This window comes from Mauremys reevesii, linkage group 1 (assembly GCF_016161935.1).
Source record: "Mauremys reevesii isolate NIE-2019 linkage group 1, ASM1616193v1, whole genome shotgun sequence".
Lineage (NCBI taxonomy): Eukaryota > Metazoa > Chordata > Testudines > Geoemydidae > Mauremys > Mauremys reevesii.
In genome coordinates, this window is record NC_052623.1 from 105,901,776 (window position 1) to 105,973,864 (window position 72,089).

General features: G+C 42.1%; 1 protein-coding gene across 1 annotated transcript; it reads right to left on the reverse strand.

Moving 5' to 3' along the window:
• Positions 1 to 25,818: 25,818 nt before the first annotated feature.
• Positions 25,819 to 41,962, reverse strand: SLC10A2 (solute carrier family 10 member 2). The gene is made up of 6 exons (XM_039519411.1): positions 41,568 to 41,962; positions 34,036 to 34,154; positions 32,540 to 32,628; positions 29,913 to 30,088; positions 27,486 to 27,643; positions 25,819 to 25,979 (listed from the first exon to the last, which is right to left on the reverse strand). Exons 1-6 carry the CDS (start codon positions 41,960 to 41,962, stop codon positions 25,819 to 25,821), a joined length of 1,098 nt encoding a protein of 365 aa, XP_039375345.1.
• Positions 41,963 to 72,089: the final 30,127 nt, after the last annotated feature.

The window sequence follows — 72,089 nt, forward strand, 5'->3', positions numbered from 1 at the left end:
GCAGTGCCTTGCATAGTGTCAAGTATCAGAGGGGTAGCTGTGTTAGTCTGGATCTGTAAAAAGCGACAGAGTCCTGTGGCACCTTATAGACTAACAGACATACTGGAGCAGGAGGTTAGTTCAATGGCAATATATAAAAACCTGTAGGAGAACACTTCAACTTCCCTGGACACACAATAGCAGATTTAAAGGTAGCCATCCTGCAGCAAAAAAAACTTCAGGACCAGACTCCAAAGAGAAACTGCTGAACTTCAGTTCATTTGCAAATTTGACACCGTCAGCTCAGGATTAAACAAAGACAGTGAATGGCTTGCCAACTACAAAAGCAGTTTCTCCTCCCTTGGTGTTCACACCTCAGCTGCTAGAAGAGGGCCTCATCCTCCCTGATTGAACTAACCTCGTTATCTCTAGACTGATTCTTGCCTGTATATTTATACCTGACTCTGGAAATTTCCACCACATGTGTGTGACGAAGTGGGTATTCACCCACAAAAGCTTATGCTCCAATACGTCTGTTAGTCTATAAGGTGCCACAGAACTCTGTCGCTTTTTACATACAAAGATAAGGTCCCTGCCTTCCCTGAAGAGCTAGCTATCTGTCTAGCTAATATTTCTATTTATCTTGAATGCCGTATATCAGTGCAGAGTATGGCTCTAAACAACACTTTTAGATGAGCTGGAGAAACCAAGTTTTTCACTAGCTGGCCTAAGCAACCACGTAGTCTTATTACTGTGAGCCCTGTCCTCCCTGGACTTCCCTCCTATTGTTTATTACACTCACTTGATCTATCTTGTCTTAAATTAGATTGTAAGCACTTTTTGGGGCAGGGGCCATGTCACCTCTGTGGTTGTACAGTCAGGGCCGGCGCTTCCATTAGGCGACCCTAGGCGGTCGCCTAGGGCGCCAGGATTCAGGGCGCAGCATTTTGTGCGCTCCCCACGGGGCGCATGGGAACTTCCGGTTCTGCTCCCGTCGCGCCGCCGAAGAAGGACCTTCTGTCGACGTGCCGTGGAAAACAACGGCAGGAAATTGAGCAGCTCAATGACTGCAGCTGTTGCCTGCGGCATTTTGGCAGAGGGTGGTTCTTCGGCGGCGCGATGGGAGTGGAACCGGAAGCTCCCGCGCGCCCTGTGGGGAGCGCACAAAATGCCGCCCCCCAAATTCTGCCTAGGGCGCCAGAGTTCCGCTCCTGTGTACAGTGTCTAGGATCATGGGGTGCTGACTATGAATGGAACCCTTTCACCCTCCTGAGATAATAATGTGGTAACTATACATTGTCCTTAGCAGTATGACCTTGGCCATCACTAATACTGTACTTACTGTACGTAATTGTTCTCAGCGGTAAAGTGCACAGATATAAATTTTCATATTAATATTTAATGAACTGCAAAAATTTAATTATGTAATGAAAAATATACTGTAAGGCTGCTTTAATGTCAGATTAATATAATTCAATATTATACAAGGTTTTATTATTTCATGGGACATATATATTTCAAATCTATCTCATTGAAGTCAGTGGAAGTTTTGCCCTGACTTCAGTAGCACCTGGACCAGGGCTAGAATGACTGTGTTAATTCAGATACAATGCTTAGGGACTTTCAAAGGTAGGCCACTCTGTTATATGTGAAATTACAGCCTGTAAACAGGAATTGAATATTATGGAACAGCATTACCATTGTGACTCAGCTTTGTGACTTTGAAATCTAGAAATGAAAAGTGCTATATAGGTGTTTGGTTGGTTTTTTATTATTTTCTTATTATGGTGGCATTTCCTGGCCCTCCATTGTATTTGTGAAAGATTGGTGTTCTAGTAGAGCAAATTATGTGAACTTACACTCTCACCAAACGTGGTGTCAGGGGGATGCTGGTAAGATGATGACTGAATACGATCGCCATACTCTCTTCTGTCTTTTTGGGAGAGGTGTATAATTCAATTGACCTAAACGAAAAGGCTTAAAAACTGCAAGTTGATGTAGCAAATGAGCTGTATGCATATTGTGTAGTGCTCTTCTGTCCATTTGAGGTACTAATATGGCTCCTATTAACATAATATCCGAACACCTCATAGTCTTTAATGGATTTATCCCCCAGCACCCGTCTGATGTAGGGAAGTACTATTACCCTCATTTTACAGAAAGGAAACTGGAAAACAGAGAGGCTAAAAGACGTGCAAGATCACACGGGAAGTCTGCGGCAGTTCAAAGAATCAAATCCAAGTTTTCAATATCCTAGACTACCACCCTTATTCTGTGGATCATCCTTCCTCTTCTATAAAGCTTCTTGCTATTACACAAACGATACATGACAAGATACATTTTCACATCAACATATCTGTGCAGAATAACTATTGTGTCGTAGTTGACCTTGCGTGCATCTCCCTTTGGTAACACTTATGCTCACCTTAAAAAATACATTGATATAAACTGTTGTGCATAGGGGCTGAGGGCAGTATGTGGCCCTACACTGCCACCTAAATAAATAACAAGTATCGGGAAAATCTTCTAATTCATCAACATTTAAGTAGTTTCACTGATAATAGGGATTATATATAAAGATATGGGGGAAGAGATGAAGCAGAATGAAAAGCAGTGTAATGCTGCATTTACCTTATGTGATTTGTGCACTCACTTTCTTGTTAAGAAATGGCTGTGGTGGGGCTAGCATGATTTCATTATCCATTGTATGATAATTTAGACTGTGATAGCAGCCAAAATGTAGAATCTTTCCAAAATAGAGAAGGCCATAGGACAGAGAGCACATGAACCTTATCTGATTCCTGTTACTTTTCAGATTTCATGCTGTACATCAGAAAACAATCACTATACTCCTGAGAATTAACAAGTAATGGAAGAAGTGCAGCACTGACCAGGACTCATTTTGAAAACTAGAGAAAATCACTTTTACCAATGACACTTTCCAAGTATATATATTTTAAAGAATAGGCTGGTCAGTTACTATTGATTAAAAGAGGAAGCAGTCACTAGCTCTTGGATTTCTAAGTTGCTTATCTTGCTGAGATGAACATCCAGGGGAGTCTGTAGCAGCTTAGTCTATCTACCACCTGCAGTCACTTTTGAACCTTGAAATTTGTATTGAGAATTGATGGGGAAGTGAAATTTACTTTTCTGGGCTGACATTCGATAAAAGGATGTAGTCCAATAATGGATGAAATCATGCCAGAAATGAGATGGAGACACAGTGCCTTGTTTCCTACAGAAAATGCCCCTCTATGCAGCCCATCAATCTTGCAGTTTCTGTTTCTAGTGGTCTGTCCTTTTTATTTTGTCCAAATTAGAACATTTCCTTTATTTTTAGTTTTCATTTAAAAAGAAAACTGTTTGGGAGGAAAAAAAGTCTATTTCTGGAATGAGACTGTTTAAAAGCATTAACCTGGGCATCTCTGAGCAAGGAAATTGGTTCAAAACTTGACAGTAAATGATAGCAGCTTTGCAGAGAAAGGAGATGATTAGAGCAGAGCAAATAATTAATGTTTTTGGTTGAGTGCCTGAACTGAAAAATCTGAAAAAACAAATCAGTTCAGTTCAAACCCAAACTACATTTTTTTGGTTTTGCTTGGTGAGATTGGGGGGGGTGGGAAACCACCTTCAAAAAAGTCATTTTTGGGTGAAACAAAATATTTTGTTCACTCCAAAACAACATTTTTCAGTTTTGCATTTTGTTTTATGTCATTTTTGGGTGCGTTTCCCCCTTTTGTAAATAAAAGCTAAATTTCTAAAGAAACAGTTTCAAAATGAAAAGTTGACACATTTCATTTCAAAATGACAGAAATGAAACAGGTTGCATTTTTAATTTTTTTTGGGTCAAAATTATTCACAAAATCCTCCCCAAATTTGTGAGTAGTTTTGGTGCCCCCAAACATGCAATTTTTTGGTGAGTTTACTATTTGCTGCATTTTTTTTTGCCTAACACTAGAGACAATGATCACTTCAGGTCAGACCATTTTCTGACTTTCACCAGAGAAAATAATAACTAGGTTATCAAAGTACAAAAGAATATAGGGACCCATTGGACACTACAGCAAATGAAAGATGTTGGAATGATGGTGATGAGAATGGGCCAAAGTCTGCCCTCAGTTACAATACCGCATACTTGGATGAGTGTAACCTTGGGCTACAGCTGTATGGTGTTGTAACTCATTATACACTATAGCTTTCTGTCATCCTGTAGTGGCTAATCTGTGTAAGAACATAAGAACGGCCGTACTGGGTCAGACCAAGGGTCCATCCAGCCCAGCATCCTATCTGACAGTGGCCAATGCCATGTGCCCCAGAGGGAGTGAACCTAACAGGTAATGATCAAGTGATCTCTCTCCTGCCATCCATCTCCATCCTCTGACAAACAGAGGCTAGGGACACCATTCCTTACCCATCCTGGCTAACAACCATTAATGGACTGTGTAGAGTTGTTAGGGAGTCTACTACAACCTTTGAGCTAAGAAATATGTATTTTTAAATCAGATAATACAGACTTATGCTTTTAGATCCAGGTGTCCTGGAATTTGATCCCAAAGACACCAACCCATCCAGGAACATCTTGTTAAAATTGAAAAAAATATCTTAATGAAAATATGCACTATATCTGACTTGTGATGTGAGGTAGCCAGCTTTGTGATCCTTTGTGTTTATCTGCAAACATGGGATAAATGGTTTGTGTTTGGGTGAATGTTCCATACAAATGTTTCTGTTTAAAGATATATCAGCTTTTGTATAAATACTTCTATTCATACTTGACTTTGTTTACTGTTTGTTGTTCATCTTTTTGAAATACTTCAGCCATCCAATCAGGAGCGGTACCATGCGACTTAGGTAATCAACCCCAAATAGATTTATATATCTCAATTCACAGGTAATCAGTCATTTATGTGTACAAATGACTCAGTGAATAATTATAAGTAATGAACAAAAAAGGAGGAAAATCATTGGTCACAAACAGAAAAAAATTCTCAATCAATAGTTGGCCCAGCTCTACTGTGAGAACAATTTGGAATTTTAAATGGACTTACTGCTTCTGGGAAGAGGTAATCAAATGAGTCAATATGGTCCCCAAATTGATTTAATCTAAAGATCCAAAATATTTATTCTGGGAGATCTTGCCTTGCTAATAGATATGCACAAATCATAAAAAAATGGATAAAGTATGAGCACTCAGATACCTCCGTAATGAGCACTAAAAAAAAATAAGACTGATGTTGATAGATAATGAGAGCAACTTAGAAGTTAAGAATTAAATTTTACAGAACTGGAAATGAATAAAAGATGTTGGTGCTATGAGTGATATTGCTAACATGGTGTGGAAGTAGAGCAAGAACTGATAGGGATTTGAAGGGGATTTCAGTGCAAACAGTCCCTTCTATGGACAACGTTGAATGCATTTAATAAGATAGAGGCTGACCTTTGGGAAATACAGGATCTGACTAATTTTGGAGTTAATAAGGAATGTTTACAGTTTTATGTGTTGGAATGCAATAGACTACTGTGTTGATGAGAGCACAAGAACTGAATTACCCATCACCCTCACCCCTCCATTTCTAGAAAATAGATATGTATAGAATAATAAACCATTTAGAATGGCAGAGACGATAGGTCTCCTGGACTGGACTGGCCCAGTGGCTTCTAATTTTTGACCCTTTCTCTTATTTTGGGGGTGAGTGGGCAGGGAAGCAGTGTGGCTGTGGTTCTCTAGGCTATACCTCTGTGGTTAGAGTCCTGGAGGCATGTTCTAGGTCCCATACAGGTCCTGCCTAGAGCATAGCCCCCAACCTGCTCATAGCCATTAGAGATATAGCTAAAGTATTAAGCAGTGAAGTGGATAGAGTGCTACTGTGTAATCTGCCATTCTAGCTATATCTCTATGACCAAAGGTGGGTTGGGGACAAGACTATAGGCAGGATCTCTATGGTTAGGAAGCACATTGTAGATGGATGAGGAGAAACCGTGAGGAGCTAGAGTCAGAGGGCAGGTATGGGAAGACACTTTCAGAGAGAAGGGGGAATCAGCCAGAGACTGCAGAAGATCTTGACAGAGAGAAATGGAGAGTTTATGCAAGTGAGATGGTATATGTTTATCTGAGATACAAATCAGGGCATTATGTCATTTGCATAAAAGCTCCAAATTTCTGAACCTGCAGACTTAGCAGGCCTGGAAGTTATCAGTTTGAGAAGTCAGTTGGGACTGTGTCAGCTGACATCAGGGGCAGCATTTGGGCCACATGACTCATGGAAGATCTCGCTGCTGGCAGCTCGCAAATGGAGCTGGCAACCAGAGACACAGAGTGCCAGCAGGACCCATGGAGGCGAGGAACACTTCTGCCCATTGTGATTAGAATGAGGTGTGGCAGAGATGTCCCACAGCACCTTAATTACAACCTGGCCTGATCTGTCTCCCCTGCCATAGGAATAGTATGGGGATTACTGCAGTTCTAGGGCAACCTCTCCAGGCTCATTGGTGAGAGAGTTATATATGATATGGAGGGTTGGTGGAGGGGAGAAGTAGGGTTCTCATTAGTGCAGGCCCCCCTTTTCCCCTCCAGAGCAGCTCTGTACCACCCATCCATGTGGGTTCCCTCTACATCCTTGTCGCAATGGACCTGAGTCTCCCAAGGATCTATTGGCATTATGCACAGTTAACATATACAGAGGTATTGGGAGGATCTTTTGCCATTGAAAACCAATTATCTAAGTCAGGATTTGGCCCTCAGTTTGTCTGACCTTCTAGAGAAACAGTAAAAACAAACAATCTCAGAGACCCTAGAAACAGGTTTCTAAATTTCCTGTGTCATCTCATATACATGGCTGTGTGTGTGTAATATATGTGCACACGTTTACATGAGTATGTGTTTATTATGTACACACATATACATACACACACACACACACACACATGGCAATAGTAATCAAGACTTTTTAACATGTACAAAAAAGCCGGGTTAGAATTAATGGTAAGCCATATAAAGGTGTGACATATACAACAAGAGCCAAGTTAGAAAAGAGTCAGCCATTAAAATGGCCAAGTTAAATAAGAAACAATTGGGGCTAACTTGTCCCTCAAGGCATTTATAAGCCCACACTTGGGAGCTCTTGGAAGCTAAGTTAATACTAATTCTGTTTTATTAAACTTGGCCATTTGAAGGGCTAGCCCTTCAGCAACTTGGCTTTTATTGCAGATATCACACCTTTCTATGGCTGTTCTTCCCTGCTTAACTTCCCTCCTTCGGAGGATACTGAATGGGTTTGATCAGATATGATTTACATTATTCAGGCCAATTACTGTAAAGGACAAAAAATAAAAGCTCCAAAGGACAAAGTGTGCTGGCATAAAGTACAATTGGACTGACATGGACGTGTTCACATTCTTTTTGGCTTAGCTCAGCCTTCATACGTTAAATCGTAATCTATGTTTTCTCCTGCCAGCTTGGCGAAAGCCGCCAAAGAACTCCCCTAGAGCTAGCTTGGTGGAACCATCTGTCACCTTGCTCCAGATACATACACACTGCTAACAGGAGAGGTTTCCTCCCAGTCTGGGGAGACATACACTTAGCCAAAGCATAGCTGTCCTGGCTCCCCCAGGAGAAACACTAATCTGGCTGTATCAATGGAGGCAGGAAGAATGCAGAAAGAAAGCAGGATTGTTTTAAATAACCCAAAATTTCTGCTCAAATTGTTGCTACTGGGGATTTTGGGACCAAAATTCTCCTCCCCCTCTCAACCATGCAGATTTAAATACATGCCCAAAGTGGGGTCCTATGACAGAAGTCACCAAAATAAAGACCAGTGGATTAACCAGGATTTTACCTTGTAGGCTATCACACACACTAAGCAATCAGAAGCATGGTGATTAATGTAGTATACATGCTTAGACAGATTATATGGAAAGAACTAAAAATGACTTTCCTATGGTGCATAGCCACATGCCATCTAATTACCTAGCAAGGAATTACAACATATGCAATAATATCTACATTACAGACTGAATTTGGAGGTGATATGAGTTACAGACCAGAAAGTGGGTTTCATGATTGTCTAACAGAGTCTAGAAGAACTAGGGAAGGGTAATTTACATGTGGATGAGTGGGAAAAGAAGTGTGGAGCAAGAAAGCCGGCTAGGAGGTTGGTGTAAGATAATGTAAATTAAAGTAACAAAGAGTCCTGTGGCACCTTATAGACTAACAGACATATTGGAGCATAAGCTTTTATCAGATGCATATGGTGGAAATTTCCAGAGGCATGTATAAATATGCAGGCAAGAATCAGTCTAGAGATAATGAGGATATTTCAATCAGGGAGGATGAGGCCCTCTTCTAGCAGTTGAGGTGTTAACACCAAGCGAGGAGAAACTGCTTTTGTAGTTGGCAAGCCATTCACAGTCTTTGTTTAATCCTGAGCTGATAGTGTCAATTTTGCAAATGAACTAAAGTTCAGCAGTTTCTCTTTGGAGTCTGGTCCTGAAGTTTTTTTGCTGCAGGATGGCTACCTTTAAATCTACTCTTGTGTGTCCAGGGAGGTTGAAGTGTTCTCCTACAGGTTTTTGTATATTGCCATTCCTAATATCTGACCTGTGTCCATTTATCCTTTTATGTAGAGATTGTCCAGTTTGGCCGATGTACATAGCAGAGGGGCATTGCTGGCACATGACGGTGTATATTACATTGGTGGATGTGCAAGTGAATGAACCGGTGATGTTGTGGCTGATCTGGTTAGGTCCTGTGATGGTGTCACTGGTGTCACTGTGGGCAGAGTTGGCATCGAGGTTTGTTGCATGGATTGGTTCCTGAGTTAGAGTTACTATGGTGCAGTGTGTGGTTGCTGGTGAGAATATGCTTAAGGTTGGTGGGTTATCTGTGGGCAAGGACTGTTCTGCCTCCCAAGGCCTTTGAAAGTGAGGGATGGGTTGTAGATCACTGATGATGCATTGGAGAGGTTTTAGCTGAGGACTGTAGGTATGGCCAGTGGAGTTCTGTTGGTTTCTTTCTTGGGCTTGTCTTGCAGCAGGAGACTTCTGGGTACACGTCTGGCTCTATTGATTTGTTTCGATACCTGCATGAGGATATAAGGAAACAAATGGACACAAGTCAGATATTAGGAATGGCAATATACAAAAACCTGTAGGAGAACACTTCAACCTCCCTGAACACATGACTAGGCTTTTGTGGATAACAGGCCTACTTCTTGCAAACAGGCACCCCTTCCTTTAGCTGACAGTATCAGGTGGTTGAATATAAAGGTTGGTATTTCAAAGTCCCAATGTGTGCCATTCTGCTAGGATGCACAAGGACATATTAATAGGCAGAAAAAATGACATAAATACCCTGTTATTACAGTGTCAGCCAAATGTAATTAAAAGTAAATGGCTATTTATATTCTTTAGGGAAGTAAAGAGATGCGGGCAATTACAGACCTGTAGTCTGACATCAGTAGTGTACAAGGCTTTAGAACAAATTGTGAAGGAAAAAATAATTAAGTTCATGGAGGTAAATGGGCTGTAATGCAACATGGGTTTACAAAATGTAGATCAAACTAACCTGATTTCCTTCTTTGTGATATAACTGATCTTTTAGATAAGAGAAGTGCAGTCGATCTAATGTACTTGGACTTCAGTAAAGCACAAAACCTTTAAAAGTCTTTGTGCTGTGTGGGGTGGGAGGAGACTGTGTTATGGAGAAGCAAAACAACTTTTCTCCCTGTGTTTCCATAAAGCAATGATCTGTGGCATATCTGCCCATTGCTGCAAAGAAGGCCAAGACATGGCCAGGCTTAGAGTGGGCTTGTCCAGTAGGTCAGTATTGATTGTATGAATCACATACTCATTTTGGTTCTGGGACTTTCAGTGAGGTGGGGTTTTTATCGCAGTAGTGAATACAGGGCCGCCCAGAGGATTCTGGGGGCCCGGGGTCTTCGGCGGCGGAGGGCCCTTCCGTTCCGGGACCCGCCGCCGAAGTGCCCCGAAGACCCGCGGCGGGGTCCCCCCCGCCGCCAAATTACCGCCAAAGCGGCACCCGCCGCTGAAGTGCAGCCCGGTCTTCGGCGGTAATTCGGCGGCGCTGGGCCCCACCGCGGTCTTGGGCACTTCGCGGCGGGTCCCGAACGGAAGGGCCCCCGCCGCCGACTACCGCCGAACCGGGCTGCGCCGGCGGCGGGTCCCGCTTCCCCGCCCCAACCTCTTACCCCCGGCTCCCTCCTCACCCGGAGTCTCAGCGCCTCGCCGGAACAGCCGCAGCATGTGGCCGGAGGGGCCTGAGCTCCGTCCCGCTCAGAGCCGCGTGGGGAGGGGGCGGGGCTGGGAGCTCCACGCCGAGCGGAGGGAGCCGAGCTCAGCCCAGAGCTCCCAGCCCCGCCCCCTCCCCACGCGGCTCTCAGCGGGGCGGGGCTCAGGGGCCCCGGCGGAGACTCGGCGCTTGATGCGCTGAGGCTCCAGGAGAGGGGCGGAGGCGGGAGCCTCCGCTGTTCTCTTGGGGGCCCCTGCAGAGCCCGGGGCCCGGGGCAAATTGCCCCCTTTGCCCCCCCCTCTGGGCGGCCCTGAGTGAATATAGAACTTTTAGTAGACTCGGATACAGTTTGATAAGAGCACTAAAAGGGGTAATAGGTGTGGTCTGTATCTATGTTGTTTAAAGCTAAATATTAAACTAAGGAAGGTCTAGTTTTAAACTGCACCATTGTAACATGCATCTTTCCGATGCAATTTTCCTGGTCTCCAAAGAGCAAACTGTACTGAGAAGCAATAACCTTCACATGTTGGGCTCTGACGTGTAATGTTTCTTTTGCCCTCCTCTCAAATTGTATGTGTGTTGGAGTCCAATGAGACCCTCTAGCCTTAGTTGCTGACTGAGAAAAGATCTATCCCTGATCTTAGTTGCTCTGCTCCAATGATACTTCAGTGCAAATGTTGGGGTTTTCACATTTCACTGTAAATATTTCACATAATCCTACTAATTTCAGAATCTTGGCTTGAAACACATTGTTAATAATATATATAGGACAAACTACTATAGTATACTATGGCAGAGTAGGTGCGGTATAATTGTAACCTTATTACTTAAAATACTAGACAGATCAGAGGTAATGTGTAAGACACACATTAGTAAGTGGGTTTGAATGCATAGATTCCTAAATTTTTAAGGTCAGAAGGAACCATTATGATAATCTAGTCTGACATCCTGCATAACTAGGCCGTACCAAATTCACTGTCCATTCTGATCAATTTCACAGACAGAGGGTTTTAAAATTGGTCAATTTCATGTTTTCAGATGTGTACAGCTGAAATTTCATGGTGTTGTAACCATGGGGGTCCTGACCCAAAAAGGAATCATGGGGGGAGAGTCACAAAGCTGATGTAGTGGGGGATCATGGGATTGCCACCCTCACTTCTGTGCTGCCCTCAGAGCTGGGCTGTGTGGCCATGGAGCTTCCTGCAGACGGAGGAGGCACCTGGAGGTGGGTCTGATCTCCCCCCTAGAACGGATATACAGAGGAAGAGGAAGTCCCATCTCTCCCCAGCCCAGCGGATAGCAGCTGGAGCCTGGTGAATGGTAGGAGCCCCTCCAGCCCTGCCCCTCCAATAGCTAGATTTCACAGAGGAAGTTTGATTTCACGGTCCATGACATATTTTTCAGGGCCATGAATTTGGTAGGGCCCTATGCATAACACAGCCCATGGAACCTCACCCAGTAATTCTTGCACCAAGCACATAACTTCTGGTTGAGCTAGAGCATCTTTTAGAAACATAATCACTGTTCATTTAAAGATTTCAAGTGCTGGAGAACCCACCAAGTTCCCAGGTAAGTTGTTCCAGTGGTTACTTAAAATGCATGTCAATAGCTATAAAGGAGTCTGGGTCTGATTGTTCTAAGAGAGTTCAATTTGACAGATAAATCTATGCAGCCAGAGGCTTATTCCCATGGGCAGTGCACAGCAATGAACATGAACCTCCATGCCGAGGAAAGGTCCACCTGTAAAGATGCAACTGCAACATGGGACGTAATTAAGTGAAAGGGAGTTTGATTTAGTGTAAGTAATGTGCTGAGGGGACCAGAAGAAGGTGTAAGTTACACCTGTTTAGCCTCTGTTGTGAATGTGGCCCTATAAGTGCAAGCTATATTTGCAGTGATTGTATTACACCAATATTTGATGACATAATAAAAATAGAAAAATATATGGTTAAATAATTTTGCTAAGCTCATCATTGTGGTGACTTGGAGCATGACATAAATTCAGTTCAATAGCACATTAGATGAAGCTATTTAAAGTAGAGAACAAATGCCATCTCCCTCTCTGTATCATACCAACCCACCATGATAACTAATCCAGCAGAGTCTAGCAGTGTTAGGCTAATGATGGACTGAAGACATGGGCCCTGTGTCCTGCTCTTCAGCTCAATAAATCTCAGTTTTGCTTCAAAACAGAAAACTTGACTGAAATAATTGTTCAGAGGAATGAAAGTTAGGAAATCTTTCCATGTACAGCAGGGTATGGCTTGGGGGTAGGGGGAAGAGGAATAAATAATTTCCTTGTGCTTCTTTACAGTTTACCAAAAGCTGACTGCCCCATTCAAAGTGCATATCTTTTATCTGAACTTAGTCCTCTTATCGGCACAGTTTATCTGATAAGAAAAAACTGTTTTCAACTGTTGAGTTGTAATGCTGGGGTTCTTTAATAAAATTGTATGGCACACCCTATCTGATTTCTATCTGGATTTGTTATCTTTCATTATCGTCATAAAAGGTTACATTCATTTTGAATATCTGATGGAAAGCCTTGGAGTTGTTTTGTAATCAACCCTTTTTGGGCTTTACATTTCTACAGAAAAGAGAATTGAACCTGCAAAGGAAAAGAGAATTGAACCTGGTTTCCCAAGTTCTATGCCAGTGTGCTAACCACTGAACCATCCTTCCTCTTCCCTAAAATTCAGGCACCCATCTGAAGGGGTTCAAAAGTGAGTTTTTTCGTGCTTGTATTTTTAAGGGTAAATATAATTGATGATGCATTTCATACCATCATTGAAATGTAAGACTGAAAGGTCCTCAACAGGACATCTAGTCCAGTCCCCTGTTCTGAGACAGGATTAAATATTAACTAGATCAGAGATCGGCAACCTTTGGCACACGGTTTGTTTACCTGCAGTGTCCACAGGTTCAGCCGATTGTATCTCCCACTGGCCGCGGTTCGCAGTCCCAGGCCAATGGTGGCTGTGGGAAGCGGCGTGGGCTGAGAGATGTGCTGGCCACCACTTCCCGCAGCCCCCATTGGCCTGGGATGGCAAACCGTGGACAAACCACTTCAGGTAAACAAACAGTCCCGGCCCACCAGCGGCTTTATGATGGACCATATGCCAAAGGTTGCTGATCCCTGGTCTAGATCATCCCTGACAGATGTTTGCCTAACTTGTTCTTAAAAATCATTTGCGACAGAGATTCTACAACCTCCCTGGGAAATATGTTCCAGAACTTAACCACCCTTATAGTTAGGAACTTTTTCCTAATGTCTAACCTAAATCTCCCAGTTGCAATTTAAGCCTATTGCTTCTTGTCCTGTCCTCAGGGCTTAAGGATAACCCTCCTCTTTATTACATCCTTTTACGTACTTGAAGACAGTTATGTCCCCCCTCAGTCTTTTCTTCCCTAGACTAAACAAATCCATTTTTTCCAATATTTCCTTGCAGGTCATGTTTTCTAGACCTTTAATCATTTTTGCTGCTCTTCTCTGGAGTTTCTCCAATTTTTACACATCTTTCCCGAAGTGGTGTGCCCAGAACTGGACACTATACTCCAGTTGAGGCCCTATCAGTGCTGACTAAAGTGGAAGAATTACTTCTCATGTCTTGCTTAGAACACTCCTGATAATACATCCCAGAATGATGTTTGCTTTTTTTGCAACAGTATTATATTGGTGACTCATATTTAGTTTGTGAGTCACTATAATCCCCAGATTGTTTTCTGCAGTATTCCTTCCTAGGCAGTTATTTCCCTTTTTGTATTTGTGCAATTCATTATTTTTTCTTAACTGTAGTACTTTGCATTTTGTTCTTATGAATTTCACCCTATTTACTTCAGACCATTTCTCCAGTTTGTCAAGACATTTTGAATTCTAATCCTATTCTCCAAAGCACTTGCAACCCCTCCCAGCTTAGTATCATCCACAAACTTTATAAGTATACTCTCTATGCCATTATCCAAATCATTTATGAAGATCTTTAATAGAACCGTACCCCTAAGGGACCCAGGGCTGGTGCAAGGATGTTTCGCACCCTAGGCAAAACTTCCACCTTGCCCCTCCCCCCCCGCGGCAGCTCCCTCCTCCTGCCCTGAGGTGCCCCCCCACGGCAGCTCCCCCCCTCCACCCTGAGGTGCCCCCCTTGCGGCAGCTCCCCATCCTCCACCCTGAGGCACCCCCCCGCCCCAGCTCACCCCTGCTCCGCGCACGAGCATCCTGAGCACGCCTGGGAGGTGGGAGAAGTGAAGCAGCTCACCCCTGCCCTCCCCGCGCTCCCCTGCCCCAGCTCCCTCCGCCTAAATGCTGGCGGCGACCGGGGCGGCCAAAGATCCGGCCGCCGCGGTCACTGCCGAAGAAAATGGCGCCCCTCAAATCTCAGTGCCCTAGGCGACCGCCTAGGTCACCTAAATGGTTGCACTGGCCCTGAAGGGACCCCACTTAATATGTCGTTTTAGCTTCTGGGATATTCTGGTCTTGTGCCCTTAATATTTTTCTTTAAAAAACTTCCAACTCTCCTGAACTCTTTTTTCCCCTTAGACTTGCTTCCCATGGGATCTTACATATGATTCTCTGAGTTTGCTAAAGTCTGTCTTTTTGAAATCCATTGTCTTTATTCCGCTGTTTTCCCACCTACCATTCCTTGGAATCATGAACTCCAAGATACTCTTCTCTTTCCTTGACAGGTGGACTCCATCTCTGCTCAGCAGTCCTTCTTCTCCGAACAGGATCCCTTGGTCGAGGATGCAGAAGCCCTACTGGTGACACCATTCTCACAGCAAGTATTTATATCCAGGATGTGTCTGTTTGTGCTCGGGCCCCTACCCTTGACCAGAAGGATCAGTCAGTACAACACCTGCTCCACCCCCCAACTCCTTTACCCTTACTCCCAGAGCCCTGATCTACTCAGGATCAAACCTCACTGTATCAATAGTGCCCACATGGATAGTGGTCAGAGGGCCAGATGAACCTCAGCATCCTTCTGTAATGTCTCAGACATGGACCCCTGGCAGGCAGCACACCTCCTGAGATGCCATGTCAGGCTTGAAGATGGATGTCTCCATCCCCCTAAGAAGGGAGTCACTGACCACTACCACTTTTCATTTCATCTTGGGAGTGGTGAGGATTACAGCCACAGCCATAGGGGTACATGGCTTCTCCTCCTCCACGTTTGGGGGAGATTTCTCATCCCTCGTTGCCAGGGCAGCGTACCCTTTCATTCCCTGATAATCCATTAATTTGCTTATCAGTAAAAATCCAACAAAATCCTCTAACTAGCATATAAATGGTACTAAATTAATCCCCCCCACGCCGCTTTTAAAGTTAACAATATGTCAAAGGTACCGACACTTGGGAAGCCTATATTTTATTCACCGAGAGAGAAAACATTTGAATTAAAGTGAAGAAATTTCATTTACGATGGTTATGCGACTTCATTGATTGATTAACAGCATGAGTCAGGGTTGTCATAGGTTTATGAGGCAACATTAAGGAAATATGAAAGGGCCTGGTCCTGCATCCTTGCCCACACTAAAGCCAGTGGGAGTTTTGAATGTGTAAGGAATACAGGACTGGGCACTGTAGCAGGGTGATCTATCCCCTTTAAAAGGCAGTGAGGACTGGCACCAGCCAAACCCCATTCCAGGACTTCTGGAACAGATGCTGGGAAAGAGGAAGTAGTTCCTGGGCAATAAGACTCGGGGGAAAATTTAAGGGTCTGCAGAGAGGAGCCTTGGGGTTCCAACCAGGACAATGTCTGGGAAAGAGGAGAGTTTAAATTAGCTGCCTCTTCCCTCCTTACCTTGTCAGTGTTGTCCCTCCATTAGTTGTAAAGTACTGAGTTAGTTGACTTTATAGATTAAGATGCTTAAAATATTTTTTTGCATATGTATGTTGACATGATGCTGTATATTACAGATGGTAAATATTAATTTATAGCATTTATTTATCATTTTTGTATAGTGATATTTGTACTGAAAAGCAAAAATTCTTGAAAGGACTTTAATAAAAATGTGTGATAAAGGTGATATCTGTAACCCATCATACGGGAAGAGGAAGTGAGATGTGGGAGTTCATTTAAAAAATGTATGTCAGGTTTTCTACAATTTAACGATTCAGCATATCTGCTACAATTAAATTACAGCTATAAACTGTGAGATAACACTAACTGTGTGGGATGATAACACTAGGTATAAAATGAATTATGTTCCTCACGGTCAAGTACATCTGAGACATATAAATCTATATAAGGTAGTGAGTCCTTGGAGAAATAAGGGAGTGTATCCATGAACTGCATGTTCTCAGAAAAAGCCTTTGGGCTATGCTTTTGCCTAGAGTTGGACCAGCATGACTAAGAACAGAATTTGGTCCATAATGTTCAATAGCAAGATGATAATTTAAACTAAAATAACTAATAAACAGAGGATACACTACACAACCTTCCTTGAAGTAAATAGGAGTTTTCCAGTTCAGTGTTGTCAACTTTTGCAATTTTATCTCAAGCCTTGCAATATTTGGTGTTTTTTTCTTAAACCCACAGCTCCTGGAATCCTGTGATTTTATGAGGATCTCAGATTTCTTTTTTAAAGCAAATTTCTGTTCCTCATGATTGATGAGAAAAGTGTGAAAATATGAACTCTAAATACTCAAAGCCCAGAAGGCAAATAAAACCCATCCACAAATTTATTATTCACAAAGTATTATGATTTTAAAGCAATCCCTTACTTTTTTGGGGCCTGATTCATGATTTTCAAGTGCTTAGGGCTGACAATATTGCATTTTATTAATGGGTGTTGGATCAAGGCCATAGATAGCAAAATTAGCTATGCATAGTCTCTGTGTAGTTTATCTATGTATTCATAGCCTTCAATGTCCTCAGTGAATTTTACTTATGGTCCTTCTGAAGACCCTCTGTAGATACTTCTGTGCAAAGAGATTGGGCTGGGTAAAGCTTGTTAAAGTTGCATGATTCATTTTAAAATAACATTCTAATAATATATTTACTAGACTCTGGAATATTGCCCAAACTCTAAACAAAATCTCATGAGAAGTGACCTGTGGGAGGAAAACTCACAATCTTATGGAATTGTAATTGTTGCATGGGAGGTATTTCTCTCCCCCGGTCCGGCCCTTAAAGGAGCAGGGAGTTAAGTTTCCAGGCGCTGTGAATCATGGAGGATCTGCAAGAAACACGGGGCATTTGTGCAGAGGGCCATATGTCCACAGAGCGTCTGGAACCCTTCCCCCAACCCTATTCCCCTGGAGAATGTCTCTACTGGAAACACACTGCCAGGGTTTCCTTAAATGACAGATGCTCCTGGAACAAAGGAAGAAATTCATAGCATAGAGGGGAGAACTTAAGGTGAATTAACTTTTTCTTGGATTTTTCCCAAAGGTATTCATACCCCCCATTCCTTTTTGTCCTGCCCTGTCCTCAGGCATGGATTCCTGACCCAGAATCCTGGGGGAGCAGGGTGGTATTGTGGAGGCAGCCACTATTTCTGAAGAGGATGATTAGGTTGCAGAGAGGATCCTCTTCATGTGGTTCTGGGTCAGGTGTGATCTGGCTGTATGTTATTAATGTCCGTTACTATGAGCATGGTTATACACCAGGATAAATGAAAGATGGTATCACTAGGTACAGGTAAAGGTGTTTTACCTTATAGGAGCTCTTCTTCTGTGAAATGTGCAGGCTTATAATAGTATACCATATAACACAAAATAGACTCCAGTTACAAAATAGACTCAATAGATACCAAGCCAGTAGCAGTAGATTTTTTTTATAATATTGTTTATTATAGCATCACTATTCATTATGTTACATGTCTTTTGGGGGTTATGACTTAGCCATATACATATACTCTGGTATGAAATTTGGCAACCAACCTGGCCACTAACTGTTTTTGCTTCAATCAGTTTATATTTTCGAGTAAATTTAATGCTTAGCTGAAAGCTTTGGAAGTTCAAGTCCTATGCACAGAACAAGTCAGTCTAAGAAGCAGCAGTGGCATCTTCCCAATACTGGTTTCCAGTCCTGGCCTGGCAAGACTGCTGCTTAATGAGAGGTTAGTTTAATCTTCGTTCTGATGCAGTCCTAATGTAATGTACTTGTATCTATGAGTGTTTGAGTGATGTGGCTTGTTTGCAAAGAAGATCAAGGATCATTTACCAGTAATAGAAGCCTGTGATTTTGGAGCTGCAGCTCCCCATGTGTGTGTGTGATTTACACAGTAATAAAGCCTGTTGTCTGTAGCACATCAATTCATTACACTAGGCCTCTCTGCTGAGGCTGCCAAAAATAATATCAATTAGTATCAGTTATAGCACTGGCTTTTCTGACTTAATAACCTAATTGGACTGATGTCACAAACTCATTTCATACAGGCCACCAGATAGGGCTTAGTTATTAATAACATTCAGTTCTTACTAGTGGAAGGCTACATACAACATTACCAGTACTCTGAGCTAGCCAGTCCCCTATAGTTTTAGTCATTTAAAAAACTGGTTTGTTTATAAGATAAAGATGCCTGAAAAAAGATTTGTTTTGGGGTCAGTTTTGGATGTTTAAAATGTAAGACACTGTGGTTAAAGGAAATTTATCAGGTGCTTAGTCCATAATGTACTTTATTCCTCTGCAATACTTTAAAAAAGAAATGAATACATAAAATGGTTTGTATACTGAGGTTTAAAATTCACCTTCTTAATGCATGCTCAATAGCTTTAAAAACATGGATTTTTATTGTAGGACTAAATCTCTGTTCGCTCCATAGATTATTTAAAGCCAGTAATGACTATCGAATAAAAATGAGTTAAAAAGGTTTGTAAATACCTATACAGTGTTCACTTTATAAACCAAAATACCTCATTAAGTGCTTTTCTAGATTGCTGAGTATATGTGGTTTAAAACTTGTCTAATACATATTTTCACAATAGTCTTATAACATGTTGATGGTCTCAGTGATGAAATGGGAATGCATGCAGTTTTTTCTCAGTCCTAACAAATAGGGCTATATTTTTAATTCTCATTTCTTAGCATACTATGTTCCCTCCATTTAATTACTACACGACAATTCTTAACTTGCAGTATAGCTAGATTCTGAATTTTTTTCAGAAAAATAATTGCATGCTGTGGTTGGAATTTTAAATGATGATCACATATATTATTAAATGAAGTACTGCCTAGCATCACAGCTGGCAATACCTCTAGGAAACAAAGAAAGAAAGCAAACCAAAATTCACAACAGACAACGTTAAGTCCCTGGTGGTAAGAAACTGTATGTAATTCTGTGTCACCCACATCTTCAACCGAGCATAGGGCAGTGGTGACCTTGGGTCTAAAATAAGAGATGTGTGACGTAATCAGGTACAGTTGGCAGAAAAAATTGTCCAAATTCATCCCTGGTGTTACTTCAATAAAGTTAATGGCATAGCACCAGGATGGAATGAATCTGGTCCAACTGTCTGTGTAAAAGAATCATAGAAATGTAGGACGGGAAGGGACCTTGAGAAGCCATGAAGTCCAGCCCCCTCTGCTGACCAAGTAAACCTGGAACATCCCTGGCAGGTGTTTGACTAACTTGTTCTTAAAAACCTCCAATGACAGATTCTACAACCTCCCTTGGAAGCCTATTACAGAACTTAATTACCCTTATAGTAAGAGAGTTTTTCCTACTACTTAATCTTAATCTCCCTTGCTGCAGATTAAGATCATTATTTCTTGTCCTATCTTCAGTGGACATGGAGAACAATTGATCACAGTCTTCTTTAGCATATTTGAAGACTGTTTTCAGTTCCCCCCCGAATCTTCTTTTCTCAAGCCCAACCAGGCCCAGTTTTTTTAACCTTTCCTCATAGGTCACATTTTCTAAACCTTTTATCATGTTTGTTGCTGTCCTCGGGACTCTCTCTAGTTTGTCCACAACTTTCCTAAAGTGTGGTACCCAGAACTGGACACAGGACTCCAGCTGAGCCTCACCAGTGCCAAGTAGAACATGACAATTACTTTCTGTGTCTTACAAACAAATCTCCCGTTAATTCACCCCAGAGTGATATTAGCCTTTTTCATAATTTCATCACCTTGTTGATTCATTCAATCTGTGATCCACTATAACCCTATATTCTTTTTCACGGTACACCACCTAGCCAGTTATTCCCCATTTTGTAGTTGTGTATTTGATTTTTCTTTCCTAAGTGTAGTATTTTGCACTTGTCTATTTAATTTAATCTTGTTGATTTCAGACCAATTCTTCAATTTGTCAAAGTCGTTTTGAATTCTAATTCTGGCATCCAAAGCCTATCAACCCCTCCCAGCTTGGTGTCATCAATTAATGTTAAAAGCATACTTTCCACTCCATTATCCAAATCATTAATTAAACTATTGAATAGTACCAGACCCAGACTGATCCCTGTGGGCCTACACTAGATGTGTCCTTCCAGTTTGACAGCAAACGATTGACAACTATTCTTTAGGTAACATATTTCACCCAGTTGTGCACCTACCTTATACTAATTTCATCTAGACCATGTTTCCTTAGTTGGATTATGAGAATGTGTGACTATGTCAAAAGCCGTACTAAAGTCAAGATATATCACATCTACTGCTCCCCCCATCTAATAGGCCAGTAATCTTGTCAAAGAAGAAAATTAGATTGGTTTGATATCATCTGTTCTTGACAAATCCATGCTAGCTATTCCTTATTATCCTCTAGGTCTTTACAAATTGATTGTTTAATAATTTTTTTCTGCCATCTTTCCAGGAGTAAACTCTTGAAGGAATGCCTGAATGCATATGGGAAATGTAAGTATCCTATGACATGCTGTTGTTGCATCCAGTTCTTCATCTGGAATGAATATGGGATAGCTTTCTTTTGACAGTCATCTTTCCAATGCATCTCCATAGTAGGGGACTGGGGGAAACAATCACTGGGTTCTCCCCCCGCCCCCCGATACCCTTCTAATGATTTTCACCTAACTTTGGTTCCAGTTCTGTGAGATACTAATTAACTCACAGAAGCCACTAAGTGCCTTCAACTACTAGAATGTCAACAGCATAAAATTGTTAAGGCTCTTTCCTCAGTTCCTGGCATGGTCTTACTTTGACAAACTTACCATATGCCAGGAACTCTGTGTGTCTATTTGAGTCCAACCACTGTTGATTCAGAGGAAATGGTTATGCTAAACTTCAAACCCTTAATCAGGGAAATATATTCAATTTTCTATAGCTTTATCTACTGCTTTTGGGCCAGATACTCAGCTGGGGGACAAATGGGGCTTTACATCTTTGAGAACTGCTCTACAGATCAACAGATCCTGGAGTTGGGTAGGTGCTGATTCAACTTAAAACAGTGGTTCTCAAAGCCGGTCCATCGCTTGTTCAGGGAAAGCCCCTGGCGGGCCGGGCCAGTTTGTTTACTTGCCGCGTCCACAGGTTCGGCCGATCGCAGCTCCCACTGGCCGTGGTTCACCGATCCAGGCCAATGGGGGCTGCGGGAAGTGGCGCGGGCCGAGGGATGTTCTAAATTGTGCATGGGTCCAATGCTCTTCCTCCTACAAACAGCTGTTCCACAGATGAGGATTGTCAAAAAGCAGTGGTGCTCCAGCCGTGTTCCCTTTCCCTGACATGACCTTTATGCTGGAGGCTGGGAGAGAGAATAGGGTAGAGCAGGCTAAGCCAGCTAGGAATTGTCCTTATATTAGAGGAATTGCTACTAGCTGGTAACACTTACTTTCCTATTGCTTTGCTGGAGTGGAATAAGCAGCCTAAATGTAAGCGGGGGAAAGATCCTGCTATTGTGGGGGACTTTTGTGGTTTATATACTCCCCTGGTGGAATGGGCTAGCAAAAGGATCTGAGTCCTCACTCCCACTCCCTTTACCCAGAGGCCTGCCTGACCTGGAGGACTCCCCCTTCCACTCTCTTGTGTGGCAGAGTCCTCATAACCACAACAACACTGGGCCCAGGACTCCTGGGGAGCTGGACCCCCAATCTTGTTGTGGTCACTTAGGGCAGGGGCTCGGGTGTCCCCACTCCGGGATGCTCTCTCTGCACTGGGTGCTTCCTTGACCCACTGATCATTACGTATGGTTCAGCAAAGAATTTAAAAAATAAGGGGAAAAATGGGAAAGGTTAAAGGAACACATATAACCCCGCTCTGTGGCATGGGGACATCACAACCAGCCGTCTCTGGAATGTAAGGGCAGTTCACAGTCTGTTCCTCACATGTGCCAGGCTTCCTGCCCAGGCCCTGGCTGTGCTGCAGGGATGCTGCAGGTCGGACATTCGCTCTGGTGGTGGCCACATGCCCTCAGGCTCTAGGATGCAGGGCCCTTCTTCCCAGCATGTCCTCCGCCCTGTTGGGGTTATGATCCCCCTCCACGTCCTGCCTGTAAGGCCTCTTGGCTGGGCTCATCTCCCTGCGCTGGGTCCTCTGTCCAGGATCCCCCCTTGCTCTTCCCAGCTGCTCACTGCACCTGGCTCCAGACTGCTCCAGCCCAAGTTCCAGCCCCAGCACTGCTCTGCCTCCAGCACCACTCTCTGGGCTGCACCTCTGGCCCTGGCTATTATGGCTCCCAGCATGGATCTGCCCTCTGGTCTACTTCTCTGACTCTGGCCAGGATGACTCTGCTCAGCTCAGGCTGCTCCTCTGGCTCTGGCCTGCACAGCTCTGCTCCCCAGCTCATCCCAGGCACCTTCTTTCTCCTTAACTCGGCACCACTCTGTCCCAGGCAGCTCCAGGCCACATGGAGAATAGGACCCTTGGCCTTCTGACACCCTCATTAGCCTGCCTGCCCTGTCAATCAGGCTGATCTGGAGTGTTGGCCTCTCCCCATTGCCCCTGAGGACTGTCAGTCTGAGTTTTCCCTTTCTTTTTGTACTGGGAGATGGTCAACCAACTCCCCCGCACTGCCCCCAGTCCCCTTACATTAAGCAGAGGATCTGGCCCATAGAACTTAAAGTCAACTTCTGCTCTGAAATGTGATTCTGTAAAACATGACATCATAGTGTTCCATGTTCATTGTCTCCTGATTATTTTTATATCAAACGTTAATTTTACAAGTAAGAAGAGGGTTTTTTGTGAACTCCTAGCTCTTGGGATTCAAGCTGGGTTCTTTCCATCTCAAATGACTCCAGTGACCAAAATTACAAACATTCGTTCAGTTTTTATATACACACATATGTGCATGTGACTGGGCATGGTGTCCACCCCATACCCAAGGCAGAGCAGGTTAAATTAGTCTAATTAACCTGATAGGCTGCACCTGGGGGACAGCCAGGGCTTGAAAGCCTGATTGAAGGCTTGAAAGTCTTCTCAGCCTAGCTGAGAAGGAACAGATGGGGCTGGTGTAAAACCAGGAAGTTGGTAGCAGAAGCTGGTTACAGGGGAAGTACTCTGCAATCACTCTATGGGAGAGGTGTGTTTGGGGTTATAGGGTTTAGTCTGCCTCCCTGGGTGGAGGGAGTTTGGGCTGGTAAATCCAGATGGTGGGGCAGAAGACAGAGCGGAGAGGAAGGAAAAAAAGCCCAGGGAAATAGTAACAGTGTCTGGGAGCAGATCATAGTTGCTAGACATAGGGTCCCTGGATTGGAACCTGGAGTGGTGGGTGACTCTGGGTTCCCCTACCAGCTGCTGGGAAAGTAGCACAGCACCTACCTGTGGATTGGAAGACTGTCAGGAGAGGATGAATACAGCTGATCCAGTGGGACTTTGATACCTTGGAAGGGGAGGACTACATAATGACCTGGCTGGAGGACTGAGTCACAAAGAGGAAATATGTGAAGTCCAAGTGGGCTGTGGTGAGGGTCAGATGACAGAAGTGAGTGTCGGACCTGGAGTGAGCTAATTCCCAGAGCAACCAGGAGGAGGCTATCTCAGCAGTGAGTGTACCCTGTGACGCATGCTTTAATGTGATACAAGCAAGACAAATTATGAAACTTAATATATTTTTAAAATACATTAAAAGAATGTACAGAAAATTTTCATTTCAAAAGCTCAGAGGTGGTTCTAGCTTTAACAAAGCAGAAGGAATATTATGTGAACAAAGCTGAATTCTGCCTTGCTTCCACAGTTTAAACAGGAACAAACATGAAGACCGCTCCCTAACCCATGTGAGGTTAACAGTAGAATTTCCATTGACCCAGGGGGAACGGAATCCCGTCCAAAGACATTTACCACAGCTGTTGGAGTTAAATGCTTATCTTTTGCTTACTGAGTTTCTTTTCAGTTTTATGATCTCTCCATATTAGGCTGCAGAGCACTTGCCTGTTTAAATAAAAGTGAAGGTGGTGGTATGGGCCAGCTCACGCCAATGCTGAGCACTTCCTAGAAGGTTAGGAACACTCAACTCCCAAATCAATACAACTTAAGGCTTCCCAGCACTTTGCTATAGGATGAATGATTTTTAAGACCCTTTCCCCCACATCTTATACATTAAAGTAATTCACTCTGATACTGAGCATGTTTCTGAAATGGTGAAAAACTGTATGGCTGGAGCTTAAATTCCTTACCTAAATTGTATTTGCAAAATGCATATTTTGGATAGAAAATATAAAGTGCTTTAATATGTGTGGTGGGGAACTTACAACACATAGATATGTTTCCTTGAGTTAACCAATCTCTGAAAAAGAGTGATCGTTTCCACGTGTTGATATTTGGCTCATTCTTGAGGTCCTTATTCAACTAACCTTTAATTGGTTTCAAAATGTAAGTTTTCCTTGCGTAAGGACTGCTGAATTTGGACTATTGAATATGTTTGGGGTTTACAGAGTGCTTTTTTGGAATTGAACTCGGATCATTCAGGCATTCAGGGGCAGATATTCAAACAGTAGCCTCCAATCTTCAGGAATAAATAGGTGCATTTTTATTCACAATTACTGTCCATACTTTAGATAATATAAATCTTTAAGTTCCTGATTTCACCAGCATATCAGGCACCTTCATATCTAATTGACCTAAACTGAAGACATGAACATTTTTACTGTAGTGAATATAGGCACAAACTGAGATATTTTTTACTTATTAAAATAATAGCTTTAGTATAAATTTAATCCTTTTGTTACCAATTCCTCTTGTAAGAGATGGCTTGAAATTGTGTGATTTCCATTGCGCCCCCCTTCCCACCCCCGCCCAAGACCATGAGAAATAAACTCACTTTAAGCCCTACGTCCGTGGCGGAACACAGGGAATTTGAGGGTCCTGATCTGATCTGCCTATTGTGATAAACAGCAAATATGTCGGATTAAAAACAACAAATTGCATACCTTGATAATAGCACTCAATTATTTCAATACAATGTTTTTGGCTGCTCATGCTGACCAAAATGAAATATTGTCTAATTATTTGCTCTTTGGATTGTCATTTCATTTTTACGTTGGGGCAGGGGGAAAGACACTTATGCCTGAAATTTTGCTCAGCTTTCCTCTAGGTTTACTCTGTTCTTCCTTGATCAAATGGACAATTATGGAACACTAAATATTGTAGCAAATTAGTGTCAAACCTAGATTTGTATCCTGGTGGTGCAAGCTTCATTCAAAAATTAAAACACAAAACCACAAAGAAACCATTCACCAGTCAATCGTTGCGAAACTCTTTTACACAATGTCAGGAGATGATAGTGTCGTTCGTGTTTCTTGTACTTTTTTCATTTGATGTAAATCCTCCATTCATCTGGGCATATGTTTCTGGTGTCGATTCAATTTCACTTGTTGGTTCTGTGAAGTCTGTCTTTGGTGTGCTACAGAATCTTTTGTGCAAGTAGTAGACTAGGAATCAATCAATATATATATATGTTACAATAAAGGCAGAAATTTATAATAAGCCACAGAAGCTAGTGCTATAAGGTGCTATAAGGCTTGTACTTTCCTAATATTAATAAAAGGTAGATCCAGCTACTGTGTAATGTTTAACATAGCTTTTTAAACAAAAGTCTGTCAACAGTAACCCATCCTGGAAAAAAGTATATTTGAAATAAAGATAAATATTTGCACTGCATTGGGAATTTGACTGTCTTCTGATCATCCAGTGGATGATAGGCTTTAATTTATTTATTTAATTTAGAATGTTGGCTTCTTCAGACAATTCCCATGGTACCAATTCTCAGTTCTGACTGAACTGTACTTGATGCAGGAGCTGAGGGAGCAGGGGAAGAATAGTTAAGTGGCACTTTTGTACCTCTTGGATTCTGGGGGGAGGAGTTAGTGAGGAAGCAGCCTTATGGCTGTCTTTCATAATGTCTGGGTTGGAGGTATCTTCCCCTGGATAGACCTGGAACTTAAAATACCACCACCACCATCTAGCTAGTTTATAACATCATTAGCTCTCAAGCTGCTTTAAAAGGAGAGTAGTATCATTATCCCCATTTTACAAATGAAGAAATCCAGGCACATAGCTGTGAAGTGACTGAAGAGTAGCTGACCACTGGCGGATTGAGAACTAGAACCCCGGGCTCCTGACTCCCAAGCTAGTGCACTATCCATGAGATCACACTGACTCCCCTTTTTAGCCCCCTCACCCCTTTATATTGCTCTGGCCCATTTATATAGTGTAAAAAGGTAGGAAGAGGGATGAGGCTCTTACTTTAGCAACACTTCCAGCATATCTATCTATGACCATTATCACAGTATCTCTGTACCTCACATTCGTTAAAGGATTTTACCCTTACAATATCCCTGTGAAGTATGATTCTCATTTCACAGATGGGGAACTGAGGCACAGAGTAGACTAGGTGACTTGCCCAAGGTCACACGAAGTCTGTGGCCAAGCCAGAAACTGAATGCAGGTCACTCGAGTCCCAGTTCAGTGCCCTATCCAGTAAAACATCTTTCATACAAGAAGTAGAAAAGAGTAGCAACAGGGACAGGTATAGTTTATACTGTCCTGGTCCTGTATAGGCTGTTGCAACTTCTCAGAATAGTTGGAGTGCACTAGGTCCAATCACATCTGTTCTGTGCTAGTGCACCTCCTTTCTACCCTGGTCATACCCTTGGCATGCCTTCCAGGGGATGCTCCTGAATTGGGGACATTCCCAGATAGCTAATTCTAGATGTTTAGAGCCCCTTTGTGCTGGAGTAAAGGGCCCAGCTAGAATGCAGAATTGAAGTCCATGTCTCCTAACTTTTGTACAGTGCCTAGCACAATGGGGACACATTATTTGGATTATCATTTAATATTGTATTTTTGTATTCCAAATTGTCTCATTATCTCTGGGCACTCAGGAATAAATACTAATAATAAAGCTATTAGTATAGTAGAAGATATCAGTGACTTACCTCCTACAAATATTAAAGCAAACACTATCTGGAAAATACTGTAGATGAGTGGAAAAGTAAACATCAGTGTAAGCTGTTCAGGGGTGAAGGAGAGCTGGACTATAGTTGTACACAGTTGAGTGTTCTGCATACCTGTTTCTAGAGCTACTGTACGACATCTAAAGAGAATGATAAAAAGAAAAATTTCATATGATATCCTATTGTGCCAATGTAACTTTGAAAGAATACAAAGGAATATAAGAGACATACAATTACAAATATCAGGGCAGAAAAGAACCATCTAGTTTACATAATCCAATCACAGAACTCAAATGTGAGCATTGGAAAGGACCCATTTCACAAATGTACAGGGACCACTGTGGTAATGCAGGATTTTCTTCTCAACATCTTTCATGTGGTGAGATCTCATTGCCCAAGCTTAGAGAATTGTCCAGTGAATTTAAGGTATGTCCTTTTAAGTCAGCAGGAGTCTATGGATTTCATGGGTGTTATTAGTGATCCACAGCATATGACATATCCAACTATTTGCAAATGACATAGCATAGATTGATCAAGTAAAGGAAGATTGTAGGACGTAGCCACAAGAGTGGGATGAGGGGAATTTACATACTGCCTAGTATAGGTATAACATACAAAAAGTGGAAACATGTATATCTGTTTGAAGGATGCATATGAAAGACTGTCTCTACATGCTTGTGCTAATCAGAAAAGCTATGGCACAAAATGAGTTACACCTAGTAAGGGACATAAAAGGCAATGAGAAGAGGTTGTATAAATACATGAGGAGCAAGAGAAAGATGAAGTGTAGATCCTCTACTTATCAGCAAAAAAGCTAATAACTGATGATATCAAGGCAGCTATGGTGTTTAATATCTACTTTGCTTCAGTCTTCACTAAAAAGGTTAATTCTGTCCAGATGCTTAAAACAGTTAATATTAACATCAAGGGGAAAGGAATGGAAGCCCAAGAACAAGTTAAGGAATATTTAAATAAGTTAAATGTATTCAAATCAGCAGGGCCTGATTTAATTCATCCTAAGGTACCTAAGGATCTAGCTGAAGCCATTTCAGAACCATTAACAATGATCTTTGGGACTTCACCTGTCTTCCATGAGTTCTCAGAGGGCTGGAGAAGGACAAACATAGCACCTATCTTTAAAAAGGGGAATAAAGAGGATGCAGGTAATTATAGACCAGTTGGCCCAAGTTTGATACCTGAAAGATACTAAAGAAATTATTAAACAATCTCTTTGTAAGAACCTAGAGGATATCAGGGTTATAAGGAATAGTCAGCATGGATTTGTCAATAACAAATCAAACAAACCTAATTTTCTTCTTTGACAAGGTTACTGACTTAGGAGCGGCGGGAAACTGTAGATGTAATATCTTGATGTTTAGTAAGGCTTTTGATGAAGTTCCACATGACTTTCTCATAAGCAATCTATGGAAATGTGGCTTGGAAGAAATTATGACAAGGTGAACGGAAAAACTGGTTGGTTGACCAGATTCAAAGGAGAGTACTTATATAGTAGAATTCGATGGGGGTCAGTTCTGGGTCCAGTAGTCAATATTTTCATTAATGACTTGGATAGTGCAGTGGAGAGTGTGCTTATAAAATCTGCAGATGACACCAGGCTGGCACTTAAGAGGACAGGATTAGAATTCAAAATTACTGGGACAAATTGGAGAAATGGTCTGACATCAACAAGATGAAATTCAGCTAAGACAAGTGCAAAGCATTACACTTAGGAAGAAAAAAAAATCAAAAGCACAATTGCAAAATGGGAAATAACTGGGTAGGTGGTAGCACTGCTGAAAAGGATGTGAGCCTATGTATGCATGTGCATAGTAGATCACAAAATGAGTATGGGTCAACAATATGAAAAAGGCTAATAATTAATGCAAGGTAACTGTCCCACTCTACTGTGCACTGGTGAGGCCTCAGCTAGAGTATTGTGTCCAGTTCTGAGTTCTAGTTTCGGAAAGATGTGGACAAATACGTATATGCAGGTGTGTAGGGGGTTGATATGCAGTGATGGCTCCTGATTTGTCTACATTTGGGTGACATGCCACTCTTCCAGCTGAAAGTCAGTCACAACAAGACCTCTATTGTGAAGGAAAAAGGTGGTTGCAAACTAAAACATAAGGCGCACAGACATCTGGGTTCCCTAGGGAACTCTACTGGACACCCAACCACTTTCAGGAAGGCTTTGTGGAACTAAAGAATAGCCAGAAACCATAACGAAAAGTGTTCAGAACAAAAGTTTCACTTTGATGTATACACAAAGTTGTGGGTTGTGACTCCATAACATAACTAGCTCTTAAGAGTGAGTTAGTGGTTAGTCACTAAATATAAACATCATATAGGCCAATTTTCTTTTATGGCTGAAATAAGATTACACACACTATGTAACAGAGCAATCTCTACCTTTGCCAAGACTGACCAGCGATGCGAGCCAGAAGAAAACCTAGAGAGTAGCCAGCAGCTGGAAATATGGTTCCAACGATCCACAGTTGAGGGCTGATAACCCAGGATCCCTTGTACAATATTCCTCCAACCACGGCAATGATCAATATAAGAGCTAGTCCAGTAATGGAACCTGCCTGAAGGGATTAAAAAGGGTTGTGTTTTAAAATAAACCTTGGCTAAATCAAGTAGATCACCCATGATTTAATCATGCACAAACATATCTTTCTTTTAATCACATTGAAGTAAGTTTCACATTTAAAAAGAAAGGGTTTACATTAATGGTTCACAAAAGCTGCAGTAGATAGTATGAAAGCTAGCTGCCAATACTCAAAAGGCCAAATATCCATTGCTCTAGGGGCAGCGTCTCTGGAGGTCCCAGCGTTCTTCTAACTGGTCTGCCTCTATTCATTTCAAATTAGCCTGGTCCATCAACTTAACCTAAAATGAGTCCATCAGCCCCTAAATCAGGGATCAGCAACCTTTGGCATGTGGCCCACCAGGGTAAGCACCCTGGCAGGCTGGGCCAGTTTGTTTACCTGCCGCGTCCGCAGGTTCAGCCGATCGCGGCTCCCACTGGCCGTGGTTTGCCGTCCCAGGCCAATGGGGGCGGTGGGAAGCGGTGAGGGCTCAGGGATGTGCTGGCGGCCGCTTCCTGCCACTAAACTCTAGTGCTTTCAGTCTTCCTTTGTCTCCCTGACAATTTCTTACTGCTGGTCTACACTACCACTTTAGTTGATGTAACACATCTCTCAGTGGTGTGAAAAAGACCTCCCTCCACCCCAAGTGACGTAAATTACATCTACTTAGGTGCTGTTTACACAGCACTATGTTGGCGGGAGACACTACTGCTGACATCGCTTCCATCTCCTGTGGAGGTGGAGTAATTATGCCGATGGGAGAGCTCTCCTGTCCACACAGCATATCTTTAACAGACGCGCTACTGTGGCACAGCTATGCTGATGTAGTGTAGCCTTGCCCTTAGACGCATCCTGGTGTTGGGCTGATACCCTTCTACCATACCAGGCCTTTCTGCCTTCCCCTCACCCTCTGTTCTGCTCCCTTTATAGATGGGTTTGTTTTCCCAGCTGTGGGTGCTTGACTCCATGACTGGTAGTTCTGTCAGCTGTACTGCATATGGTTAGCCTGGTATTCTGTAAGTGGGGAATACGCTGTTCTCCTTTCTGGCTATGCTCAGCATGGGGTTTGTGAACCCCATTACAGCAAGATATGCTGAAACAAGGTATTAGGACATATAATAGTAAGATCTGCAGTTAACAATAAAAGCAATGTGTGGGGACACCAGGAAATCCTTTGAGTCAAAATTTTAACACCACTTTAAATTCTTACTGGAATAGTCTCCAAAGGAATGATTGTCTTTTCACAACTTTTATTTACATTTTTTTCTTTACTTATTTTTTGTAGTACTGAAAACTTAATTTAAGTCCTTGTGATGGGATGTATGGAGATCCCATCCTGTGTTTGGCAGAGAAAAGTCTAAATCTCTTCCTGAGGAGAAATCTGCCCCGATGGCATACACTGTCAGAGAACACTTGGGGTTATGTAGCTGGACTCAGGTGGAGTGAATTATTTAACCATAGAGACTATGGGGCTGACCCAGCTCTGATTGAATTCAGTGGAAAGACTGATTTCAACGGTCTTTGGCCCAAGCCTACAAGAATAGTGAGTTGATGTGACTATTCTTGCTTTGGTTTGGGATGAGCTAATAACAAGGTTATTCTAGGGAAGAGAAATGCGTCCGGCTGTGCAAATCTGGTTTGATTTCATTCTAGTAAATTCTAGTTGTACCCTTCCCCCTATTTGAACCAAACCTTGTCAGCTTTGTCTCCTTCATATTGCCCTTGGCCTATTCTTGACCCTTCATTGGCCTACACAAAGCAAACTGCACTATTTATTGTGCACCTTCTGTTTATGTGTGGGATGTAAACATGTCTGAAAGTTGAAACTTCCATTTATTGCTGCCAAGGTATTTTAAAAAAAAGAAAACTACCAGTTTTAATATGCAATTGTCAAGGTTTTTGGGTCCAAAAATATACCATGTCCAAGTTTATAAATAGCTATGAGTAGATTTTGAAATATAGCACAGTAAATGAATATGTTAAGAAAATGAATTTAACATAAAGAGAAACATTATATTGAGCTCTGATATCACTGAAAGGATGACAAATATTAAGGGGAATAACTATTCATCAAAAAGGATTATTTTAATGAGAAAATATGTATACTAATTAATGATGATCAGTGGGAGTTGAGGGTACTCAGCATCTCTCAGAAGCAATGAGAACCTTGTAGGATAGGGTCCATAATCCATTTCAATTAACACCAAATCACATGTGAAATCACTGAACAATGTTGATTTATAATGTTGTATGCAACTCGCACACATTTGTTCAGGATTGGAGCAGCATGTTGCTAGATGGGGAATTTCACTGCTATCATGAAGCTAGTTACTGATTTTCTTATTTGTTGTGAGTAGAAACATATTGTTTGAGTAGTCCTATTGAAGCCATAACCTGACCCGCAATGAGCAATGGTTCAGATCAGTATATGAAAGTTTCATATCTTACCTTAAGTATAATTTTAGCTTTGTGGGGCCATTTGTGATTAACAAATATTCCAAATGAAACAGGAATTACAAGGGCTACCAGTGAAATACCTGAAAATAAGAACAAACAACATTTAACAGAGAACAGTCATAATAAGAAAACAGACACTGAACAGTGAGAATATGTTTAAATAGCAGGTTGCTGTAGGTAAGTTTCTGGTTATTCCCATGGACATCCACACACAGAGCGTAATGTAAAGCATAAGAGTATGAATTGTACTATCTTCAGAAACCTTGTGAGGTATTTGTAGTGACATATATATTCAGAAGGGTAAAAAAGCATACAGCTATTTTAGTGTGGGGTACCATTTGTTTACTGTGGTATGAAATGTGCATTTTGCCTGCAGGTGTTACTACTGTGCCATAGCAGCACTCATATTAGAGCTTCTTATGTTGTGGGCATTTTTCCCAATACTGATATTAGGAACACAAATGATTTACATGACTCTCTTTTGGAGCTGAAATTTAAGTATATGAAGGTGACTACACTGTTGAGTAGGGAATAGATTCCAGAATCTAAACCAGTGGGCATTAAGGGCTGAATCCTAAATACACGAGTAGTCCTATTGACCTCAAGCATTCAGTTGTCATTCTTTTTTCTCTGGCCAGGTGAGGTTTCATGTGTTGAATCAAATTAAGTTCCACTGCTGGTGGTGCCCATTGTCTACTTCTTTTAGGTTTCAGATTTGCAACCTAACTTAAATCTGAGCATGTGCTTAAGTGCATTGCTGGATCAGGGCCACAGCACTCAGCACCTTGCAGGCCTATGCCCAACAGCCATTACAAAAACGGCACAGATATTTATCCAAAAGGTGGGCAAATCTCTATATCTGTTTTTTTCTATATCCTTACAACATCTCCACAAAGGATATAGAAATTTGTTACACTATGGTAAATATCTGTACTATTTTTATAAATAGTACAGATAGTAATGGCTGTAGGGCTGTAGGCAGCAGGTTTAAAACAAATAAAAGGAAGTTCTTCTTCACGCAGCGCACAGTCAACTTGTGGAACTCCTTACCTGAGGAGGTTGTGAGGGCTAGGACTATAACAATGTTTAAAAGGGGACTGGATAAATTCATGGTGGCTAAGTCCATAAATGGCTATTAGCCAGGATGGGTAAGAATGGTGTCCCTAGCCTCTGTTCGTCAGAGGATGGAGATGGATGGCAGGAGAGAGATCACTTGATCATTGCCTGTTAGGTTCACTCCCTCAGGGGCACCTGGCATTGGCCACTGTCGGTAGACAGATACTGGGCTAGATGGACCTTTGGTCTGACCCGGTACGGCCTTTCTTATGTTCTTATGTTCTTATGTTCTTAGGGCTCCATCCTGTAAAGTGCTGAGTGCCCTAGTCTCTGTCAGAATGGATACTGTAGGCTGCTGGTATAAAGATAGTTGCTTCCAAAAGGAGAAAGATATGAGAGAGAGAGAGAAAGATATCATTGATTTGACTCACCTATACTGTCATAGGGGATTACGATGGAGTCAGTTTCTGTCCACATTTTAGTATAGACAAAGAGACAAAGTGGCATCATCCCCAGTGCAAGCAACGTTGAACATGTTGTCATACTGATACTGCAAGGAAATTGGCAAAAGTTATAGTTCATTTCATGCTCTCCAACAGAGTCTCCCATTTTCTTATTGCAATTTAATAATTTATGAAAAATGGTGAAAGAAATGCTACTGGCTGCAATTTATCCTGCATATTAATTCACAAAAAAAACTAAACTGAAGAAATGTTAGAGTGTCAGGTTATCCTGAAAAAAATGTGAACTATTTCCAGTTAAGATGGAATCTTCACTTTAAACTATTCTGTTGTTACTAGGGCTACATCTACACTAGAAGCTAGGGGTGTGATTCCCAGCTCGTGTATGCACACTTGTGCCAGCTCTCATTGAGATAGTATGAGTATAAATCGTAGTGTCACTGCAGTAGTACAGGCACTGGTGGCACAGCTTAGCTGTGCTGAGTACAAACCTGCCTGAATCCTGTGGGTACATACGTGGCGTGACTAAGTTGTGATGTTGCTGCAGCTACACTGCTATTTATATTTGTGCTGGCTCTCCTCAAGCGAGTGCAAGTATTTATACATGAGGTAGGAACTTGACCCGTATCCCTAGTGCAGATGTAGCCTAGGCGAGCTAAAGGGTATGGTTAACTGACTGGGAGATTATCTGATGGAGATTCACACTGTATTAAGCATGTGGAGGTGATGGGAGCAGAGAGACCCGGTAAACTTTATGTACTCCCATCTTTGGTCCAAATTCTGCCACCTTCAGTCACATTAGGCTCACTACTCATCGTGTGAAGTACTACAGAAACTGGCTCTTACTTGCTGGAGCACTGTGCTGGAATTGGCTCTTTGTAAGTTTCTAACTAGAAAAAACCTTATGTCCAATTATTTTTATCTGGGGAACCTTGATTTGGCTCCTTACCCATGCATGCTATTGCAGCTTGTTTACCATTAGTAATAATATACGGCTGTTCATCAGTAGCTCCCAAATTCCTTTATAAAGGAGGTAAGTAGTATTAGTCCAATTTTACTGAAAGGGGACATAAGAGAAGTGAAGTGATTTTTTTCCCCCAAGGTCAAACTGTAGGCTATGGAACTGGGAATAGAACCAAGGACTCTGCTATCATAGAATCATAGGGTTAGAAGGGACCTCAGAAGGTCATCTAGTCCAACCTCCTGCTCAAAGCAAGACCAATCCCCAACTAAATCATTCAAGCCAGGGCTTTGTCAAGCCTGACCTTAAAAACCTCTAAGGAAGGAGATTCCACCACCTCACTAGGTAACTCATTCCAGCGCTTCACCAACCTCCTAGTGAAATTGTTTTTCTTAATATCCAACCTAAACCTCCCCCACTGCAACTTGAGACCATTACTCCTTGTTCTGTCATCAGGTACCACTGAGAACAGTCTAGATCCATCCTCTTTGGAACCCCATTTCAGGTAGTTGAAAGCAGCTATCAAATCTCCCCTCATTCTTCTCTTCTGCAGACTAAACAATCCCAGTTCCCTCAGCCTCTCCTCATAAGTCATGTGCTCCAGCCCCCTAATCATTTTTGTTGCCCTCCGCTGGGCAATTTTTCCACATCCTTCTTGTAGTCTAGGGCCCAAAACTGGACACAGCACTCCAGATGAGGCCTCACCAATGTCAAATGGGGGGAATGATCACGTCCCTTGATCTGCTGGCAATGCCCCTACTTATACAGCCCAAAATGCCGTTAACCTTCTTGGCAACAAGGGCACACTATTGACTCATATCCAGCTTCTCGTCCACTGTAATCCCTAAGTCCTTTTCTGCAGAACTGCTGCCTAGCCATTCAGTCCCTAGTCTATAGCAGTGCATGGAATTCTTGCATCCTAAGTGAAGGACTCTGCACTTTTCCTTGTTGAACCTCATCAGATTTCTTTTGGCCCAATCCTCTAATTTGTCTAGGTCTCTCTGTATCCTATCCCTACCCTCCAGCGTATCTACCACTCCTCCCAGTTTAGTGTCATCTGCAAACTTGCTGAGGGTGCAGTCTATGCCATCCTCCAGATCATTAATGAAGATATTGAACAAAACCGGCCCCAGGACCGACCCTTGGGGCACTCTGCTTGATACCGGCTGCCTACTAGACATGGAGCCATTGATCACTACCTGTTGAGCCCGACGATCTAGCCAGCTTTCTATCCACCTTATAGTCCATTCATCCAGCCCATACTTCTTTAACCTGCTGGCAAGAATACTGTGGGAGACCGTATTAAAAGCTTTGCTAAAGTCAAGGAATAACGTATCCACTACTTTCCCCTCATCCACCGAGCCAGTTATCTCATCATAGAAGGCAATTAGATTAGTCAGGCATGTGAAGGCAATTAGGTTAGTCAGTTAGATCAGCATCAGTGCCTTCACCATGTAACCACACTGCCTGCCCAGGTGATATATAGTATATCATAGGATATACTATTTAATACCATATGATATTTCAGATCCTGTAACTTGACCCCTTTGGTACCTAGGTGCAAAGAGAGAAATTAAGGGGGGAAATGTCAGCCCAAAGGGTAGGCTCAATAGTAAATAAGCAGTTTTTTCTGGTTAATATTAATGTAAGGTATTGTTTAATAATTTCCTTTCTTTAAATACTAGAAATATGAAAACAAATCAGAAAGATCTCCCATAGAATCAGTGGGAGCTGAGAGACACACCTCAGCTAATAGTGGTGTACTGTCTTTAATTATTAAAATCGACACCATCTTGTTACTTGGTACATCATGACAACACTGCTTCTGGTAAAACGGTATTTAGAGCAGTTTAAAAATATACTGTCCGTGGGGTACTCATAGGAATTTCCAGAATATTATTTATTTATGTATGTATGTAGTACCTTTGGGTTCTTTGCAAGACAGAAATCAATCTAAAGTCTTTGTCCCCAAAAGCTTCTAATCTGGGGACTTGATCTAAAGCTCTCTTTGACTTCGGTGGGCTTTGGATCAGGACCTCAATAGCCAATGTGCAAACAAAGGCCATATTCCTGCAACTTGATGTGTAAGGGTGGACCCCTGTGTCCTCGGGGGGTCCCACTGAAGTTATTGGGGCACCACACAGGTGTCAGGGGTCTCTCCATGTTCATCACATTGCAGGATTGAGGCCAAAGGATGGAGGATGGTTCAGTGAAAAGCAGTGCAGTTGAACAGGGAAGCTTTGCATGAGACTTATTGCTTCCTTATTTGTTCATAGATCTTTCTGTTTTTAAATGTGAAGGCTTTAGAAGTTGTTCTTCCTGTTTAAGACATTCAGTCATTTGGTTAATCAACACTGCAATGTGGGTTGATAGGCTTTGTCAAAGAGATTGGGGTGAAGATGTAGAGGGAAAAGGTAGGTGTGTAACAAAGAGAATCTCAGGCACATGGGCAATGTAGATAAAGGCCTGGCCCTAAATTCCCTCTCCTGTGGTAACCCCATTAGAAGACAATTCTACGACAGAAATCTGAATGCATCCCTGACTGTGCAAACAGAGTAGGCCATGGGGGCTTTCCTCCGAACGTGGGGGATCCATAAGAGGTCAGGACCATCCATGTGGAAGCCCTATGTTTTCACATTGACTCTGGCCCTTCACTTTAGCCCTTTGGCTATGGCTGCCCAGAGGCTCCAGTTAGTGGCTCCATGTAAAAGATGGAGTTGGGCCTTGTGCTTTGTTACAGGGGATGATATGGGTTTACCTCTCTGTTGGCCAACCTACTCTTCCTCAAAGTCTGTCCCTTCTCTGCCTCAAGCCCCTCACTCCAATAGAGGAGGAGGGATGTCTGAAGCAAGAGGGGATTCTCTGTATATAGACTGAGTGGGTGAGGTCACTGGCCCATCTCCCGACCTCTCTCATGCCCATTCTCACCCCCTGCTTTGCCTTTCTCCCTAACCTCTCTTCTCTGGTTCTTTCGCCTCACAATACAAGCATGCTTTCATCTTTCCCATCTTAAAAAACCTACCCAGGCCTCTCCAACTACCACTTCCTCTCACTCTTCCTCTTTAAGCTCATTCAAACTGTTTGTGATAATTGTTTGGAGCTGTTCTCCTCCACTTCCTTCCTCAACCCTTTCCAGGCCAGCTTCCGCTCCTGGCACTCAATGGAAACTATTCTCGTGAAAGTCACTAATATCCTTTTCCTAGCTAAAGCTCACAACAAGTATTCCAGCCTCATTCCTTGCTGTGTCAGCTGCTTTTGACACAGTCAGCCATGCTCTTCTTGAAATCTTGCCCTCCTTTGGCTTCCGTGACTGTCTTCTCTTGGTTCTCCTCGCTCTTTAATCGTTCCTTTGGCACGTCCTTCGGAGGAGCTGCCTCATCCTCTCTCCACCTTTCTGTTGGGACTCCACAAGGCTCTGTCCTTGGTCGTCTTCTCTTCTCCCTCTGCACATTGGCTCTGAGTAATCTCATCCGCAAACACAAATTCACCTAGTATCTTTATGCTGACAACTTACATCTCTACCCCAGATCCGTCTTGTGCTGTCTGAACTTCTATTGTGGCATGTCTCTTTTACGACATCTTGTGGATTTCTAGACATCATCTCAAGATAAATATGGCTAAAACAGAGCTCTTCGTCTTCCCTTTCAAATCCTCCCACCACCTCCTTTCTCAATCAGTGCAGACAACGCCACTATCCTGTCTGGCATTCAGACCTGTAACCTCTGCATCATCTTTGCACTCTCTAAAGATCCTCCCATTCAGACTATGTCTAAATCTTGCAGATTCTTTCTTCACTGCATCTCTAAGATATGGCCTTTCTTACCCATCCAGGCTGCTAAAACACTCATCTAAACTTTCATCATCTCATGTATCAATTACTGCAACATCCTTCTCTCTGGTCTTGACAAATGCAATCTTGCCCTGCTCACATCCATTTGGAATGCTGCTGCAAAGATTATTTTCCTAGCCTGTAGCTTTGACCATGGCACACCTCTCTTTATATCCACCCGCATCAAACATAAGGTGCTTGTCTTCACTTTCAAAACCCTTTGCAGCCTATCTCCCTTCTACGTATCTCACATTCACTCCGGCCTGTGATTGGCCTATGATGCCAGTATCCATTGCCCATTTTCAAACAAGCACTGTCATGCCTTTTCCATCATGCTTGGGAAGTGTTCCCTGTTAACATCCACAAACTACCTCATTATTCCTGTCAAAGCCCCCCTTAAAACTCTCCTTTTTTACGATGCCTAAAAAACCCTTGACAAGCCACTGAGTGTTCAGTGGTATGTTGACTACTTTCTATTGTGCTGACCAACATTGTTTCATTGTTTCTTTGTACACCCTTGTCTCTATTCATCTGTTGTCTCTTGCCTTGTACTTAGATTGTTAGCTCTTTGGAGCTGGGACCATCTTTTTGTTCTGTGTTTGTACAGCACCTAGCACAGTGGGGCCCTGGTCCATGACTGGGGCTCCTAAGCATTATGGTAATACAAATAAATTATCATAATTCTATAATAAGGGTGATCTTCTGAGGAAGGTATATACCCACTCTCAGTATGTCATGGACAGAAATTTATTTCTGCCCCCAGCTGGTGATCATTCTAAGTAAGACTTAGAATGCAATGGCCCTTTCACACTTGGAGTGGTTTGTTGTGTAAACAAATAAAATATCATCTATTGAATGGCCAGCCACTCATGTGGTATGACATGCACGGTTTTTGCAATGCAGTTCTGGCTGCAATATTTTCCTTCATGTGGTCATTCTTCTACCAAGCATGAGGATTCCTACATTGTTCCCTACTTTACACAACCCTCATCCTCAAGGCCCTGAGTGATGGTCGCTGTGGGTATGTCTACGCTGCAATGAAAGGCCCGCAGCTGGCCTGGGTCAGCGGACTCGGGCTTGTGGGACTTGGGCTCCAGGGCTAAAAACTTGGACTCAATGCCATGATTGTGGTTTGTTTTTTGCAGTGTAGATATACCCTAAGGGCCTGATCGAAAGCCCATTGAAGTCTCGGGGTTAAAGTCTCTACCTGAAGAATACTCCCTTTGTAGGCATTTATCTTTCCCTTTGCAAGGGTCATAGAAGTTTCCTCTCTCAAATTAAAGGCCAGATCCTGTGCTTATTTACATCTGTGTCAATCCAGATTAATGCCCGTGACTTCAATGCAGTTCTTCTGAATTTACACTGATGTCAGTGAAAGCAAGATTTGGCCCTACATACACTGTTCTACCCTGATAAAATGGGTTGAGACCAAAACAAAATTTCAGCCTTTTTTGCTGAATTTCCTTCCCTTTGTGGTTTTGCCCGATCAGTGCTTTACTGAAATAAAGTACTTGGGAATTTATAATATTTCTAGGTCTTCTCCCCAGAGCAAGAAAGCTGGTGATTAGCACAGTTGATTACAGACTGTATTAAAAACCACGTTACATTAACACCTGTATGTTACAAAGAAATTCACTGTGCAGTGTGGTAAAATGCCTTATTAAAACCACAAATATTAAAATTCTTCATCTATGCACCTTAGCTCTCCATCTTTCTTACTTCTATTAGTTTTTCCATTGCTATTTCAGACTGGCATATGATGAAGTAGACACATGCTGTAATTTATGTTACTCTGTGGGAAGTAGAGAAACTTTTTTGTTTATTTTAGAACAAGGTAATCAGTTTTTTAAAAAAAATATTGCTCTTTTTTAGAGGCTGTTAGAGCTAAATGATGGAAAAAATAAGAGTCTTGGGATTTGCATCAAGAGCAGCGTTCACCTTGAGAACATATTTGATGTCCGCAAACATGCCAGCTGCCTGACACATCACAATTTCTGACTTTACAGCATCTTGAAGTTGCAGCCAAGTGACCTGCCACTGAGATCATCACACTCACAAAGAAGCATTTTGATTGCAACCAGTAAGTAGGCTATGGCTTATATCCTACAAAACACTCTTTGAAAACTTTGCATGTGTGCCAGATGCATACAGAATTGTTACAAATGAATTTGTATCCTGGATAAAAACTTTGCAAATCTAGCCATCGTGAAGAACACATAGGTGGATAAATATATTTCCACTGGTGATTTATTTAACGAGACATTAGAACAACAATTGATTATAGACCTCTATTTATAAAGTTAATTGTTATGAAATCTATATTGCAGTAGTCCCTAGAAGCCACAACCAGGTCAGAGCCCCATTGTGCATGGAACTGAACAGATACATAGTGTAGTAAATAATAATACTTCACTCTTATACAGCACTTTTCATCAGTAGATCTCAAAGTATTTCACAATCGTGAAGGTATTTATCCTCACAACATCCCTGTCAGTTAGGGAAGTACTATTATCCCAGTTTTTACAGATGAGGAACTGAGATTCAGAGAGGCTAAGTGATTTGCTCAAGGTCACACAGAAAATCTGACAGAAAAAGAAAACTTAACCTGGGTGTCCCAAATCCTATGCTACTGCACTAAACACTGACCCATCCTTCCTTTCTGCTCCAAAGAGATTAATGGGTAATTTTAAAAAAGAAAAGTGATGCTCTTACCTTAGGTCCATGTCCCCATCTACCCAATATGCTAGAATGTTGGAAGATGTTCCACCTGGACAGCATCCCATGATCAGCACAGCAATAGCTTGAGCAGGAAGCACATTAAAGACGAGTGACAGCACAAAGCCTGCCAAAGGCATAATTCCAAACTGACAGAGGAAGCCCACAAATATGCCCCATGGCCTTTTTATGTGTCCCCAGAATTTGTTTATGTTCACATTGCAGCCCATGGAGAACATCACCAATGCCAACAAGATTGTTAGGACAGTACTTAAAACTACATTCAAAATTTGGTTAAAATTGTCATCAGGTGTAACACACGAAGTGCCATTGCAAATGGTGGCATTTGCAGAACAGTATGAAATATTTGTGGTTGAGTTTGCTGTCGTCATCTTGAAGTCGCCAAAATTAAATTTCTCAAAGTCACTATTGCTGTGTTTTAAAATAAAGAAATTTGCAGTTCATCCAAGTCAAACTTTTAAGCCCTCTGCAAATGCTCTTCTCTTGGTAGCTCTTTTTAAATGACATGAGAGGCAATAAAGCGCAATAAATACTTGAACTCAGTTTCTACCAGTTTAGGGTCTAGTATTGTGCTGAGTCACAAAGGTATATATAATTGGTGCTATCTTATTGAAGCGGCAAACTTTTAATTAATCATTTATTCATGCCATAATGTTCAGTTCTACACCAGAAGAGCAATCGTGTTAATATTTAAAAGCGTGAGCTAGGTTTGTTAAATAGCTTTAACATAAAGTGAGATCCACAGGAGTGATCATGTCAAGGCTCCAATCTTTCCATTTCTTGCATGAGGTTGGACTGCTCCCCCTGCACAGAACCCCTTTAAAGTCAATGGGGTTCAGGAATGGTAAGCAATCCTCTTAAGTATGAGAAACTGCAGGTTTAAAGCCCATGGATTGAACTTACTACACAATATGCACAAAACTACATTTTGGGGGAGCTAGGGGTATTGCTTTAACAATAACAGGTACTTTTTGTGTGTATGTGTACAACTATCATCACTGGAAACTCGCATACAAAATACCCATTGTTTCAATAGGTTCTGTAGCAGTTATGCAGAAATGAAATCAGAACAAACTAAAGCCCTTATCGTGCACTGAGATTGTTGTGGGCAGGGCTCTGCACTAAGTGCAAACAAAATCAGTGAGGCTGAATCTGAGCAGAATTAGGGACTAAACATTTTGCTCAAATAAAAATTAGAAATGAAGGCCCTGAGGATGCAAATACTCATGCATATACTCATTGGTTCCTTGTACTCCCCCATCTGTCTTCATCTGTAGTCTCTTGTCTTATATTTAGATTGGGGCAGCACAACTGGGGAGTTGGGGGTGGGATAGCATTCCCACAATGGAAATATTGTGGGGGCTCTGACACGGTATACATTTGTGCACACCTGGGCGGTCAGTATGGAGGCAAAGTGGCTGTGGGACCCAGACAGGCTGGAGTGGCTGCCCCGGGGCCCAAGATTAAGCCAGGGAGTTGGACCTGTGGAGGCTGGAATGGACCAGGTAGGAAACCCTGACACCTTCCCAGCCTGGAGACTGCTCCCCCACACCTAGTCTCAGTACTGCCCTTCGCTTCCACTCCTGTCACTCCGCCCTCCCATTTGCAGGGATCTTCCTCCCGCCCCCTTTTACTTAGATTATATGCTCTTTGGGGTAGAGAACAACTTTTTACTCTGCACAATGCCCAGTGTAATGGAACCGTAGTCCATGACTAGGACTCCTAGGTGCTATAATACAGATAATAAATTTTAATAATAATTTTGTTCACATGAGTAGTTTCACTGAAGTCATTGGGGTGATTCTACCTAAGTGCTTTGCTGGAGGTAGGCGGTAAGCATTTATCACATTGTATGGCTCATTGCAATCGACTTGCATTGCACAATAGACAAGTTTGCCTCATTAGTCACTGTGTTTCTCATGTGACGTCAAAGGGTGTGAGACCCTGCAGTAGGGCTTTTAATGACTAAAATCTATAAAAATAAATGCTAAGATAGATAAATGGTAGCTTTTAAGATCAAAATTTGCATGTCTTACTCATGTGAGTAGTTACTTTAGTTGGTTTGCTTGCATGAATAAGAAAGAGCTACAGGATTGAGCCTTGGTTTCTATCACTGCATAGTGTGGTAAAAATATAGAACACTTTTTTAAAGAGTTCCACATGGTTCCTGGCTCCCTAGACACCTGTGGCATGTCATCTCTCCTTATCCCCAGCCTCCCTGCCTGGAATCTGCTTCCCCCTCCTACCTTTACCTCTCTGTGGAGTTACTATTTTTAATTTTATTTATGGATAGATATTTGTATGATACTTAGCCTCACAAACATTAATGTATTAAATCTCTCAATATCTCTTTGAGGTGGCTAGTGTTATCCTATGTTGTAGATGGGGAAACATGGAGAGATTAAGTGACTTCCCCATGTCACGCAAGAAGTCAATAGAAAAGCTTGAAATAGCATGAAGGTCCCTGACAACCAGTACTGTGTTCTAAGCTCATTTCTAAAGCCCACGAGAAGAGCTGGGTGATTTTTTTGGACAAATAGCTCATGTGCTGCAAAATGCACTTGTGGTCAGCCAAAACTATTCATGAATTTACTGAATAGTTTGGCCAAAATAATGTTTTTGGTGGACTTAGGTGCTATCCCAAAATAGCCACAAGAAGCAGCATCCCTTATAATTTTTAGCCTGGTGGTTAACTGTGCTAACTAATCTGAATTGAGATCCCAGTCCAAGAGCTGCTTTTTTATCTTAAAGTTTCTGTGTGAGTGTGTATGTGTGTGTGTACATACATTTGCTAGGGAGATGGTACATTTGAAGTATAAGGAGTGGTTGAGGTCTAAAAAATATTTTATTATTCAGTATAGAAACACTTCATACCAGAGGAAACCATGTCATAACTACCTCAAACACAGGCTTTTAAGATGCCTTCTCATCTTTCTAGTTGATGGATTGTTTAGCACTGAGGTCCTTAGTCTGGGTCTGCCCTCTGAAAAGTCTGGCCCAGTATGCTCTGCTGGTAGCAGATTCTTTAAATTTGGAGCAGATGAACAACTGCAGCTCTAAAGTGGCCAGTTTGCTACTGATTATTGCAGGCAGCACAGTCCTCCCAAGAAGCTGGGAAGCATATTTGCTGCTGTTTCCCTCTACTTTTTCTTCTTGTATGCCTAATGGGGTGTATATGCCCATAAGTATATATCAAGTACATAAAAGGTTGTTACAAGGAGGAGGGAGAAAAATTGTTGTTCTTAACCTCGGAGGCTAGGAAAAGACGCAATCAGCTTAAATTGCAGCAAGGTCAGCTTACGTTGGACATTAGGAAAAGCTTCCTTACTGTCAAAATGGTTAAGCACTGGAATAAATTGCCTAGAGAGGTTGTGGAATCTCCATAATTGGGGATTTTTAAGAGCAGGTTGGATAAACACCTGTCAGGGATGGTCTAGATAATATTTAGTCCTGCCACAAGTGTGGGCGACTGGACTAGATGACCTCTTGAGGTCCCTTCCAGTTCTATGATTCTATGATATACAAGTATAAAACCAATGAAGTGCATACATAATGGTCAGGCTTTATTGGGATGAGTTTGGGATGGACATATTACTCACATAGGGCCAAGGTAAGGACCATCTGTGTTTTGCATATGACATGTAATCAAAATGAATAGGTAAAAACACCATTTGGGAATAAGTGATGCTTTTCTTTGCATTTATTCTTGCATTTTGGAGACACTAGGAACTAGATAACTTCCCTGTACTCCTGTGGGTGGAGGGGATTTTGATCTGGTAGGTCTCAATTAGGTTTCCACATAAAGGGGGTTTATCAGCTCTACAATCCCAGCCAGTAAAGACTTCTTTGTGTGAGATTAAGCTCTGTGAGGTTTACAGACTAGGAGCCTCTCTCTGTGCTACTCTCCCATTTCTAGGCAATGGCTATCCATGTTGTTACCTGGGCTGTGACTGAAATGGAATTATCTGGATGCCTCCTAAAGGATCCTGCTGCTTTGAGAGTGACCAAAGATCTATCCTCCTCCACAGGATTCTGGATACCCTTCCCCATGATTGCTAGGGATCTGTGTGGGTGGCAGATTGTGCCTCTATTTCATTCATACACCTACTGAGGCAACAATTTGAACTACTGATTAGATCACTTACATGGCTTTTTAATGAATTTTTTTGTCATTGTCCCATTTAGACACAATAGTTTTACTTCTGGGGATAATGAGGTAAAAGGCTACGGTTTGTTAGTATCTGTTAATAAATATTAACCCTTTTAGTTCTCTTTGTATATTTTCATTCATTTATATAGCAACTAATCCTAAGAATTTTTATCTTCATCAAAGAGTGTGTCTGAATTCTAAGACCCAGAACACTGGTCCTTGAACGATAAGTAATTCTAGTCAGGAATTTTCTCCATTATGCTGTACTTTAACAATCTTGGGTGCCTTCATGTCTATAAAACTCCAGATAGTCTTGGAAACCTATCTGTCCATAATGCTTACGTAAGTATATATAGACTTGGGAAACTAATAAGGGACGATTGTTACAGCAGATGTTTTCTGTTGTGGAATCAATAGGAAAGAATGATTGTGGGATAAGAAGGACCCACTGAGAGATTATCTTGAGGAATTGTTAGTTCTCTCAGCTGTCAATCATGCCTTCACACATAAATCAGGTAAAGTGAGAATATATAGAATAAAACATATGTTGCTGGGAGAATATTCTTGGCAAAGAGGGTTTATTTGTCTAAAACTCTATATAATGATATTGGTATGGGAACTTAGCTGGGGGAAATGAAAACTGTGGGTCCCTCCACATACAATCAAGGAGAAAGATAGAACCAACTCTTGGTCTGACAAAAAGGGTTGACAATGTCTTTCTTTCTTTCTTTCTTTCTTCCTTTCTTCCTTTCTTTCTTTCTTTCTTATAGTGCTGTACTAATCTGATTGATAATCTTGGATTAAATCATTCCAGTTGAGCCAGTTATTTGACACTCTTGTTCCAGTTCTACCTACTAGGCTGAATGTAGGTTATAGTAACAGCAGGACAGAATGAGAAATGAGACAGACCAAGAGTAATGGATGAAATCTGGGAATGATAACAGAACTTTTTCCATGGTGTTCAATACTGTAGCTCTTTTAACATGCTAGGTTTTTTTTTTATCCATTTCAGTAAAAATCACTAGTGGGCTTTTGCATTTTTTGAAAAATGTCTAGGTATAACAGAAATGTGATACTGTGGGGAAATAAATAGCACAGATCCCAATAACCTATGACACTGTCAATCTAATGGTAAGTAGTATTCCTGTTTTAGGAAATGTTATTTTACTGTATGCCACCTCTGAGTCGGGGATTTCTGGGAACTGAACTGAGCTCTCCTGATTCAGTCTGCTGTCTTAGCCATTGAACTATGCTGCCTCCATTTTCTTACATAGCTCCCCCTCTACACAGGTTATGGTGAAGCTAGATACCAGTGGAGAACTGACTGGAGCATAATTCCTAAGGGAGCTTTTGTGGGATGTGTACTCTGTTATTTCTATTGCAGACTGTAACCCTCCTGTGTTCAGAAAGTCATAACTGACTTTAACTGCCACAAATTGTGAATTTGAATTTCAGTGGTGGATGATCCTGCAAACTCTTCTGCACATGAAAGCTGTTATCCAACCTCCAGAACAGCTCTGGAAAGTCCTAGCTATCAATACTTCATGGTATTAATGGTAACGTAACTACAGTGTCACATCAATATTTGTCATGTGTCTGACGAAGTGGGTATTCACCCACAAAAGCTCATGCTCCAATACATCTGTTAGTCTATAAGGTGCCACAGGACTCTTTGTTGCTTTTTACAGATCCAGACTAACACGGGTACCCCTCTGACACTTGACATCAATATTTGTGACTTCAGAGAATGAATACTGCTCTGTTGAATTTTCAGGAGCAATAGGATAGATTTTCTCTGGGGTAAATTGTGGTAGTTCCACTGAAGCAAATAAATCTAGGCTGATTAACACCAGAAGAGGATTTGGCCCGATGTATTTTTAAATATCTGTGCTCTGTGTTAGCTGAGTTATTTATCCTGTAGTTCAAAAATACATGAACAGTAAGTGCACACTAAACCATCACCTGTTACTGTATGTCTCCTCTCTCGTATGTTGTTTAACTGTTAATAATTTCAACCCTAGATATTATTGACAAGGAGGATAATTGCTTAGTTTGGAGACAGTGGTACTGTATAACTGAGAGTAATGGAAGGAATTAAGAAAAGGAAAATCTATGCTAATAGTAGAAAAAATTTCTTGATGTTAAAATACGTCTAGCTACATAAATTTATTCCAAAGGATGTTGGAAAATCCCTGTCACCTGGGACTGCTAAAACTAGCTTGGACAAAATACAGGAAACAGGCTGTAGAGCACAATTTTGCGTTTTCAGGGAGATGGTCTGCATGATCAAATGTCTTTTCAATCTCTAACTTCATCATTGCAGAATTAAATAACTCAGTTTATTTTTGTCAAATGTAAATCCCTGTAAAGGTTTTCAATTTAATTTTTTAAATCAACAAGCTAACAGGCTAGTTCTGAGATGTGTGCATACGTGCACGGAATTCTACTCTACAGTCTGCCTGTCTGCTCCATGCTTCTATGCAGACTAAAAAGACATCTCCAGGACACATGCTCTCTTGCTCAGGCGACTCTTCTTGCAGATAAACATGAAGCAGACAAGCCCAGCTGGGAAAAAGCATTAGGTGCTTGCATATGCTTGCATCATGTGTAAAGTCAATTTTCTGGGGCACTATCCTTGAGAAGTGGGTTTTCAATCTGTGGCTATGCCTGTGCAGTCAGTCAATTTGGAGGAGTATGTTTCTGCTAAAGTGTTTTTTAAATCCTGTCTACACATGAAGAAATGCAGCAATACATTTGCTTTCTGTGATACATTTCATGCTAGCATATTGAAATCCTGATAGAAAATCTAATCCAACGTATCTGTCTGTTGTAGCCAAACTCCAGCATTTTGACTAGAACATAATATTGCATCTCAGAAGCATGTGATTACCTATCTAACAGAGCACAACAGAGTGCAAATGCCCTAGCTTCCAAAGGGCTCTTCCCTTTTTTACTACATTTATGAGAACGCCTGATGAGAGTTACACTTTTACACTGTGCAGTAGGGATTGCATATTATAAGACAAATACCAAAGATTTGCCAAGAATGTAATTTTTGGCCTTTTGGTCATTGAACTGTAAGGGTGATCTAAAATGTCGTTGCCTAAACAGCTGAAAGGTAAATAATTCCATATTATTGAAGTCAGAGAAATGAGTCATCCCATAACTATACACTTCAAAGTTTTCAAATGATTTTATTGGATTGGAATCTGTTAATACAAGCATGTATTTCATTTTCCTTAGCAAGTATCGACCTTGGACTTTGACAGACAATACATTATGCAAATTAGCCCAATGTCTCTACTTTAGCTTTAGAAGTTATGGTTTTACTTTGTAGGAAAGATTTAAGTTGGGCTTATTGGACCAAACTCTACTGAGGTGTCCCCCCACCCCGGTTCAACAGCTTACTGAATGTCATTACAGGGTCTTTTAATCTCTTTTCAGAATAAAAATTAACTCCTCTAATTTTGCATATAATTCCCTAGTCCTGTAGTATCCAGTTAGTCACTAGGTAAGAGGGGGTGTGATACATTATTATGCACAATTACAAGATAAGGAAACGTTTCACCCTAAAAACACATCCAGAGCACAGTTCATGATAAAATTATGAATGCAAATCATTAGAGAACCAATGAAGGTGAGTAAATTTCAGTAAGCAACATAAAACCCTGCCAACAGAAAAGACTTGGATATTGGATCTGCTAGATGTTTCTTCTTGTTGGTTGTTTGTACGTGATGTGCATCTGCCTTTTGGGGAAGCTCAGTGTAGCCGTTGCAATTATTAGAAACCCCTTTGAAAACTGAAAAATGTAAACCTTCCAGGTCAAATTCTGCCCTCATTTCTCAATATACAGATGAGTTGGGGCCCAACAAATGTTTAGCATAAGCAGATAAATTTGGAGGTGTGAATCCAAACACGCGTAGAGTAAATGAGAACCTCTTGAAATAAGAATGGAGCTGGATGTACTTATTCATAAACCCATGTAGTTTTGGATTTATTAAGGTACAGAAAGCTTGTATTTAATTCTATAATTTTTATTTAAACATTACATAACCCAAGAGTGAGATCCTGCTGCAGTCTGCAGTTCTTTGAGCTCTTGGCAGTCCAGAATGCCGCCTCCCAAAATGTAGGATGACCTTTTGCCTCTTTACACAATGTTGTATTCTCTGTCAATATCATTAACAGTTTAACAAATAGATGATAGTTTACAGTATGCCACGTTATGCTGAGAAAACATTTTAATAAGAGACAGGCTAAAAATAAAATTGTTCCAAATTGAGAAGTAAAGGATAGAGGAAAGGTAACAAAATCATCAAGAAACAGTTTACTTTTTTGAGTAACCATGTGATCCAGATGATATTCTTGTATGTGTATGTACAAAGTTAGAAATGTCACAAGGTTACTTTTCTGATTTTTATCTCAAATTAACCTTAATCAAATCTGATGTAAAACTAATATAGATTTCAGCACCTTAGAATATCTTTGGAGAAACTTTCTTGAGGGATCTGGTTTGTATTGGAATTATGAACCAGATTAACACTTTCATCATTGTAGTATCTAGAGCTGACTCCCTGCTGAAATCAGTGCCCTCTTCCTTTGTGTTAGCTGCTGTACACATTTGTAATAAACAGTGGTTCCTACCTGGAAATGCTTACAATCTAAGGACTTGATTGTGGATTTACCCCAAGGGACTTACTCCCCTACTCCCCTGACTAGGCACAAAGGAGGAGCCACACTGATAGGACAGAGAAGAAGTGGGGAAAAAGGAAATGTCATTATCCCCAGCTCACAGCTGAGGAACTAAAGGTACAGAGTAAGTGACTTATCCAAGAAAACAGGGACATAGTCTATGGTGGATCTCAGAATTAAACCCAGATCTCCTGAGTCCCTTAAACATGACCATTCTTCCTCATACCAGAGAGAGGATCACCAAGAAGTGATCACTATGAATAGTGTCAGCTTTGTATTTCCTCTCCCCCACCTCCCCTCCTTTTTTGGCCTATGGTTCTCCCTTATTGTGTCCCTCCAAATTTGCGTACAATCTTTGGGGAAGGATTGTGTCTTCACTTGGATTTGTGAGGCGCTTAGTTTTTGAGCATTTTGAAAACATGCTAACAGCATCAGTATAAAAACAACCACCACCCTAGAGTACAAAAAAATGAGGGTTATCGAAGAAGAGCCAAAAGGAAGAATTACTCTGCAGAGTTTAATGCTCATAAAATTTCTCAGTTCAGAGTCTTCTAGAAATGGAGTGCTTCTAATATGCTCCCTTCCCTACAAAGAAATATCAAAATATTTTTGTAATGAAGAACTAATTTCCTTATAAATTACCAAGTGGTGGGGATTAATTAAATGATAAAAATGCTACTTATGTCTATTAAACAAATTAATCAACTTTACATCCTTCAAACATATCCAGCAATTTGTCTTATATTTTCCTGCACCTGGTTTCTAGTTAGCTACATATTTGCTAGTTTAATGGATTTTGTGTAACATCTATTTACATTTTTAAAACATGCAGTACTTCATAAACCTGGTTTTACTAGGCCAATTGCTTTCTTTCCAAGTCCTCTTTTCTTTTAATCCTAGGTTCCTTTTCATAAATTTATTTTGCGTCAGTTTCCTCTTCTTGTGCCAATTTGTGGACCCTCTTCCCCTCTAATAATCCCCACTCCAGTCCTAGAACATCTAAATCATGCAACTGTGGCATCTGGTGGAAGGAAAATGTTTGGAACAACTGTAGTTTCACATACCATCTCGTCCAAGTCAATGTTTATTCCTGCTCATAGACATGTATGAGGTCAATAGTATCGGAACAACCTTAAATCCTGTGAATTTAGTTTATCCTTTTGCAAGGACAGAGCTTTTCCTTATAGCATATTTAACTATACTCAATGCAGTCTGTAAATTGTTTATAGTAGCTCCTGCTATGTGCTCTCCATACTGAGAACAAAACAGTCATTGTCCCTAGGAGCTTGCAAAGCAAGGATAGATAGACAAGTAGACCAAGATTAGGGGGGAATGAGAAATAACGTTTTTTTTCTAATTAAAATTTTTTGTCAACATGAGTCACACTTCAAGCATGGAAGAAATGGATCTTCAAGAAGTTTTGAACTGGATTCAAATGTGAGAAAGGTGGGCAGATGATCTCAGGGAGGGTGCACCATGCATAGGACCCGTTCTGGTTTTAAATGTCTTAAGTGGTTGTTGAGCCATGTCCCAGGGTATTAGAGAGACAAGCTGGGTGAAGTAATGTCATTTATTGGACCAACTTCTGTTGGGGAGAGAGACAAAGTTTCGAGCTTACAGAGAACTATTAAGCTTGAAATTTTCTCTCTTTCACCAAGAGAAGTTGCTCCAATAAAAGACATTACCTCACCCACTTTATATTTCAAGTGGTGGGGACTAGTCTACAGTCCAGTAGAACTCAGTGTTAGGATTTTGTCCCTGGGATTCAGCTTGAATTACTTTAGTGTAATTTCACTGTAATAACTTAATTATACCCACAGAATGCAATAAACCACTGTGGTGGAAACATTGGCAGCAAAAGGACAATATAATGCTTTGTCTATTTTTTTTTTAAACAAGAAAACTGTAGAGAGTTTCTGAGAACATTGAAAGTTTGCTTTGAGAGTTGGCCTTGAAAGCAAATGACTATTGTAATTATTTTGTTTTAAACTTTAAACAAAAATATAGGTAGCCAGATTTGAAGGTGATCTGTGTCCTTTGACCCGGTAAATAAAACACCCCAGTCGTGTTCACTTTCCCTCTCATCTTCATTCCAATGGAGTAAACCAGCAAATGGCCAGCCCCAAATATCATTGTCAACCCCCAGTTCAGTTTACAGGAAATAAAAGTCATATTCATTGGCAGTTCACAGAAATGAACATGCCAATGAGATCCCCATTAATCAAAGCCCATGGAAGGGTTTCTATTGTTTGACTCATTCAGTCCTTGGCCACCCTTTCTCTTAACATCGTATCAATCAGCCAAACAGAATAGCATCAAAATCTATAAACACAGAACCCTATCTACACAATAATTTTCTATATTTTGCAAACTACCTTCTACAACCCAGAGATCCCAATGTACTCCTGCATTTTTGGATTATCTTAAAAATAAATACAAAGTTCTCATTTTAAGGGCACATAAAATGGGAGCTTCACTGAGAACAGAATATACTGATTGCCTAAAATCTAACTGCATTCTAATTTCTTTCTTCCATACCCTTTTATGGTTAAAGCACAATTTTCTATCACAAGCAACAGGTGTGGCACTTCATCCCTCACAATTCCATCTGACCATGACACTTTTTTGTCTGTTGAATTATCAACTTTAAAACCCCCTTCCCTCCCTCAAAGAAAAAAAAATCATGTTTCTATCCTAGTGTTTTCAAAATGTACAGTGTCATCTGTTTTTCTTAAAAATGCACTGATTTCTGGGAATGGTTTCCACAAGCCAGTGGAATTTATACTTCTAAATCCTGTAGGAACTTCTGAAAAATCTTATCCTTTGCAAGCATCTCTCTTTATAATTCAATTATTTTGGGCCCAATTCTGCTTCTTGATCTAGAATAGTCATACTGACTTCAGTGGAACTACTTTGGGTAAGTAAATACTAGTCCACATAAGTAATGTTTGCAGAATTAGGTCATACATTTGCAAAAATGTATTGTACCAAAAGCTCTATAAATAAAGTCAGAAAAACTGTTACTTTTTATAGTTTAAAACATGAGTGCTCATAGGAATACATACATATACTTACAACTTGGTTTTGTCCAGGTGTTACATCTCTACTTATAACATGAAATGCAAAACATATGCACATGCAAAGTTACTAACTGTTTAAATCTCCCTAATTAAAATCAGTCTATAGCTGCAGCTCCAAGGCAACATAGCCAATTAATCTGAGTCAACAGCACCTATTATACCTCATTGATTGGCCATAATTTACCAGATAAATGAGTTTGTATCATGGCTTTTCATGTACTCTGAACACAGTGTAATTTGTTGTTAAGACCTCAACTCTATTGCTTTGTAAGAAAGATTGAAAGTGTGTAATCTTTCACAATTCAATTAGAGTAACCCTCCTTCATTCTGATGCTTTACTACAATCACACCATTTCATTCCAAAGCAAACTTCTCCTCCCTTTCAGCACCCCCCAGACAAACAACATAAAAGAGGCATGGGAAAAAATGATACACAGAAAAAGGAAGAAAGCAAGAACAATGAGAGAAGCTCCATTTCTGTCAGTCATCCCCGTCCCTCTGCTCCTTGTCCTTGGGTGTTTATCCAGAAGTAGCTCTCACAGATGTTGACTGGGCTTAGTGAATCCAATTAGCTTTTCATATTCACAGATGCCTTTCTGAATCCGGGCAGTTATGAACAATTGTAAAATTTTTAGCTCCTATAAAATTTCCTGAACATTGGCTTAAGTGAATTATGTAAATCCAATATGGACACTTGGAGCCAGATGACTAGGCCAGTAGTGCGGACAAAGCACGTCCCTCTTCCCATATAGCTATCTCCTTTCCTGCATGAGGAAGGTCAGCACTATCCTCTCTCTGCTTGGGACCTGATGAAGTTCAACCCTTGGACTTGAGATCCATGATTCCGGAGGTGAAGCCTTGAGTAAGTGTCATAGCTCAGGTGGGTGGGGGTACACTGTGTTGCTTCAGGCCCTGTATGAAACCCAGCAGAGTTCTTGAAGCCTGAAGCTGCTTTACATCTTCTGCAATTCCCTACAACTGTGAGCAACTATGTGCCTTTTGTGTGTGTGTGTGTGTGTGTGTGTGTGTGTGTGTGTGTGCGCGCGCTTTTATGGTCACTGTAGCTTGCACAAATATCCACTTTGCATACACAACAGCAGCAATGGCATGTGCACCTTATTTTTTGGAAAATCAAGTTAAAAAATTCTTGCCTCTTGCCATTGTGGAGAATAGGCTTTTACCCCAAACCTGTCATCCTAGTTTAACTTTAACATGACTGCCATGTCTTCTTTCATTACAATGGGAAACTTCTGTCAGGACTGCACAACAGTATCTAGATCCCTGCAGCCTTCAGCAGGGATCAATCCATCATTCCAGTGATGGATTGGTTGTTCAGATAATTTTACTGTGTCTGAAAGACTGTAGTCATGGCAGCTGTTACGGGAGAATTCTTGAAATAAAAGTTTTAAAGTTGTGGTTTTGTGGCTATTAAAGCCATTGTTTCAAAAGTTTAAATGTATGCACATCCTTGTGTGGGAGCTGCTAGGTTCTGATCATTTTGGAAAATTGGGCCATTTATGTAGGTGTCTAAATATGGATTTAGGAGCTTAACTTTAGTCACCTACGTCTGAAAATGTTGCCTGGCCGCTATATGGTTGTAAGAGTTACAAGCAGGAAGGATCATGCCCTTAAGGGTAGACCAGTATTGGCCATGAGGCTACTCATTTGGTTGGGGATAGGGGTAGTAAGGAAAAAATTAAGTCTTTGGGAGAGGCAAAGTACTTTTATTCTGTGTCTGTGACAATGGTGGTGGTCAAAAAGGGCCATGTGCTGGCTCTTCTGTGAGAGTGGGGCTTGATAGGCAATGAAGATTTGACAGCATCCCATTAGCTGAAATCCATTTTTAACAAAGTTTAATAAAAAGTTTTGAAGGCACCATTTGTGCCATTCTGTGTGCGCAGCAAAATGTTGCTCACAACAGTACTATGAAAAATATTTCTTATAAAGATTTTACCTTCACATCGTATTGCTGGAAATATTTTAAAAGGTAATCCAGAGTTAGCCAAAAGGCCAGTTATAATACGCAAGGTAGGCCTGCAGAGACTATGAAAAGACAATTAATGAACGCATGGAGTGGAACTCAGCTATGGTTCAGAGACAGACTCTAGAGAAGTCATTTTACATTGTAAAATATGTCTTTTTTTTTTAAATGAGAAAGCTAGAACACAAAGTCCAAAGAGCTGTATTCTAGGCTTCCTTAGAATATCAGAGAGAGCAGCTTTTTTTCTCTAGCTCAGATTTAGTTCAAATTCAGGCACTGCCTCCTTCTACTGTTTTTCCCACTGCAAAAGAGCTGCTGTTTCAGCAGCACTGATGTGGAGCAACAGTTGTGCCAGGTGGCCAGTTTGTTAATCACATGTGTGTATTCCTGGGAGATCCCCCCGGCATATGCCTGAGGCCACTCATTTGTGGAATATTTCATATATATTCCATGCAGCAGTGGAAATGGGAAGCAGGCTGCAGCACTTTACAGTGAAAAGGCACACTAATAAAGAGATCGCCAGGAGTGCAGCAATGGAAAGGCCTCACCGCTCCAAGCCTTCTAGAGCGTGAACTGAATTTCCTCCTGCACATTTTATAAACGACATAATCACACTAGGATTTGATACTGTCTTTGTAACACAGGTCCTCCTCTATGTAATCTCTAGTCTGGCATGTTTTGTTGTGTAACATCTGCATCGCTGGGCTCCAGTAATGGGATAAAATAAGAAACGACCTCTTGTTTTAATAGGTATTCAGGGCCAAATTTTCAAAATTAGCATGTGGAAAAATCCATATCCGTATATGCAGATCAGGTATTAGTCATGCAAATACATGAGCTGAATAATGTAATATAAATCTGAATGCTCAAATACAGAGCCGTGAGAGCAACTCTGGGCTCACATCCTGCAGCGGGATGAGTGCAGGCCAATCTATGATTCTTATGATCCTACTATCAAGAACCCATGAATTTAAAGACAATAAAATTGAGCGCTGTTGGTTAATTTTGCTGTTTATTTCTAAGCCCACACTACTAGTACTACATATAGTTGTAAAATGTGCTCTGATGCTGCACTTGACATTGGAAAGAGATTTTTTTTCTATCTTAAGGTTTTCTATAGCACCTTCCACTATAGTGGCTGAACACTGACTATAGCATCTGTTGAAATGAAAACATTTACTTATACTATGTACACACAACAGCTCAAATCGGTATAAATAATGTCACTCAGGGGTGTGATTAAGTCACCTCCCTGAGCACCATAAATTACACCAACCTAAGGGTCAGTGTGGACAGTGCTATGTTGGAAGAAGAGCTTCTCCCACCAACACAGCTATCGGTGCTGGCGGGGGCTGAAATAATTAAGTTGATGGGAGAGCTTTCTCTCTCGTTGTCCTAGAATGTCTGCACTAGCAGCGCTACAGCGGCACTGACTGCACCCCTATAAGCTCTGTAGTGTAGTGTAGCGTAGCCATAGCCTTAGTCAAGTTATAAGTAAGAATTCAGTCGAAGTATCACTTTTGTTTGTAGCTCAGGTGGTTAATGGCAGCGACAGCTGTGGGGTTCAATACATCTAGGATGCCTCTTCACAAAGAACATCTGCTTGAACCCCTACCCAGAAATATGAGAAAACTGAACCTACCCTCTTTTGGTGGCCTTAACAGGCAGAACTGCCCCAGTTACAAGCATTCCAGGATTATATACAAACAAGAAAATCTTAGCAGAAAGAGAACACAGTCATAAACTTAGGCAAACATAGCAACTGATTATACATGCAAATAAATAATAAAATATATCTCCTTATAGTAACTTTGGTAGTAGTCCATCTAACTTGCTTCCCACCCACAAAAAATATCCCAGAGGTGATACATAGTTCCCGTGCACCCTATCCCTATCATAGAACTGAAAGGGACCTGAGGAGGTTATCTAGTCCAACCCCCTGCTCAAAGGATGACTAACCCCCAGACAGATTTTTGCCTCAGATCCCTAAATGGCTGCCTCAAGAATTGGGCTCACAACTCTGTGTTTAGTAGGCCAATGCTCAAACCACTGAGCTATCCCTCCCCCCACTCATGGTTTGGATCAGCAAGGATTAGTAGTCTGAGTTCCTTTATAGGTCTATCCAGTTTCAGAGCATAGTTTGCCACCAAGCAAGCTTGCTAACCCAGCATAGTGATTCATCTTTATGGAAGTGCTAGGTTGGCAGAGTTCACTCAGCACTTGCGATGGGGTCCCTGGGGTGCAACCTGGACTGTGGGACTGCTGAGCCCTCTGTCCCACGAACCTGAGGTATTCCTTACAGTGTGATGCTGTGTCAAGCCACAAATCTCTGACAGGCGCTACACCAAGGGTCGGCAACCTCTGGCATGTGGCTCGCCAGGGTAAGCACCCCGGTGGGCCGGGCCAGTTTGTTTACCTGCCGTGTCGGCAGGTTCGGCCGACCGCGGCTCCCACTCGCCGCGGTTCACCATCCTAGGTCAATGCGGGCGTCGGGAAGCACCGCAGGCTGAGGGACATACTGGCTGCAGCTTCCCGCCACCCACATTGACCTGGGACGGCAAACCGCGGCCAGTGGGAGCCGCAATCGGCCAAACCTGCCAATGCGGCAGGTAAACAAACTGGCCCAGCCCGCCAGGGGGCTTACCCTGGCGAGCCGCATGCCAGAGGTTGCCAACCCCTGCACTACACTTATACAGACATCCACAGGCAGGGACACACTCAACTGAGTTGCACAAATGCCTTGCCACCCATTCATGAGCCAACAATAGACAGGCTCCAGCCAATTCCTCCCAGCTCCCCAGCCTTGCACCCCACAAGCCTGAGCAGTATAAATTCATGACCCAGTCTGCCCCTCCCTTGATGTGGGGAGGACACACACTAGTCTTTGTAACCTTAGCTGAGATTTCCCAAACACTTCAACCAAAACACATTGTTTTAGGTCAAATATAAAACAGATTTATTAACTACAGAAAGCTAGTTTTTTAAAATGATTATAAGTCATAAGTGTAGAGATTAAAGTTGGTTACTTAAGAAACAAAAATAAATTTGCAGTCTGAGTTCTACAAACTAAGCAGGATTTGAATCAAGCAGTGTCTCACCCTGACATATGGAAAAGAAGGTTACAGATCCTCAATACACAGGCTAGGACTCTTTTTCTAGCCTGGGACCACTCTCCCCAATTCAAAGTCTCTGTCCTCCATATGTTTCTTCCAGCTGTTGAGTTCAGGGGAGAGGTCAAGTGATGATGTCACTTCTCCTCTTTTATAGTTTCTTCCAGCTTGCTGGAAAGATGGATGCTTGTGATGTGAGGGTCCACCCCTGTTGGTCAAGCAGTCTCCATTGTCTATGTGCTCGCTCAGATACATTTTCTGCTGGGAGAATGGATTCCTTTTAATGGGCCAGCAGCACAGCTGTGCCATCAGCACTCCATTGTTGTACCTGAAAGGCTGATTGTGGGTATTCTCAACCTCACAACATATCTCAGTAGCACACACATAGTAAAACTTTATAACTTCACATACAATGATAGCACATATAATCCAACAGGATATTACTGCTCAACAGATCAAGACTTTAAAAATGATACTTCACAAGGCATACTTTGTACAAAACATCATAATTATGACAGTGGTGAATATGGGGGTTCCAGAGTGCTGCTTTGAGGTACAGAGGCAGCACCATTTCTGTTCTCTGCAGTGACTCACAGCAGAGCCTCAGATCCTGACCTCACTTGCCATAAAGACTTCTAAGTCATTTCTCACTGCCAACTCTCAAAGGAGAGAAACCAAGAACACTTAGGACGATCAAGGAAAGTCCTACCTGATTGGATATAAGCTCCTTGCTCCAAAGCTCTCTGGGAAACCACTACTCCCAAAAATACAGGTTTACACATAGTTATGGAATTGGGTGTAGGTAGCCTATCCAAATGAATCTTTTTATGGCCCTGTAGCAGGGTGGTCCTCTGCTCCTGCCCTTTGGGGCTTAAAACAGCTAGGAGAGGGCTGTGGCTGGAGCAAGAAACCTGGGCTGATTGGGGAAAGTAGGCTCCACTGTGACCATGCCCCCATCAGGCCCAGCTGGCCCCTATAAGAGGCTGTGAGTCAGAAGCCCAGGAAGTCTCTCTCTAGCTGTAGAGGGAGATGGGCCTGGCTGCAGGGAGCTAGAGACAGGGTACATGAGTGGAGCAGGGCTGGGGAAAAGCATAGGAGCCGGGGAGCTCCAGCCTGGAAAGCCCCAGGCTGCGGCCTACCACAAGGCCAACAGGTACTGGGGGTTGCAGAGGGCAGCCCAGGGGTAGACCAAGGCAGCAGGTCCAAACCCCTTTACCTCTGATGAGTGGCTGATACTGCAGTCTGCCCCAGTGAATGGGGGCTAGATAGAGACTGGGCAGTAGCCAAAACTGAGGCAAAGTGGAGATAGTGGGTTGGGGGTTCCCCAGGGAGGGGAGACCCTAAAAGAAAGGGGCTACTGCCAGGGGGCAGCACCCCAGTTAAAGGGGCACTGGGTCCAGAGAGGGACACGGGGGCCAGAGGACAGGTGGCTCACCAGCCTGCAGAGGGTGTTCTGGAGCTGGAAGGAGCTAATTCCCAGGAGTCACCAGAGGAGGCGCCGCAGGAGTGAATCTGCACATCTACAGGCCCCATGTACACTTTGACTGTACATGGTTACATGGGTATTGTTGTGCAATAGCTGCCCTACTGTCCATAACTGAACCCAGGAAGCATGTTCCTGAAGGAGAGTGAAGTGTGCCAAAGTTAGCATGCAGCATTGGTGCTGGAACTAGGGATGTTAGGGTGCGGGGTGCTGCAGCACCCACTGGCTTGAAGTGGCTTCCATTATATACAGAGTTTGCAGTTTGGTTCAATGGCTCTCAGCACCCTACTATACAAATTGTTCCAGCACCCCTTGCATGCAGGAGGGGGGTGGAGCTATACACGCCAGTGCTGTAGCATGGCCCTGTACCCATTCTACAATGCAGTGCGGATGGGGGCAGTGGCCAGGTCCCAGGTATCTTTAATCCTCCCAGGCCATTCCCACAGTACTCCCTTTGGGTGTCTGACACCAAAAAAAGATATAAAGGTCCTGGACCCCCTGTTGGTGGTGGTAGTAGTGACCTGCACTGAGCATTTTTCAGTTCTCCCGCCTTGAGTGCTATTCATTAGCACAACCTGGAGGGTATTGACCCTAGTTCAGCTGGAGGTGAAATGGTTCTGGGCACTGCCTACCACCCTATCTGCTGCTTCTGTCTGGGAACAAGAAGCACCTCCTCCATCTTTTTCTCCCCCTCAATCTCCTCCAGCTACCTCCCAGTGAATCCCATCCTGACTCATCAGGATGAGTCTCTGATGAGTATCAGCCACTCATCAGAGGTAAAGGGGTTTGGACCTGCTGCCTTGGTCTACCCCTGGGCTGCCCCCCAGCCTGACAAGGATGAGCAAGCTGGAAACTTGGCAGTGCATTCAGGGGGACAACAATGAACCCAATCCTGACCCTGTAGCAAAGCCTGTCTGGCACCCTCCCCCTATGCAGGAGACTTCCTGGATTGTTCACCTGCACAGTGTTCCTCAGGCATTCCCTCCTTGTCAAGGACAGTGGGAAGGGAAGGGCTTGTAGTTGTGCCTAAAGACAGTAATGTTTGTGTACCATCAGGGAATTTGCCTGAGTTTTTTTTTTGTATGATTGGTTCCTGTTACAAAGCATTTTTGCAGTTAGTTAGATGTATGTTTGTAAAGAAAAGTTTATGTTCACTTCACATGTACGTGCGTTCACCTTGTTTTCCAAAGATGATCAAAGTGAGTAGTACATAGAGGTTTGGGATGGGATAGCAGGAGCCACAACACGTAACTGTGTTATCTGTATAAGCCTGGAGCCACTGAAATGGAAATAATGATATCCTTCACACTAACCCTTACCACCCCTCCAGCCCTTGATCATGGGCTCATTTGTGTTTAAAGCAAACAAATAAAAAGGGTTATTGGCAATGAAGTAAGCTGTAAAACAACGGCTGCTTGTAAAAGCAGCAACATGAGCAATAGAGAAGTTAAATCACTAACAAACTTATAAAGACTTTTCAATTAACTCTCAATACAAAGAAAACAAAAGTAAAGTGATATGGAAGACAGGTCACACTGTGCTTGTACAGCCCCTCTTCGCCCAAGCAGTCATAATAAGCAACTATGGGAATAGTCATGCCGAATAATCGTGTATAGCCCCTAATAAGAACTATGAGCACAGTATCTTACAACATTGTGAGGAAGGAATGTGTGAAGTCCCACTCAAAACAAAAACATATTTTTTTCCAATTTTTTTTAACAGTTCTTAAGTGCTTCTCATAAACCAAATCAAATCAAAGCATTTAACATGTAACAGAAACATTGAAGAATGGTGGCATTGCAGTGCATTAACAGTGTCCTCAGGCCAAAAGTTATGTTAACTTGGCGGGTCCTTGCCATAATTGTGTGCTTTCAGTTAGTAGTTAGTGTCATGCAACACAAATGTGGATGCTTTATTGACCTTGTGCAGCAATAAAATCACACATCTACCTCAGCACAGTTCTAAGTCACCTTCTGGCTCCCTGGTGGTCCATGGTGGAGGAGCACTCTGCATCCTGAATTTCCCTGGCCTGCTGTACACCCAGGAGCAGTGTGTACATGTGTTGAGTTAGGCTACCTGTACAGGCTTTGGAAAGCAGTTCTTACTGCTGTGCCCACTTGCTGTGGAAGTATTCCTCTTTGCATTCATAGACATTGAGTAAAAGTACAGCATGCTGCTATAATTCAAACTGTGTTGGCCACATTGTTGTTCAGTATTCAGCCAAGGCATCGCCAACAGGCTTTCAGATGCCCAAAGTCCACGCCACCACCATTCTGCAGCTACTCAGTCTGTAGTTGAATTCCCTTTTCCTTGGGTCAGGGATGTTGGGCTATGGCTTCATTGGCTACAGTAGGAGTTGGTGTATGGAGCTGCCCAAAATAAATGTCAGCACAGAAATACCACACATAATGAGAATGTTCCTGGAGAATAAAATCCCTTCTTGCCATCTGCAGTACAATCTCAACCTTTAAGCACCTTGGTGTCATGAACCTTTCCCAGTGTCCAACACTGATATTCCTGAACTGACCCCTGTGGTCCACTAAGCCTTGGAGAACCAGTGAATTGTAACATTTTGGCTCGCATAGTCACTGGCCCCTTTTGGTGGGGAAAGGATAGGAATGTGTGGTCCATTGATGGTCCTTGCAATTTGGAAAACCCACCCTCTGAAATTCTGCTATAATTTCTCAGACAGTGGTGAAGGCAACCAACCACTGGTAATCACAGCAGTGATAGCCTTGCACACCTATACATCCTTCACCCCAAGAGTTAACTTCCTAACCCCAAATTGTTTTGCAACTGACCGGTAAGTATCAGGTGGTGCCAGCTTACAAAGCAATGTACATTTGGTTCTCTACTGGTATGAGTTTCCAAAATCGAGTGATCTGGCACTGGAGGGTTGGTGCAAGCTCCTTGCACAACTGGAGGAAGGTCTGCTCTTTCATCCTGAAGTTCTGCAGCCACTGGTCATCGTTCTGTTTTTCCAAGGTGACGTGGTCCCATCACACTACACTGATTCCCCAGGACCAGAAGCAGTGGTCCAACCATGAGCATACTGTTTCCTGGCACTTGACACCAATTTTGTGGGTTATCAGTGGACTTTCATTCCCCCTACCCCCCGGTCAACTGCCTTAAGCATCTGAAAATTCTGTGGAGCTTCCAGTGTCGGGTTCTGGACCTCATGAACATTTGTCCGATGAGCAGAAGCAGAAACAAATCCTTATGAAGGTGCTCCATGTCTCCAAAGTAGTTTGGAAGACGAGTGAGATGAGTAGGAGCTGTCATTGCCAACATGTGTGCAGGTGGTTCACAGCACCAGCAACACACAACAAGATGGTTCCCAGAGTACCTACTGTGACACAAAGGACTCTGGGATTTTGGCCCTGAATTCATAATACTACTGTTGCGTGCCATGAAGGGCCAGTGTGGATGTGGGTATACACTTGTGCACAGCATGTACCCATGCCCAGAATGGCAAGTGTGGACCCACTGTATGAGTATGGTGTGTCCACTCTCAAGTGTAGCCATACCCTATGGCAACACTTCTTCCTTTGCACTAATAGAGGGAGTAGAGAGCTGGACCTTCTGGCCATAGAGCTTACAGCTTTATTATCAAAAACTATGAAAAGGAGGAATTTAAACCTTCCCTTTTCTGCTGGCTTTCTCTCACAGAAAAGAGAAAACTGTTCTGCTTTTTTTATTCTATCCTTACTGGTTAAGGCAGAAGGTGGTGGCAGCAGACCAGTAACATGTTGCAGTTTGTAGTGGAAGACCTTTACCCACAACAGATCCCAGATTGCTGAGAGCTGTGATTCAAAAAATACTGGAAAAATGTTTCAGGTAAGAATATCCAGGAGAGGGGAGTTTTGAAAGACTAGGAAACCTCCCCGCTGAGGTGAAAGGAATAATCCATAGAACTCTTCTTGCAAAATACATTCTGAAGCTAACATAAGTCACAATGACCTGGATCATCTTTTGTCATTACTGTTGATGTAAATATAGATACAAGCACGGTGACTCAGATGTTTTTCCTGACAAACAGAAGTTGCCTCAGTTTTCCCAACTTTTTTGGTGCCTGCATTTACAAGATCATGCTTTTGGTGGTTTTAAAAAAGAAAAGAAAAAGATCAAGAGTCTTGTCAGTCTGAAGAGCTAGTTTGTACAGTGTGTGCTGCTGCTTTAGAATTGAGTTGAATTGGGCATGTTGTATTAAATTAGATGGAATACGGGGGTCCAGAAAGTCAAAGATGTTAACATGACCAACATTAAACAGTATTAAAAAAAGTTGGGAGACTTCAGCCTGCTTGGTACCCTGGTAAACACACCATAAAAATCCTTTTAATTTTTTATTAAAGATACAGAAAAGAAAGGAGAAAGGTTAAAGCATTTGAAATATAAAGTATTTAGTAAGGTTTTCATTTTAGCAACATTCTCGATTCTCTTTCCCTCTTGCTGGAGAGAGGTTTTAAAAGGAAAATGCCTCTATTTGACAGTCTCATAGATGGTAATAACTGTTTTGGGGGGGCAAAAAGAGAAGAAAGCTAGCTGAGATAGTTTGGAGCTGTTGCTGTTGTTAAAGTCTGACGTGCTGGCCGCCACTTCCCACAGCTGGGAATGGCGAACTGCGGCCACCGGGAGCTGAGGGAGTCATGCCTGTGGATGGTCAACGTAAACAAAATGTCTCATGGCCTGCCAGTGGATTACCCTGATGGGCCGTATGCCAAAGGTTGCCAACCCCGTCCTAGAACACAAAACAAGACAAATACACAAAAGATCAAAGATAGAAAATGCAACTTCTGTCTTTAGTATTGACTTTAGTATTGTGCAGTCTCACTGCTGGAAAAACACAGACACAGCCCGCGGTCTAATCAGCCATCTTGAGACTTGGCAAACTAGTACCAGCATCTATCTATCTATCTATCTATCTATCTATCTATCTATCTAAGGCATTGCTTTTATTTTCCACTTTGCTCACAGGCTCAAAGCAGTGTTGCAAAATGTAATCCTGGCCAGCTAAGTCAGACTCTTATTAGACAAAAGGCAAAAGGAGAAGGATAGGAAAAAGAGAAAATAAGGTGGGGAAGAGAGAAGACACACGTGGGGGAGGGGAGTGGGGAAGGAAGTGACAAAGTCTCACATTCCAGGTGGTGGTCAGGATTTAGCCGGAGTCAGTGGAGGTGGCAATGCCATTTAAGATTCCTCTCTCCAGACTGGTCACGACATCTCTCAAGGCCAGCAATGTCAGAGTGGATACTGGGGTACCAGGAGACAGTGCAGGTGGTTGCCATATTGGTGAAGCTAATTCCTTCCTGTTTTCCCATCTTTCAGCTAGCTAGCATCTGCATCTGTCCTCTAATTTTTATCTTCAAAGCCTTCTCTTTGAAGGACCCCAAAAAGAGAAGTGATGGGTGGAATAGCCAATCCCCTCATTATTTTGTCTAACAATTAGGCCTAATTTCTGACACATCAATTTGGATCCATTAATTTCCAGCCCACTTCTCTTGTTTATATGGCATGATCTTAATAAAGTCCTGGAATTCAAGCAGTAGGCCTTCTTGTTTGTACTATTTCAGCCATTCTGTCTCCCTTTTGAACCTTTTCTCATCAACAGTTGTTGTTATAGGCTATTGTGACACTTTATGCACTTTTATCAACTTTCCCCAAGTTGAGTTTACAATTAGGGTAAATTTGTAGGCACAATTATTGCAATAGGCCTCTCTCTTCATTATGTCATTATTCAGTAATAGGTCACCACTGGGAGTCATTTATACGTCTATTAAAGGAATTTGATAGACTGCAAATCTGCCCATTAAACTCACATCATCTGTATCTTTTTGACATTCTTTTGTAATTCTTCTGTAATTCAATTGTATTCTTTGCTCAGATCCGTGAATTACAGGTGTTCATTTCTGGTGTAATCTCAGTTTTTTAAAAGAAGTTCTAACCTGTTGTTTTTACCATATTGTATGCCTAAAAATATAATATCAGTAAGACAGTCTCAATGCCAGGACATGAGTGGAGGACACAGTCAGGCATCAAGTGTAGTCCTTCAACTACATACAGTTCACTAAGCAATATTTAACACACACCCAGCCAAACACACACAAAAGGGAAGAGAAAAACACCAGCAAAGATAGAAAATGCAGTTTCTGTCTCTAGTGTTGACTTTCACATGCATGGGAGTGCAGGACTGGACTAGATAATCTATTGAAGTCCCTTCCAGCCCTACACTTCTGTGATTCCATGATTTGATATAAACTGTAGTGACAGCGTGCCGTACTGTTAAAACTAAAAGGGTAGTTGGTTCCTACCACTGTTTAGCTTTTGGTTTTCAAGTTGGGCTAGACTGAGAAGAAAAGGGTGGATGGAAAGCAAATTGTGATGAGCTGCTGGTGCTCAGTTATTATAATGATGAGAGCCCTATAAGGGCCCAATCCAATGCCCATTGAAGTCAATGTAAAGATTCTTTGACATCAGTGGGCATTGGATCATACCCTGAATCTCTAGATAGTTATCTCTCTGAAAGTGCATATAGTAAGTTTTTCTACTTCCAGAAGCTAGTCAGGGTAGCTTCAGTAAAAGAGTGGGAGGGTAAATCCATAGACATAATTTACTTCACTCTTTGAAAGGGGACCCGTTATGATTGACAAAATCCTAACATACTTGTAGTAAAGTAATATTGCTACTTAGGGCAGGTCTATACTTACCTGCCGGGTCGATGCGTAGCGTTCGACTTCTCAGAGTTCGAACTATCGCGTCTAATCTAGACGCGATAGTTCGAACTCGGAACGCGCTCCCGTCGACTCCGGAACTCCACACCGCGAACGGCGGTGGCGGAGTCGACGGGGGAGCCGCGGACTTCGATCCCGCGGCGTCTGGACGGGTGAGTACTTCAAACTAAGGTAGTTCGACTTCAGCTACGCTATTCGTGTAGCTGAAGTCGCGTACCTTAGTTCGACCCCCCACCCTAGTGTAGACCAGGCCTTAGTAATTTCATTCAAGGACCTCAAACTGCTTCATGTATATTGAGACTTGATTCATCTCCCACTTGTGCAAGTGGTGTAATTTGACCCTGAGGTCAGTTCTGGTCTGATTCCCCTCTGCAATGGTCCGAGGTCCTTAAAATGCAGTTGGCCTGTGCAGAAGGCTCATCTGCTGGTGAGGAGCAGAGAGGTCTTCTCTGATGGGCCTTTTGATTCAGGCAGTATCATGTAAGCTTGGTAGATGCCAACACCGCCCTCCCCCCCACAAACTCCTAAACAAAAAAACAACTCTGGCCTTTCTGAGGCTCTTATTGCAGACTGATTGGAAGGATGAACTCAAGAAATAATGAAAGTGCGGTGGAGTGAGCGTGCGTAGGAGTTATTGATTATATAACTTCTATTAGCTTGTTTGAGAAATAAGCCCAGATACTAGTAGGGCTTTTATCCCCACTGAGCCAACAGTTTCCTTCACCTGTGGATGAGAGGCTGCCTGCCATCACTAATTTGGATTTAATCTAAGAACCCATTACATGACAAAACTACTAAGAAACAGCAATGAGAAATGCTTGGGGAAAAATGACTCCAGTACTTCAAGATAATTATTTGTTGCAGAGACTAAGTTTGTAGGGTAAATGAAATTAAAAATTGGGTGGACTTTTTAAATGGCTTTGTACATGCCAGGTAGAATTCAGAGATTATGTTACAGGCTTCGGTGAGTTATACAGATAGGGGAGGAAAGGATTAAGGGCCCTGTATCTCAGGCATGCTGCTACATCTCACGTTGCCTGTTGACAGAACTGAGTCGGTAGCATTGGCTTGCTGAGATCTATACAGGCGTGTTCTGTGATCATGAGGAATTTAGATTTTTTTGCTTTTCTGTTAGAATAATTATATAATAATAATACGATGATCCACATGGGCAAACTGTTGAACCCACGTGGAGCCCTACTAGATGGGGAAATTAATCACACATCAGGTTTAGGTACTTTCCCATCCTGGGAGGTTCAGGGCGTGTCAGCAGCCTAGACTCTGAGGATGTTCAGGTCTATCGTACCTAAATCTTTCCACAGGAAGTGGAATAGGAAAGTGAATGTTGACGATAACTGCAACAATAAGACAATTTTAAAGAGTCTTTACAGGGCTGCACTGTAGCAGCAGTAAAGTGGTGCTTTCCAGGGTCAGCAGGGACCTTTGGCAAACATAAATGACTTTCCTATAATGAAACAAAAGCACCTGGTCAATTGCACACTGCAAATATCCCCTGTCTGTACAGTGTGTTAAACTGTCATTGCAGTTTCTTTTGGGGGACATGGTGCTGAATAAATTAACTCCTGCAGTCTCCTCTGTGGCTGCTTTTCACAGCCCATGAGAGCGGGGCTGGAGGCTGTGAATTCTTTGCCAATAGCAGTAGGATTTGTAGTGGAGCTGTGCTATCAGACTTGTGGGCCTGCAGAACAGCCATCCATGTGACCGCCTCCTGCCAAGGCCTTGCTTGCAGAACCCTAGGATTTCTGGGACTTGGAGGCTGCAGCCCTTGCCCACTCTGAACCAGGAGAATCTCTCTTACCAGAGAGGACAATTTCCTGGAAAGTCAGTGAGATCAATCTTTTGGAATTTCTTGCCCCACCCCCCTCAACACTTCCAGCATATTGCAAACCTCTCAACAGTCCTGGGTTTCATGTGACTACCCTGCTTCAACCTACAACCCCCCCTGTTCTGGTGGAAGTGGCTCCTGTCCTGTGGGGCTGGCTGGGCATGGCTTCCCACTTGGGGCATTGCAACTTGGCACATGGAGTTGCAGCGCCTTTCAGGTGTGGGTCATCCCCCTCACCCCCCCGCCCGAGTTAATGTGGGGCAAGCTTGCTCTACAATTCCCCCGCCACTCCAATCTTTCTATTCCCCTCACCTTCTGGGGAGCATCCAAACCGCCCTGGTCCTTCCACCCCCTGGAGGAGTAAACAGATTTTCTCAACATGTTTATGGCCTGTGGTCGTAGTTCATGTAATGTCATTTAAAATAGTGAGGAATTACAGAAAGTTACTTTCCTCTAATACTGAACAAAGAACTTTGTTAGACAAAGAAAAACAACACTACTGTAATCTAAGCAATAAAAATATTACCCCTAAAGCTACTCTACCACACTCTCTGCTTCTTTGTATTGCATCTACCTATTACCTCATCTTTCTTCCTAGCTTCCTGTGACAGCTTTAGAGCATTGGGTATCAAGACAAAATTTTGACCCTTAAGGAATAAATGTCAAGGTTTAATTTCCAGCAAACATGCACACACATTTTAAAGCAGACAAAAATTAAGCTTTTTCAGTTTTAATGATTCCTGACACTTTTTTATTTCTCATAGCTCCTGTATTAAATATATTACTGGAAATGTATTAGTAAAACATGTCTGGGTTTGCTAACTAACTGATGGATTTTATTAATCTTGAATTTTGAATATGCTAATTGTTTTATAATTGTAGCAAGATCTGTAAAGTAATTAGACACTGCTATCTTAATTTTAGTTACACTGTAAATTGCACTATAGGATTCTTAGCAGTTATTTAGTTTTCTATATGGATGAAACTGGATATCTGGCTTTTACAAGAGACCCATTGACAGGTTTGTAGGATCAGATCTTAAGATGTAAAATAAGCTTATCTGGTATTCAAAGTTTTTGGCACATAAGCAATTCTATAGGGGTTTCCTAAAATACCAAAAGATGACAAAAATAAAAACAAATGCTCAGTTTATGGCAAATGCTCCCTGGAATTGCTAAATCACCTTTCCAGTCTCAATAATGTGAGTCCAAGACCTCAACTCCATATGAAATTTTGAAACAATCAGTCACTGTAGAAGCAACTGATTGCAGAAAACATGATTTCAAAATCAATTTGTCATGCTCCAATATGGATTTAATGGCTTATTTGTTTTGACATTTCTCATTTGCTAAGTGCAGGTATGCTGCAGTAATCTCTCTATCCTGCATTTACAAACCAAGATGCTGGAAGGCAGAAATGGTTTTGAATTTGTACTGGATATGGCATTACCTGATAATATTTTAATCTGATCATTTTCCCAGCACCACAAAAGAAATATATACGCTATCCTATTTCTATGACAAGACCTTTTGGATGTCCAGTTCACGTCACAAGAAATCTTAGGAGATGGCTTTGACAACATGAATGCCTTGTATGACCTGCCTGCAGAAAAGAAACATGAAGATGAGCTTTAAAATGTTAAATTACATAAAGGAAAGGGTTGGATTTTGATGCAATTCTATTTATGCAATGGCTCACACACTTCCTTATTAAAAGTCCTTATTTGTGGAAGAACAGTTTTTTATTTTAGTGGGAAGAATTTATTTTTACTTCTTTGATATCATGAATCAAGGAGGCGACAGCCAGTTTGGTGGCACTGGCAGCTATTTGGAGTGAAGTGGCCAGTGATTACTGTGAATTTGTAGAAGATTCAGGGAGTACAGTTAGTGACCATCCTCCTTCCAGGAAAACTCATCTTTGAGTTTCTCATCACACAGTTAAGTTTAAGTAATCCAGGAGGAGTGATGAGAAAGTGGAGGACCTGTGCGCCTTCAAGCGGTATGTGGAAGTACAGCCTAATAACTTGGCTGTCTCTGATGGTTTACACCAGTGGTTCTCAAAGCCGGTCTGCCGCTTGTTCAGGGAAAGGGCTGGTTTGTTTACCTGCCGCAACAGCAGGTTCAGCCGATCATGGCTCCCACTGGCCGCTGTTTGCCGCTTCAGGCCAATGGGGGCTATGGGAAGTGGCGGCCAGCACATCCCTCAGCCTGTGCTGCTTCCCGCAGCCCCCATTGGCCTGGAGTGGCGGACCGCAGCCAGTGGGAGCCGCAGTTGGCCGAACTTGCGGATACGGCGGGTAAACAAACTGGCCCGGCCCACCAGGGGCTTTCCCTGAACAAGCGGCAGACCGGCTTTGAAAACCACTGGTTTACACTGTTAAAAGCCATACCTAAAATGTTTGAATGTGGGAGCTTAAAATTAGTTACTTGGTTAAGTGTCCTGATTTTCAAGAGTGCTGAGCATCCCAAGCCCTGCTTTAATGATAATCAAGGGTGCTCAGTGCAGTTTGTAGGGTTAGGGCCTACCTCTGTTTCCAGAAGCTCATTTATGAAGAATAAAACCTAAATTGTATTGCATTATTTAAAAACCAACATCTATTTGGCACTATTTCACATGATTTGTTCCTGGCTGTGCTGCTGGTTTCTCTTTGATGGCCCCAGGCCATTCTTGGTGACATGAGGGTACTTCACAGGATGTTAACTTGATGGCTATCAGACAATATCTCAGAAAAGGAGGAAAGAGCAGCAGCCAAATGCTTGGTGCTGAACACAATATGCTTTTGAAATGCTATTTGAGAATTTGTCCCCAGCCAACACCTACTCCTTCCCTTTGTACAAACATGCACTGCAGGTTCTCCAGAAATCATTTTGTCTATTTATTATTTAGTTCAGTTTATAAATAACTATAATGAATAAGTGCCTATCCCACATTCCAGGTGTCTTTTAGGAAACTGTACACAAAATACCATATACAGAAATTTATCAGCATATTCCCTCACCATATCATGACATATCCAACAATAACAAAAAATAATCTATGAATACCTTGGTCTCCCCAATCCTCTGTCATTTCCCACTTCCCTGATGCCTAAAAAAATATACAAACCTTATAGGTTGCCCTCAAAGTCAAGAAATTCCAGCTTTCTTGTATCATGGAGGGGAGTGAAATCCTGATCTGAGGGGCTCACATGAAGACCACTCTACCAGGAAGTTAAGCATGTACTGAAGTACTTAACTAAAGTGTATAGGTATGGGCTTAAGAACGTGCTTAACTGTTTTGCTAAATCAAGACCTTATTACTATAAACCAGGGGTCGGCAACCTCTGGCATGCGGCTCACCAGGGTAAACACCCAGGCAGGTCGAGCCAGTTTGTTTACCTGCCATGTCCGCAGGTTCGGTGGACTGTGGCTCCCACTGGCTGTGGTTTGTT

What these genes read in the sequence shown, in the direction of transcription:
- SLC10A2 (XM_039519411.1), bottom strand. Translation starts at nt 41,962, where the DNA reads ATGACGACAGCAAACTCAACCACAAATATTTCATACTGTTCTGCAAAT. An exon ending in AATCCCCTATGACAGTATAG is followed by an intron (nt 32,629 to 34,035) that starts GTGAGTCAAATC and finishes TCTTATTTTCAG; the next exon opens with GTATTTCACTGGTAGCCCTT. An exon ending in AAGCTAAAATTATACTTAAG is followed by an intron (nt 30,089 to 32,539) that starts GTAAGATATGAA and finishes TAATCCCTTCAG; the next exon opens with GCAGGTTCCATTACTGGACT.